This window comes from Cornus florida, unplaced genomic scaffold (assembly GCF_030987335.1).
Source record: "Cornus florida cultivar Cherokee Brave unplaced genomic scaffold, ASM3098733v1 CherokeeBrave_3.0.0_Hap2_Chr01, whole genome shotgun sequence".
In the NCBI taxonomy this organism is placed as follows: Eukaryota; Viridiplantae; Streptophyta; class Magnoliopsida; order Cornales; family Cornaceae; genus Cornus; species Cornus florida.
This window is the reverse complement of record NW_026775571.1, coordinates 67,361,855-67,433,943: the sequence shown is the minus strand read 5'-3', so window position 1 is coordinate 67,433,943 and position 72,089 is coordinate 67,361,855. Positions and strand designations below refer to the sequence as shown.

Sequence of the window (72,089 nt, the reverse complement as noted above, 5' to 3'; positions counted from 1 at the left end):
CTCACTTTGCTTGCCTCTTCGAAACTCAAAGATTTATCATCCATTTTAAAATAGAGGGTTTTAAAAGGTAGAGGAGATACCACTAAGACACAAAACTATTTGATAACGACAATATAAGATGAAACAAATAGGTAGACAATTAGATGATTTGATGAAAAATGCATAAATTCATTACCAAATTATTCAGCAACATTTATGTGAGACTGTTAGTATTTAGGTGATCGGCACTTATCCAACAACAACTACAATAGAAAAATAAAAATAAAAAATTGAAAACAGAAGTGGTTGATATAATCTTACAAAATCATATCTAGAAATTTTGATGATTGGAGGATAAATGCATAAATTCATGAGAAGTGGTTGAGTAAAATTTGCTTATAGAATTATGGGATGCTGAAGTCGTGATTCAAGTAAAAACAAATTAATTATGCATGTAAGACAAATTAATTAACAGTCACCCATATTATTATTGAATGTCTTAATACAATAATAAAGATGCTCAAATAATTATGCATGTAAACACAATGTGATTGGGAGCAGTATTTTACGTTTTAGTCTAACAAATCTTACCAAATGGCTATACCAACCTGTAATATTAGAAAAAGAATCCCCTCTTAGTACATCAAATACTGTTATTTTAATGAATGAATAGGGTAGAGTCAAACATGTCCGTCTTCAATATTTTTATGTGAACCAAAATGACACGTGCGCAAAATTTTTGTAAAATTATTACATGTTGCCAAGCCCATGTGCTAATTTTTAAAAATTAGCACATCTTACCTGATCCGGCTTTTTCGCTATACTTCTTATCGTAAAGCACATTATATATCATTATTTATTAGGGACATTGTTCAATAATTCACAGGCTCGAATTATTACATTTTCTCATACTAAAAAAAATAAAAGACACACCGATCCATGCACTCATGTTCCACACACATGACACTTAATATTATTTTTTTAATCTCTGGGTGGATCTCAAAAATGGCAGCAAATTTTTTGGTAAGGCCTTTCACATGTGAACTAATGAATAAGATAAGATAAACCTCGTAATACCTTTCAAAAAATAATAATAAATAAACCATGTAAATATAAAAAATGGAGATGAGATTCATTGTTTCTTGTCCCGTTCAGTGCATTACGTCCTCCAATTTTTCAATAAAAAATGTGATTCTGACCATCACAGTACACTGGACATCATATTTTTATTGCTGAAATTTTGTCTTTTAAGTTTTAAGTAATATTAAACCTTTAAAAAGTAAATAAATAAATAAAACAAACAAACAAGACAATGCAGTAGTATGTTATTCCAACTAATTAGTATTATTTGATATTCTAGGTCACATAAAAACTTTTTTTTTTTTTAGAATAATAATGTAAAATAAACTTTCATAGTTAGTACTGATCAAATAAACGTGACATTATTCAGTGACTTAATTAATTTAGAGTGCGCAACTTTTCAAGATGTGTCCGTATTTGAGTCACCCATTTCCTACTTTGTTAGAAAAAAATAAAATATATATATATATACTAAACCTTATATTGATGGATTATAAAACTTTAAATGTCCAATGCCCATATTAAACTCCTTCAAAGTTTTATTGAACTCCTTACAATTACATTTATGCAGTTGCTTAAAATTCCCACCAAAAAAAAAAAAAAAAAAAAAAAATTAGTGCAATTTAAGATTCGAGAAACTTAGTTGGTGAGTCTTATAGCTCTTAAATTTCTAATATTTCATAATATTTCTATTGTGTTCCTTATACATTTTTACTTTTTAGGTCCAATTTTAGTTTTTATTAACTTTTATAGAGAAAAAATTTTACTTGAAAATTTGGATGTTTCAAGTGAGTTCACATCGACAACTTGAGCATTTAAAATGGTAGGTTATAATAGCCGTAAATTACACTAGCCTTGTAAATGTCGTCATAGGTTTGGACAAATTACATACGGGGCGGGTTGACTTTTTAACATTTATTATTTTGACCTTCCCTAAACTTATTCACCGGCGGCCGAAAAGTATCTTTGAGTATGAAAAAGTCTTAATATTTTGTATTGCATGTTATACAAGAGAAGAGCAAAATTATCATTTTATAAAATGTGAAGGTCAAAATAATAAATATTGAATAATATACCCATTTGTAATTTGCCCTCCCTCACTCATTGATGGTACTCATCAAAATTCTTTATTTATTTATTTTTCGGAAGTTAAAACAACCGATGAAGTGGGAATTCGAACTTGGGCCTTTGGCCACAAGCAACAAATGCCCTACCACTGGGCTATCACACCACATCCACTTCATGGTCAAACAATGAATACCAATATTCTTGGTCTCTAGCCTTTTAATTTTATTCTCTATTCAACAATTGAATGTCATTGTCGTCCACTATATGAGACGTTTAAGGTTTGGAGCGTGGTATGAGAACACACTGAACTGAAAGTTAGAGTTTAGAGAGTGAGAAAGAGAATGTTTGGGGCTTGAAATTTGAACCTTATAATCTCTTATTTTTCGTATGATAAAATATTTTATTAGATCTTCACCATTTACGTATGTTTTACGTCAAACTACGTAAACATTTGTTGCTCTTTTGTAATGTGTGCGTACTTTTTGTGTCGATTTTCTTGATTTGTTCTTACTTCCCAGTTTTTATTATAATTAACAAGGTGGTTGTAGAGTAAGGTATTCAAGGTCATCCGGTGTTTATCTGTGACACTCTAAACCCTATTAAATGCATTAACAGATTTGTCTAATTTACTAAAATGTTCTCAAATTGTTATGGTAAATAATTGTAGTACCATCCGTATATGTGAGAGAGATGAGAAAGACGAAGGGTAATATGAAAATTTTAATGTATTCAGTACATGACATAAGCAAAATCTGTCATTGAATTGCGTTGACCGTAACTAGAGGTCTGTGTAGGTTAGTTTCCTTTTTAGGGGGGGTCGAGTAATTTCCCAAATTATAAGAGAGATGCCTGTGATTATGGCAAACCATAGAAGAGGTCGGTGTAGTTTACCCATTAAAATTAGTTAAATGGTTGTTTTATTAGTAAGGCTATTTAAGTCATTTTACTTCACTTAAGGGCTGGTAATTTTGGTATTGAAAAATTATCCCCTGACCAATAGGTTAATCGGAGTAATTATACCAAACTTTAGAGTAAGTCAAGTGTAACTTAGACAAAATCAAATTATCATAGACAAACAGGATAATCGGAGTAATTGTACCAAACTTTAAAATAAGTTGAGTGTAATTTAGACAAAATCTTATAAGAGGTTCGAGTAATATAGCCTCTGGAAAATCAAAGGGCTTTTAGTTGAAAAGTATAACTTCCCAATTCTAAAAAGGGAAAAGGGGCATGGACAAAAAGTATGTGTGAGCATTTACCTAACAAATGTATAAATTAGAAATATATATATATATAACCTTTTAAAAAATATATTAAAAGGAGTTTTAAAAATTCTAGGTTTCCAATTACCACATTGAACTTTGGTAAATTTAATTTCACAATGGCATATGTAAGTGTTTTTTTTTTTTGGCAAGAAACATAGACCACTCACACACTCACTTTGACTCTTTGATATTCAAATTCTCACCATTCTAAAAGATAGAGAAAATACCACTAAGCCACAACACTATTTGGTAATAACATATATAAAGTAAAACAAATAGATTCACAATTAAATGTATTTGAGCTTTTATATTTGGTTTATAAATGATGATTTGATGAAAAATGCATAAATTCGTTACCAAATTGTTAAGCAACATTTGTATGAGACTGTTAGTATTTAGGTGATCCATACTTATCCAACAACAGCAATAAAAAAAATAAAAGTAAAAAGTAGAAGGAAATTTTTTTAAAAAAATCTTACAAAATAATATCTAGAAATTTTGATGATTCGACGATAAATGCAAAAATTATGGTCGAGTAAAATTTACTTATCTAATAATTATGGGATGCTGAAGTCGTGATTAAAGTGAAAACAAATTAGTTAACCGTCACCCATATTATTGAATGTCTTAATACAATAATAAAGATGCTCAAATAATTATGCATGTAAGACAATTTTATTTTTTAGTCTAACAAATCTTTACCAAACTGGCTATGCCAAGTTTCCAATCTGTAATATTAGAAAGAGAATATGTTATTTTAATGAATGGAATAGAGTCCAACATATCCGGCTTTTTCGTTACATCACACGTGGGAACAGGCTGTAGTCATCACGTTTTCTCATCGTAAAATACATTTTATGTCATTATTTATTAATCTCCGGGTGGATCTCAAAAGTGAGCAAATTTTTTTGGTGAGTCCATTCACATGTGAACTAATGTCAAATAAACCTCGTAATACCTTTCAAAAAATATTTATTAAATAAAAATAATTATAAATAAACCTTGTAATTGTAAAAAATGTAGATGAGATTCATTGTTTCCTGTCCCGTTGTGCATTACGTCCTTCAATGTCCCAGTAAAAAATATGATTCTGACCGTCACCGTTACGAGTGCAATTTGGGTTGAGAAATCCGAACCCAACTCAAGTTCAATCCAATTTTTTATGCGTTTGGATAATCATTTTTATAATTAAGATTTTCATCATTTACGGACGTTTTATGTCAAACTACGTAAATATTTCTTGTTCTTTTGTAATGTTTGTTTACTTTTTGTGTCGATTTTCTTGATTTGTTCTTACTTCACAATTTTTGTTATAATTAATGAGGTAGTTGTAGGGGTAAGGTCTTCAAGGTGGTCCGGTGTTTCCTGCCAATACAAGAAGGAAGAAGCTGCCTTATCTTTTTGTGTTTCAACTTCAAAGCAAGCCCAACCCGGAGACCAAGCCCATATTCAATTTTCACTTCTTCATTAAACGGCCCAGCCCAATTACTTTTTTAAAACAGCCCATTAGTTTTTCTAAAATCCAGCCCATTAGTTGTTCAGCTCAAATGTTTTTAATTTTGTTAAAAAAATGCAGTAGTCCAATTTACAAATAGCCCAGCCCAGCCACCCACTTATTCTTCCCACTCAGCCCATTCATCATTCTTCTTCTAAACCTAGACCCAGTCCACCTTTTTTTTTTTTTTCTTAGTGACCCAATTCATTTTACGCTATAGAAAAAATAAATATAAAAATTTACTCTTAGCCCACTTTCTAACGCAACTATCATTTAACCCTCCAGCCCAAAAGCAAACCAAAAATCAAAAACCAAAAATCAAAAATCTAAAAAAATTCAACCAAACAAAAAAAAGAAAAAAACGTTATTATTTATTTTTTTTCAAAATTCCATTTTTTTCTTTTTATTTCTAATTTCATTTTTATTGTTTCTACACATTACTACTTTGTCCTCCATGTAAGTTCCTAATTCATTTACACCGTGAATCTCCCTCTCAGCAATTTCAATTTTTTATTTATTTTTTTCCTTTTAGATTAGGAAAGCATAATTTTTTTTAGATTGAAAACTTATGCATGCTAAATTGAAGATAGAATAACTTAGAAGGATCGCACTTTCTTCAAGTTTTTTTTTTTCATTTTATTTATTTATTTTAAAGAAAGATCACTCACTCCTTTTTTCTTCTCTTTTTTTTAATTGTTTGTTTTGTTTGTGTATATTTTAATTAGCATTTGCATAAACTCTTAATTCTGAATATTTTCTATTATTTGTCATAAATTCTATTTAAGCCCAGTCAATATTTGCGCAACAGTTAATTATGTAAAGATCTCATCAATCTTCAACCTTTCGTCCTTGACATCCGTCTCAGTAGAACTTAGCAAAGATCCTTTTACTAGTGTGTGGGTAGGTTGGATCAACAGTTAATTGTCATCCAAAAACTAGGACCACCAAAAGGTTGAGGAATTTTGGTAACTCACATCAAACTGATATGTAATTCATTCATTGTGAGTGCTCAACATCTCAATAACTGAGTTTAATATCCTCGTATGTACAATGAGGCCAAGAAGTTCCTAACCTATATCGAGCTAGAAGTGATATTTAAAAATATAAAAAAAAATTTATTGCAACAAGTAAATCAACATATTATATATAGTTCAACCACACTCCAAATAATTAAAAAGTTGATGTAATATATTTAGTTTGACCACTAGATATATTAAGAATCATAACCTTCCACAAAGGTGACATATATGAACAACGACGCATCATAGTTGTATCCACAGTTATGAAGAAATATTTAGATGTCAAAATCAATTGTGGCATGGGAATTATAATATACATTAAAATTTGATAATTACATGACATTAGTTTTTCTCTCAAAGCTTAGAAATTTTTCCTTAGTTGTGCTGACAAATAAATAAATAAATATTTCCCAAAAGTAGAAATATATCCTTGATAAAACAAGTATCAACTATATAAAAAATAAAAAAATAAATAAAAAACTTCATAAATTGATTTTGATTCAATTATAATTGAATCTTAAAATTTGATTTCGAACTGTACCATCAGATACATTCAAATATTTAACTAGATCTTAATAAACTAAGATTCGAGTCGAAGATAGAAAATTTTCCATCCAACTCGATGTAGCCTTGTGGTAAATTAGTGTTTCGTCACTTCAATGGTAAAATGGTGTGTTATCTAACATTTTCAATTTTTAATCTTATTGAGTGTTTTGTCATTTCAAAAAAAGTAGCTACTGAACAAGTGTATCGAATGGAAGCTAAAAAAAAAAAGGGCAAGAGAAAAAAAAAAAAGAAACAGAATACCCACCAAAAGAAAAATAAAAACTAGTGGAACACATATAGCAACTGTGATAAAAACCCACTATAAGGCAACCAATAGCATAAACAAACCTAATACCGGAAACTAACATTAAAAATAAAAATACACCTAAATTAAAGTTTTCTCTAAAAATTCAAAAAAGAAATAGAATAAGAAATCTAATCTTTAAAAATTACAAAATATAAAAATTCAAAACAATCTGACTTTGTCTTGACCATCAACAAATATTCCAAAATATTCAGCACTCCTTAACCAACTAAAATAATGTTATTCTAGAGTATTAAGCGAAAGTTTTCAGCCAAAAAATGAAATGGTCCACTAATTTATTCTAGTGGGGTTTGCTCAATGAGTTGTTTTCACCCAAACAACACTCATTTATGGTTGAAAATGAATTTATTGAACTAATGAAAATTTTCTCCTACATCAATCCCCTCAACTTTAAAAAAATTCATCATCTACTTCGAATATAGTGAAGTCTTGTCTTCCACAAAAGCATATTGTTCATTGTCATAAGAACCTCCGATATACGACACCAAAATATATTCACTCACACTCTCCGGAACAACAACTTCTTCACTCACAATCTGCTCGCATAATAATTCTTCACCAACTTGATGTCCTAATTCTTTCATACAATCTTAGATATGTAGTTTACAAATTTTGTTGATCCCATCATCAACTAAATCATGTTGCTCCCTTCGAGCATTGAAATTTGTATCACTGTCTCCTTCTTTTGTGGTATTTAAGTCTTTTTCTTTATCTAATAACTTGTGCAAAGGAATTAATGTTTTCACATCGTTAACTGTGAGTTATATATAATTGTATTTTGTTTAATTATGTTGTCAAAACAAGTCTAATCGAGTTGTAAATTCTTAGTTTGATTTGTCGAGACTCAAGATTGGAAGCAGAATTGAAAGTTGACCGTGTTCATGATTTTATACACTTAGAGAAGATATGAACAACACATTAGGAAGGTAAGTGAGTGTGTGAGGGCATTGCATATTTTTTTAATTAAAAGTTGAGTGAAAATTTTCTAAATGTAATCTTTTTGTTCAAATTTGGCCAACTTGAACCGGTTCAACTGTTGCAAGTTTTTTAGGTAACTTTGTTTCCTTATCTATTTTAGCTTCCTATTGTTGATAGATTTTTTTTCCATAATGGCCATGCATGAAATTGACTTGTTTTTCAAATACTATTAGGTTTCAAAGTTTATAAAAACTTGTTTTTCTCACTTAGATGGATACGACTTTTTGCATCAAAATTCTAATTTTAATTCTAGAGCTTATTTTGTGAGATTTTTCTGAGAGCACACACACCATATACACACGAGTGAATTATGGTGTTTTTCTTAATTTGATCAGAGTTCAAGCTATTGAAGATTACATCTATATCGATCAAGGAAAGCATATTGTATTCCTTCTACATCAAATTCAGATTTGAAGAAGAAAAGTGTTTATATCACACTTTGAAGGAGTCAAGGCATTCGTGGAGTATAATTGATCTACCAGCAATCCTTATACAAGGTTCAAAACATAAGTTTGAAGTCGAGAGCTGTTGGATGAGAGGTCGCAAAACCAAAGGCGTTCAACAAGTTGAGTCTTGGTAGAGTGAAGGGGTGTGACCTTGAGTCAAAGTTCAGTGTACTTTGTGAGATATATTTTTGTAATTAGCATATTTTAGTAATAAAACAAGTCCTAGTCGAGTAGTAATTTCAGTTACCATATCAGACTCGACATGGACTATGGAATTCAGAGGTTGTTCAGAAAAGGAAAGTACCGTTGATCATCGAAAAGGAAAGAATAACACTGTAATGACTCGAACCCGTAGGTCCGAACCACTAACCGGATCCTTACCCGAACCCGAGGTCACCTAAGTCAATCTATATCATAAGTAGTGTCAGCACATCCACATGGTACCCAAAACATGATTTAAGAGGACTTAAACAACCCGCCCTAACTCAAAGATTAACCAAACAAAATGAAGAACAATGCACCATTACAGCAGCCAAACTGGTCGACCGAAGTGGTGCTTCGGCCAATTGAAATAGCACCTGTACCGGTCGACCAAAGTGTTCATTTCGGTCGGCCGAAACAGCACCTGCAAGCTAAAAACTTTACATAAAACACCATACACCTGGGAATGAACAAAAGTCTACAATGGAGCTCTAAAACTGAATAATTCTATCCCCATACACACGCAAGATTGATGAATATAGATTGCAACATTCACCTAAAGTTAGTATCAACACGTTCATACATGATCCTTCACATTCTTTAACAAAAACACAAAAGTTTACAAATTATACATTTCCTAAAACTTCGTTTACAAAAAGACTTAGGCTCCATGTACAAAATACAATATTTCTAAAAGTCCCAATTCCGTCCAGAATTGTGGTGGGTTGTCGTCCGCCAATTTCCTTCCCAAACCTGAAAAATTGTTGAAATAATAGGGTGAGCAAGATCTCAGTAGGAAGTGTCTAAGACACATTTCTTATATTCCCATGAATCTACACAAAGAATAGGCAAAAGAAATGGGATCATACCATATGGGAATTTGCATTAACAACTACAATGACAAATATATAACAAATTTCATTCAACCACAAGCACACCATATGTGCTAATGAAATGCAATGTCGGGTAAATGTCGTTCTCCATATCTGAAACATTTCCGTTTCAACTTCCAAACCGTTAGTGTAATTCACCCAAGGCACCTCCAAGGCATCACGAAAGGAGGATTGACTAACTATCCACGACCACAAGGCACCTCCGAAGCGTCGCATCTGGCCTAGTTAGCTCAACTATACTCCCTTCTAGACTATACTAACATCACGGACCATTAAGAGCCTCCTAAGCATCCGGTTTTCGAAACACTTTTAGAAAATATTTTCCCAAAACATTTTTCATTTGTTTTCAAAACATTTTTCCATTTTTCCATTCCCGATGGATGCATGAATGCTTCATGCTTATAATCATTAAGTCAACGATAACATTTCACACATGCCTTGCAAATTAAATCTCTCAAATAAATAATTCATGCTTTCCTTCAACATTGATTTAGCATACTAAGCATACAAGGTATAAATTCCATTTCACATCACATGCTATTACACAACTTTTCAACTAGCATATTATCACATTTTTCATATATACAACACATAAGCAACTTGTAAGAATTCAAGCTAATTAAACATGCAAATCAACAACTTATAGAAAATTAATTCACGAAAGTATAAGAAATCATATATTAGAAACCCCTACCTCAAATTTGTAGAAAAACCCTTAAAATGGTTCGAAATCCTAGGGGAGACCAAAAGCTGAAATTGCTTGCACTCGCTTGTAGATCTCGCTGTGCTCTTCATTTTGCCGCAAACGGCATCCAAAAATTCCCACAAATAAGGGAGTAATTGAAACTTGAATTTTTGAAGCAAAAGAAAAAGAAAAATAAAGAACAAGAGAGGGAAAGAGATATTGCCAGGAAGAGACAGAAAAAATGAGGCCATTTCATGGCCTCTTGGCCACTAAACCAAGTGAGTTGGGAATGGGCCTCACCAGTAACTCAAAATATCCATTTTATTTATTTATTTATTTATACATATGTAAATCTAATTAATCTCAACCACACATTTAATTCACCACAATACAATTAAGTATAAAATAGATATGCATGAAATGCAATAGACCAATGACGCAACCCCCGCACATGATGATTCCGGTAGCGGGTCCCACCCGAGATCGTCTGACTCGAAAAACAAAAAAATGTCAAAATGGCAATCGGTGCATTTCAGAAAGTCCTAAACTCAATGGCATGCCCCAACCAGCCCTCAGACCCATCCGGCACACGCCACGGTGCCTGGCACGCAGAACGAGAAAAAGATAAAAATACCCCCGAAAATCAAAAAATTCCAGAAATTGACAAATGACAAAATTCAGGAACAGTACAAACACATTAGGACATCGTTTCCCACTTAGGACACAATTACCTACATGGTATATTTTCAGAGTTCCAAAAATACAGAAAATCCAAGTTCAAGTTGGATTCTGTCAAGTGAGAACCGGTACCTGCATTTGGAACTGGTTCCGGTAGCTGAGATTTGAGAAACTCTATTATGTCTTTTAGGAATCGGTACTAAGATTAGGAACTGATTCCAGAAGTCCTGTTTGCAAAAAGTTTCCAATTTCCTTGTTCTTTTTAATTCCTTTTTTATCCAACTTTCCTTCCAAGTCCTATGCTCGAAATTTCCTTTATTTTCAGAAGAAATAGGACTTTGCAAACCTTTGTATAAATCATGTCATACACATAGGTTTATTCACAGCTTTTACATCATTGTTCATATATCATACAAAGCCTTAGGAAGTTTATATCTCTCAGAATATCAAAGTTGATTTTTCTATTGTCTTCCTAGAACACACACATATTCACCTAGTGAGTTTATAGTTGTGGTGTTCGAATCCTGATTATGATCATACAGTTGTATCTACATCGATCAGACAAAAGCAGATCTTCTTCTATATCAAGTTCAGACGATTGAAGAACAGAAGTAAAAGCGATCACACTTTGAAGAGGGTTGGAGCATTCGTAGAGTGTTGGCTAATCTACCTGCTACTCTTCTACAAATATCAAGCATAAGTCTGAAGTCAAGTTGCTGTTAGATGGGGAGTCGCAAAGCCAGAGGATTGTCAGCAATTGGTGTTTGGTAGAACGATTGGGTATAAGCCAGAGTCAAAATTCAGTGTACTTTGTTTCAAGCTTAGTGGATCGGTTTACTTTGGACTACACAGTCCATGAGATTTTTCTCATACAAACAATTGACGTATTTTATCAATTGGGATTTTCTCGCTAAAATCCTGGTGTCATCATTAACTTTACTTTGCTTTATTTTATATTGCATGATATTGATTTATTAATTACTAAAATAAAGAAAGTTGGTAAAGACACAGATCTGTTTTAAAATAAGCAAAACTTTCCTAGTATACTGCGTACAACTCATAAACTTTACTTCATACATAGTGGATCGTTTTACGTTCGGGATAGTGCAAAATACCTCAAGGTTTTCCAATTGGTTTCCACGCTAAAATTCGATGTCAATCTAACGTTACTTGTTTATTATTTTGCTATATGGTTGTTAATTAACCGATAAATTTATTTGAGTAAATTTAGGTAAAGAAGCACTTGATTAAATCCCAAAACGTTTTTCAAACTCGACTTTCCACATCCTATTTTCACTGCATTACCCATATTAACTTATTTATCCTCAATTACAATAGGTGAAGCAACGTAATTTTGCTAATGATCAATCTCAATAAGATAATTAGTCACTTATACAAAATTATCTTGATATTCCTTGATGTCATTATTTTTATTATATTATTCCTTTGTATAACAATTAGCATACCAATTATCTATTATACATGTTATAACTGGATCTCCTCATAGTCTTGTGGAAGAAACCTAGCTTTCAAAAGACGTTTCATCTTTAACCAAGATCGTATTGGTACCTTCCTCTGTCATGCACGAGTAACCTACAACTATTCCCACTAATAAAAAGTTATTCCCTTCAGTTTGTATGCGGCCAGTTTCACCTTGTTTTTCCTTTTCAATCCCATGTAATCAAAGAACCTCTCAAAATCTTCCAACCACTCTAGAATTTCTTCAATACGAAAGAGACCATCAAAATTGGGAAGATCAATCTTTATACAAAAATTTCTAAAATCATAATCCCCATGATCATGATATCTGTGTGCGTTTTTGTGATCCCTAAACACTTGATTTTCATAAGCTAACTGACTATTCGAAGGGAATGGGTTGTGATTACGAACATGATGAACATGATTTATGTTGTCATTGTGCAACCTATTGTTATTGTGATCTTGCTCTAGACCTAACGCAAGGCTTGCAACCGTTGCTTGAATATCTTGCAGTGTTTGCCGGATTTTATCTTCAGAATAATGGAGCCTTAGGATCTGTGTAATACCCCTAATTTTCAAAAGAATATAAAAGGAATTTAATTATTTAATTATTATATTTTGTGTGCTTACGTGGCTATGTGTTTATGTGGCTACATGATTATATGTTTATTTGTCTTAATTGCTTATGTGATTTATTTGATTTAATTAGGTGCTTGTGTAGTTAATCAATTGAGTGTTTTGCTTACTTAAATGACGTATGGTTTAATTATAATTATTTGTTAAGATTAAAAGATTTAATTGCTTTATGTTTTATTTTATTTTTATTTTAAAGGATGAATTTGGATAGTAGTAATGGACCAACCAATTGGGTCGCGTGGACTACTTTGATGGGAGTTGTTATGGGTACAGATATCTACCTATATATGGATGGTGGTATCTACATATATATATATATATTTGAGTATATATGCATATAAGGATAAAGTAATATTATTATTATTAATTATTTATTATAAATGGTAATAATAATAATAATATTAAGATGGTTAATATATTTATAGAATTATAAATTGTATATTATAGTTATATAAATGTATATCACGTACTCAGACTTAGTTTATGTATATGTATATGTATTTTTCTATTTTTATGTATATGTATTTTTCTATTTTTCCCTTATTATTAGAATTGGATTAGAAGAAGGAAGTCTATAGTATGTATACATAAGTTTAGTCTGCCATAGGGTTTCAAACCCAATTCACGTTGGTGGAGGTAGAGAGTATAGAAAAAGAGGAAAACCAAAAGAGAGAAAGGGAGACTCGGCCAAAGGTTAAGGCCGGACCAAGGAGGAAGAAAGGAAGGCTTGCTTGGGGACGGGGACAGAGCAGCATAGAGTCTAACGGCAACCAAGGTCGCTAGAATCAAGGAAGGAAAAGGTGGTTTAAGATTTCAATCCGAAATCCTTAAAGGCAAGTTCTTCTTCTAACTCCTTCCTTTAGATTTCATGTTCTATACATGCCTAGGTTAATTACAGGGTTAATTAGATATTAAATGGATCTTGTATGCATGCTTAAATAAAATTAAAATAGAGTTGATGTGTTTATATTCATAGTTGTTTGATCTTGAAATTTCTTGCATGATAATTTGTTTTAATTTGTGTAAAAGATGCATAAGGACCTTATATAATTAATAGAGATTATCTAAAACTTAGAACAAAGGGTTAAGACCCTTAACGAAGATAATCGGAGTGATCGGAGGACGCCAGAAATGAAGAAGAAGGAGCAGAACAAGCCGAGAGCCGGCTCCTAAAGGTATGGAGTCGGCTCCCTAATGATTTTCAACGGCTCTCAGGGAAAAAGCCTGCTCCCTCAGGCGGAGAGCCGGCTCCTACTTGGAGGGAGCCGCCTTCCTTATTGATAGAGCCTACTCCCTTGAAAAGGAAGCATGCTCTCTTATTGGGGCTTTATCCGGATGTGTAATTTGGCTACTATTTTGGAATTTTTGGATTTCAAGTGATGGTTTGGATGTTAATAGGGGTTTAAAGTTATATAAATTGACATATTTAAATCTCAGGAAGTATGATTTACATATATATGCTATGAGTTTAAACAGTTATAATATCACATCAAATAAATCCAGAAATAAGCATAATAGAGTTGGATTGACTAGAATGTATACGTGTATCGGATCTCTACTTGGACTGTAGTCGAGTAAAACTTATTTGTGGGCCTAACCCACCATTATTTTTTAGGTGTTCGTTAGGAGTAGATATTATTCATTCTGAGTATGGATCAATCTACTTCACTCTTCCAGATTATCTACACAGGAGTTTCCTTTATGATTCAGTATCTAGTTATTGACCGTTGATTATATTGGTTTGGGATTTTTTAGGGGTCCACACAGTATGGTTTCCCGAGTTGTATTGGATATTAGTTGCATCAGAATATTTTATTATTTACTAAAAATTTATTCTGAGGATTTATTGGATTATCATTTTAGTGTTCATTTCATTTCAGCATTTTTATTTATTCTTATTTATCCTTTTGTATTCTGTGTTTGTTTATTACCGATTTGTTTTTTATATCCTCGGGTATTCAGGTGTGGGCCTGGCCAACCCGCATTCAAAAATCTGGGGTTATCACAATCTGTTTGGCTATCGTCTTTGTTTTGCGTTTTGTTGTGGAATATCTTCATTTGTGATGGGAAGCATATTTGGTAACATAAAATTTGTTTCAATAAAAAATATTAAAATATATTTGGAAGAAAAAATATTAAAATATATTTGGTAAAAGAGTGTTGTATGATTGTAATGTACTAGATTTTTCGGTATTTATTTTTATTTTTATTTTTATTTTTTTGCCATTGTTTTACGCGTTATGCAAGTCCTAGTGATTTTATTGCATTTATTTATTTGAGCATTGATTTGTATGTATATATATAGTTATATATATGTTGAGGTGGAAAAAGATATTATGTGGCTTAAATATAGTTCGGATGAGTTTAATGGTCATTTTGGGCATTAGGAACATTTGGTAGAAGAGACTTTGACCATTTACCCTAAAAGGGTCTAGAGTCAATCATTTGGACCACTCAATGTCATCATTCATCTCTCTCTCTCTCAGACACACACCCACCACTCCTTTTTCTTGCTTCATCTTTTCCTTTCTCTCTCTACATCTCTAGCTTCTCTTTAAGATTTCTCCATGATGGAGTGAGATTTGATTTATGCCATAGTTAGAATAGTTGTAGAGCTTGACAAAGGCTACATTTTGACACCGGTCTTGCATCCATTTAGTGGGATTTCGAGTTGGGATCTAGGCTTTGGGTTTCTCTATTTGAGGTAGGGAAGTTTAAATTACAATTTCTTTAATCTTTGTGAGTTTCTTATATATGTATTTGTTGAAAAGTATGATTATGCGGTAGATGTTTTTTCCTTCTTGTTGATTTCCTTGATTTAGTTGTTGTTATACATGAATCATGCTCTAGATATGATGATTTAGTTTATTCAAGCTAAAACATGTTAAATTTGATATTATTGTAAGTTGATTTCCTTGAGAAATGTGAATGATTTGATATATAACATGCATATCATGAATAGTGGTTGGGTTCATGGGTTAGAAAGGGATAATCAAATGATTTTACAAGGTTTTGAAAAGTTTATTTGAAAATTGAAAAGTTTTTTAGAAAAGGTTTTTGTGAAAACCGGATGCCTTAGAGTTGCCATATGGTCCAGGGGTTAACCAACCTTGAAGAGGGCACGAGACGGATTTTGGACGTGTATAATTGAGCTACCTAGACTCCAAATGACGCTAGAGAGACGCCCTAGGTCAGGGATAGCTAGCCAATTCCCTTCGTGACACCTAGGAGTTGCATAGGGTCGGGTTATGTTAACATTTTCGGTGTGGGTAGTATTGTGATGGAATTGGTTTCGGAAATGGGGAGAGTGCGTCTCATTACATTTCATTTCTTCATTTGAAAAGCATGAAATTCAAGTATATGTTCTATGATCGTTTCTCCCTCACATTGTATGTTTCATTTCTGTTGTTTTATTCTTTACTTTGGGTATGATTTACGGGATTACAAGAAGTGTACTTTAGGCTATCTCTATTGAGCCTTTGTGCTCACTCTATATTCTAATATTTTCAAGACACTGCAAGGACATTGTAGATGATGCATCCCCACAAGCTTAGAAATAGATTGATAGCTCATTTTTGTCATCTTTTGTAAAGGCGTTACTTAGACATTTGATTATATGTAAATGACCTTATTCTTTTGTTGGCTTTAAGTGAACTCATTGTAATCTCGACAATAGAGGCCTTATTTTTGTAAATCTATTCTTTTGGGAATGTATGTAATGGATTATGGAGATTTTGATCCTTACATGATGCATGAAAGATGATATTTGATGATCCATGCAATGTTCTTAAGATTAATGATGTCCATGGAGTTATATTTTTCATGAAGTGTTGCTTAGGTACCATTTATGCGGGGCAATGAGGTGATCTAATCGATTACATTGGTTTTGGGCATTATCTAACTGGTTAGATGGGAACATCTAATCGATTAGATCTAATCTGGGAACTATATAATCGATTAAAGTCCCCCATCTAATTGGTTAGATGGGCTGGGCAGTGGGCATGTCTTTTGGGTTCACCATCTGATCGATCAAATGGGACCATTTGATCATATCTAACTGGTAAGATGGTCCTCAGTCTCTGCAACCTTACTGGAATGGCCATTTAATCTATCAGATAGGGCCATCTGATCCATTAGATGGACAAGATTTTGCATTTTGACCCCAAACTTTAGTATAATTAACTAATTATCACTGAACTTCATCATAATAATTGAATGACCTTAGTAAATAATAGTTTTACCCTTTTAAGGTTCTAATCCATATTTGACCATGCTAAATGACTATTTTACCCTTGGGAACCCTAGAACTATTATATAAATGTGAAATGACCATAGTACCCTCGTATGTCCTCGGGTTCAGGTAAAGACCCCATTACTGATTCGGATCCCTAAGTTCAGGTCGTTACAATGATTAAGTAACAAATTGGCTAGTAGATATTAGTAATATTATATATGACAAGGTGTCATCGTGAATGTTATAAGTATGGGGTGGGGTAATTACTTTTTCTTTGGCAGACAAGTTTGGAACAAGATTATTAATACATATGAGGAAAAATTAAATTTTAAAGAACAAATATAAACAAAATTGATGTTTAAAAAATAAATAGTCGCCAAATTTAAAATGTAAATGTTAATAAGTGACCATTAAACTTAAAATACTAAAAACTGATTATTTGATGGGTTACCTAAATGTTCTTCTTATAATAAATTTGTAAATAAACTATTACTCAGGTGCTCAAATGAAATTATTTCATAGTTGCTGCTACTTGAACTAAACCATCATTTTGTTTTTGGTGTTTCAAACTTTTTATTTATTTATTTATTTATTTTTTTATACCTTGGCAAGAAACTCATACACCCACTTTGATTCTATAAGGACTTAAGCCCTTGTCATTTCACTTTGGAAGGTGAAAAAGTACCACTAAACTACATCCCCTTGTTTGGTTTTTCAGACTCGATCAACAAAATATTCACGAAAAACTGTGTTTCAACATAAAATATTTTGTTGGACAAAATGTTATATCAGAATATTGAGAGAATTGATTTAACTTTGTTTACCTTATTCGGATAAGACTTGGCGACAAGAATGCCATGATGACAATGACTACGAATTCATCTTTACAAGCTAACGGGATTAGGGATGTCAATTTATTCCACCTTGCCAGAGCCCCACCCTATCCCGTCCCTACTGGCACGAGTTTGGGAACCATTTATGTATCGTAAGGGCGAGTATGGGATAAAATTTTAAACCTATCGCGTAGTGACGGACCCAGAAATTTGTTTCAATGGGGCAATTTTAAACAATAATGAAGGCGTGAGTGAGAGAAGAAAAAAATCAATGGAGGCAAAGGATAAAGTTATAAGGGCATTTATATATTTACCCAGAATTTTTAAAATTCCAATAGGGACACTTGCCCCCACTAAACCTGACATGGGTCCGAACTTGTTGTCGCGAGTGTGAGATTGTCCATAATTAAATAGGGCGAGTATGAATTTAGAAAAACCCGTGTCGTACCTACCCGTTGACATCCCTATTCGGGATACTGGCATGCTATAATTGTGTGTTGGAACCATTCTAGGATTTGAGAAGATAGAGGAGCCACACATGGGTGTGAATGAGATAAAGGTCACTTAGTCTTTTTAAGCAAATAATGATTTGACAAAATTATTCTTCAAATGTCATTTATTAACATTTAAGTTTTTAAATTTAGTTACTATTTATTTTTACGTTTTTTTTTTAATCACTTTAGAGCAATATTATTTAAATTTTATCACTAAAATTTATTTTTTCCTTATTACTTATCACAAAGTTGCTCTCTTGAAAGAGTTTTTTTTTTTTTTTTTAAAGATATTCACCTGCTCATTTGATTCACATGCTCTCTGGTTTTTGGGCAGATATTCATCTTCTCGTTTGTGTGCAACTAGAAGTCTTGTTTGGGTGTGGTGTAATAGCCCAGTTGATAGTTGGTAGGATGTCGGTGCTTGTGACCAGATGGCCCAAATTCAAATCACCATCCCATATATGTAAGTTACTTTTACTTCCAAAAAAAAAAAAAACTAGAAGTCTTGCCTTCTAAAATATAAATTTCTATTCTAAAAGGCAAGAATATACCACTTATCACTTGATGTTTGTCTATCTATATTTATACTATAAGAATTCTTTTGTAAACTTATATTTTTGAGTGTCCTAAACGCCCTAAAAATGAGGACTGAGCATGGATAGAGTCAATAATTAATGAGCTTTCATCGTCACTACCTCTTAACAGAAAAAAATCACACGGCGTTATATTTTATCCCTCTGGGCCTCATTTCCCATAAACTTTTCATCCAATTAAATTCTTTCCAAATTAAGAAATAAATTAATTTATTATATATATATATATATATATATATTCATCTATATAAGTATATACGTACATCATCGATCTGTTTTCTTCCCTCGCGATATATACACCTATAGATTTAGAGAGAGTAAAATTTCAGAGTGATGGAGAAAGCAATTGAGAGACAGAGAGTTTTGCTCCAACACCTTCGTCCTTCTTCTTCGTCCTCTTCTCTGGAAGACATTCAATCCTCTCTCGCTGTAAGTTCAATGTCCGTTTGATAACATTTATTGTATTGAAATCGATTTTATTTAGCAAAATTCTTGTAGCTCGGATTTGGAGATTTCAATTTCATTATCTGTAGTTTGATTGAATCTCACTGCTGAATCGAAAATGTTCTCGATCGACATTTCATATGAACACATATCTATTTTGCGTATTTGCTTGTATGTTCTGCTTAAACAAATTGAAGTCCTTGGCCATGAATTCGTATAATTATCTGTTCGTTCAGAAATTTTCTCCAGAGAACAAAAATTAGTCAGTGTAAATTAGATATTTTTCGTGAACCTAACTGATACTGGATAATAAAGGATCTATTTGGTTCAATTATCTGAATTTACATTTTTTTTTTCTTATTTTTTTTTATTATTTTTAACCAGAAAATTCTCAATCAAACAAAATTCCTTACTTCTCTGAAAACAACATAATACTGTTCTAAAAAAAAAAAATGAACCAAGCAGGACCAAAAATTTCACTCATTATCTTGAACAATGGAGCCTTAGGGTCTGTTTGGCGTCTTCATTTTGTGTTTTAAACAACGTTTTTGTTGTGGAGCATCTTCATTTGTGATTGAAACCATGTTTGGTACCATAAAATTTGTTGCAATATTTTTGGAAGCAAAAAAATGAGAACATGTAACACACATAAAAAAAAATAAAAATAAAAAAAGAAGAAGAAAAAAAAATGAAAGCATAAAACACAAATAAAACAAAACGGTTGTCAAACAGGGCCTTAGTTTTGGCAGAAATGTTTTTTTTCTTTTTTTTTTTTAAAAAAAAAAAAAAAAATGAGCTGGAAATAGACTGAATGGTCCTCTGAGTTTGTTATATTTTGTACCATACTACCATTTCAGATGGATCTTCCCACCTTCATAATCACCCTTTTGATATGTAATAACTAGAATTGCAGTTACAATTTTAGGACCACAGTGTAAAGTTTGCATCTTGAGCAGTCAGAAGAGTGCATCCGTTTATTTATTCTCACTCAATCAGTGTATTTATGAGTCTTATTCTTCACAACCAGGCATCTGTCTGTTCTGCTGGGGATAGTGCTGCGTACCACAGGACTTCTGTCTTTGGGGATGATGTTGTCATAGTAGCGTAAGTAGCTCTGCTGTTGAAATGATATCTTTAGACCATTTCAGTGTGTATTCTTCTGAATTATATAAATTTAATCATTTAGTTCTGCCTTTATCTTACATATTTTGTGTTTTTCGTTTTGTATAGTGCATATCGCACTGCACTTTGCAAGTCAAAGAGGGGTGGTTTTAAAGATACTTATCCTGATGACTTGCTTGCGCCTGTTTTGCGGGTTTGTTGTTTTCATTATCTCATTATATATTGGATTTCTTCGACTTCAATTTGAAACAAATTACTTCATTCTCATGATGAATATGGTACAGGCTGTGATAGAGAAAACAAATTTGAACCCAAGTGAAGTTGGGGATATTATAGTGGGCACAGTACTGGCACCAGGCTCCCAAAGAGCCAGTGAATGCAGGATGGCTGCATTTTATGCTGGTTTCCCTGGTACATCTCTGTGTGTATTCTTTATGGTTTTTGGTATCATTGCATCATTGACATGTATGCTGTCTTTACCGCAGAAACTGTACCAATTAGAACTGTGAATCGGCAATGTTCCTCTGGCCTTCAAGCAGTTGCTGATGTAGCTGCCGCTATTAAAGCTGGATTTTATGACATTGGTAAGGGGTGCATCTATTTTTTGGGGATGGCTTATAAGTGCATGTAATGCAGAGATTTTGCCTATTATGTAATTCATTTTGTTAAAATCTTTCCTACATAGGGATTGGGGCTGGGTTGGAATCAATGACAACAAACCCGATGGCTTGGGAAGGATCAGTCAATCCAAAAGTACTCTCTCTCTCTCTCTGGGAATCAATTTCTTTAGCAGGATTTTCTCGGAAGTTGACAACTTGTTCTAATTGTACCAGGTGAAGGAAATGGCACAAGCGAGGGATTGTCTTCTTCCCATGGGTCTTACTTCAGAAAATGTTGCACATCGTTTTAGTGTAACAAGGAAGGAGCAAGACCAAGCTGCGGTAAGTTGGATGGATTTGTCAATGGGTTGGTTTCTCTCTGTGGTTATGTTTTTTATTTCCTTGTATGTTTGTTGTTAGGTTGAGTCACACAAGAAGGCTGCCGCTGCGACTGCTTCTGGTAAATTTAAAGATGAAATAATACCTGTCGCCACCAAGGTACCAACTGTTTAATTGCAGTTTAGGTGATATGATGTTTTTTTTTTTAAATTAATTATTTTTGTTAATTTATACCCAAGTAATTGGGAAAGGCTTTATTTTATTTTATTTTTTTTTTATGGTCTTTGTTTAGTCACTGATTTATATTTCATTGGAAAAGATTGTTGATCCCAAAACGGGAGATGAGAAACCAGTGACAATCTCTGCTGATGATGGAATTCGGCCAAACGCAACAATGGCAGATTTGGGAAAACTGAAGACTGTATTTAAGAAAGACGGGACAACAACTGCTGGTACTTGAAACACTGCATATTTAAATTTTATCTGAAAAAATTAATAATAATAATTTTGAATGCATTGACTTTTTGGTGCTTATATCATAGGGAACTCTAGCCAAGTGAGCGATGGTGCTGGGGCTGTACTCCTCATGAAGAAAAGTATCGCAATGAAGAAAGGACTACCAATTCTTGGTGTATTTAGGTATACAACTGCTACATTGCGGCTCTGGTGAATTTAATCTAGAATAAGTTTCACAGCTAAGTTTGAAGCATGTGTACAACTTTCCTCCCTACCCACACCTACAAAAAGGAAAAGAAAAAAAAAATGCTGGAGACGGGCAACTGCCCTCGCTCAACTTTGTTGTCATTTTAGTTTTGCATGTCTTTTGGTAATTGTAAAAATGCTTCCACGGAATATAAAAAGATCCTTAGTCTTGTAAAGGAAAAGAAGGGAGGAAGAAGCACGTTTATGCAACTTAGGCTTCATTGAAAAAGATACTGTGGTGATACTTGCTTGCCTTCCAAAGTGGAAGGTAGGGTTCAAGTCCATGTAGGGTTAAAGTAGTATGTGAGTTTCAAATAGGAAAGAAAAAAGATTTTGAAAAATGAAAGTAATAAAAAGTGAAGTGAGAGACAATAATTTTTCCAAACAAATATTCCATTAGAATGAAAATTTTGAAAGAAAGTTGTATAGTAATTACGTTTTAATGGTATGAATAACATGAAAGTTACAAGGAAATATTATTGTTTACTTAAATTATCCTTTAACTTTATTAAACAGGTTAACAAATTAATATATTTGTTTTGAATAAATATTTTCTGGTCTTTTTTAGTAATTAAAAGGAATATGAGAATCTAAATAAATAGTTCTTCATTCACTGGGAGATATATGGACCATTATACCTTTATTTTATAAAGTAACACATCCACTTTATTTTAGAGAGAGAAAAATGAAAGGACATAAATGGAAATTCATATAACTTTTTCATTTTGATAGTTTCTAGGACCAGAACCTGAGGCTCTGATAGAGAGTCGCGCAAGGTCCACTATACAGACCTAGAGGGGTTGGGGTGTATAGATCTTGTAGAACTTATTAACGGATTTAACTAATTTTAAAGTTAAAACTAATTTAACAACAAAATTAAACTCAAATTTAGCAGATAGTAAAACTTAACAATCCACAGCAGTAATAAGCAATTAAAACATAAAGCAATAGACACCCGAATTTTATGTGAACCCCTAAGAAGGAAAACCACGGGACCTAGTCAGGCAGACCCAATCCACTACATGGGAAAGAGATTGCAACCTAGGTCAATAGATGCTACATCAAGAATTCTGTAGTTAGCTCTTGACATAGATGACTCCAAATATTCCCCTGAAAGTCTCTAAGTTGCTCTTCCACTCATCGACAACGCCCACTCCTCAGGAACCTGCTTCTCTAATGATTCGGTCTCAGCCACTAGTTGTCTAGACGTCAATCAGGTCGTGGATTGAACAATAGTGTTGAACTTATCTTTGTAGTACACAGTAGAGATTGTCAACACATGTAGGTTACACTCTTGCCAAAATTAAGTATGATGAATGCAATTATAAATTGAGACGTACTGTAAAAAACTCACAATATAAAGCTCTTTTGTATAATATGAGTCCCAAGTATTTTGTAATTATAGGCAGGAAGGTAATAAAGAGAGAGTAGTTTTTTGCAGATTTTAAAACCAAGTTGGAAATTGCTATTCCAAATTACTCAATTGGTCAAAATACATGTTGATCGATCGATGTCACTCATTCTAGAGGCCTTCAATTGATATACCTCGATGGATCGAAAATTTTGAGCAAGCAAGTTTCGAACAACTCTTTCCTTGCAAGTTTAAAACACTTGGGGAATCAAATCAAATTGAAATCATATAACTTTTAGAAATCCTATATTTGTATGAATGAACTCTAATTTGTTGAGTTCATCAATGTGTCAATTTACTTTATACCCTTGTTGAATAAAGATTATCAAAGTACCCTTGAATATAGCATGAATTCCATCTTCCGATATTAAAAGGTCACTAGCACTATCTAAATTTTGAAATTTTCTAATCTAAGCCAGAATTGAAAACAAAAGTTATAGATTCTAGTTTTGATTGAAATTTGCCAACCGAAGTCCTATTGACCTAACATGCTTTTCGAAGAAAAAATCATGGAAAAGTTATGTGGTTATGAAAAATTACCTTCCCTCAAATTTTCCTTTTCCTACTATTTAAAATGTTAAAGAATATTCGCTTCATTTTCATATTTTCTATCTAACCAGACCAAGCCGTAGTGACTAGGTTCGTCTGATGGCTTGTTTTTCTTGTCTATATATATGTGTGTGTGTATATATATATATATTTGGCAAGAAGAAATTATCATCACGGAAATATTTAATTATACATATTATATTATCGCGAATATAACATACCACACGGCTAGGAAGCACAGGGACGCAAAAATGGGTGAAGAATCCTTGTTCGACACGTGTCGGACACCTACACTCGTCGGACACGCCCCGATACGTGTCGGACACACCAAAAAACGTGTCTGGAATTTTTTTATTTTTTTTAAATTTTCGGACACGGCACGGACACGCGTCCGACACGCCAAGGGTGTGTGTCCGACACACGTGTCTTATTTTCGGGGGTCTAAAAGATAATTTTTGAAAGAAAATTGGGTTAAAGTATAAATATGTGAAGTTATTTAACAACTTTTACTTACTTATGTGGTCAATACATAATAATTTTAAACTTGTAATTAAATGATACTAGTTATTATTCTAATGTCTTGTTTTTTATTTGGTTTTATAACTCTACAACATTGTTTTTTTATAGTTTATTAGTTATGATTTATGATTTGTGTATTTTTTTTCATTGTGAGGTTGATGAAAAATAGTAACATTCAGTAATTTTTCAACTACTACATCATATATATATATATACACTATTCGCCGTGTCTGTGTCCTATTTTTTTTGGATTTGTCGTGTCGCCGTGTCCATATCCGTGTCCCGTATCCGTATTTGTGCTTCTTAGCCACACGTTAAAAAAAAAAAAAAATTAAAAAAAAAAAAAAAAAAAGGATTAACCAAATTTACCCGATGTCGAGGCAATCAAGAAAGCTGCATACGTAAATATATAACCTACAGAAAAGTGGGCTAATCCAACCAAGCTTGCTTGCAAAATCGAAAGGGCCATTGGTTTATCCCTCCATCGAATATATTTAATGAAATTGGTAGTGGTGTTATAATGCAGCATTTTTAAAACATAAAAACTTATTGAGTACAATTAGGAATGTGTTGAATGAATATATCAACGATCAACATTTACATTTTGAATTCATTATTTATGTTTAAATTTATTTTTTTATTATTCATATTTAAGGTCAACCCTGCTAAAGAAATTTCATTTGAGTCAATCGATTTATTTCTAACTAGAAAGTTGGAGATATTAACAAGCAAAGATTGTAAGGTTATCCAAGGAGAGTTTAGCATCATAACATAGGATATTAGTTTTAGATGTATATATAAAATGACAATCTAAAAGGAGAAATAGAATTATAAACCTTAGAATTATGTGGTGGAATTTAAGAGGGGAGAAAGTAGAATTATTTAAGAATAGGATGTTAAAAGAAACAAAATGGACTGTAGAGATGAAACAAATATAATGTGGAATAAGATTATTGCATATAATTATAAGAGTAGCGAAAGATGTTCTAGGAGAATCAAAAGGAACATGACCATTATTTAAGGAAACTTAGTGGTGGAATGAAGACGTCCAACACCGAAGTAGTATAAATCGTGGAAAAAAAAAGTAGAAATACCAAAACCTTTGAAAAGTACAAAAATGTCAATAAGCAAGGTAAAAAGTAGTAAGCAAAGGAAAATATAGAGCATATAATGATCTCGATTCTAAATTAGGCACAAAAGATGGGAAGAAGGATATTACTAAAGGAGAAGAAAACTAGATACTTTAGTCATATTAAATGTATCAAGAGTGAAGATCTAAGAGTTTTAGTAAACGATGGTGATATTAAAGGAAAATGGAAGATTTTTTTATTTTTTATTTTTTGAGAAAGTATCAAATGAAATTACGATGAAGTTCAAGCTTAGAAGAATAAATCTTAGGGATAACATATTTTTTCGTAGGGTGAAGGAGTGCGAGGTTAAAAATTCAAGGAAGATGAAATCAGGAAGTGTTTTTAAGGCCAGATGGCATTCCTATTGAGAATTGGAAGTGTTTAGGGGAGGGTGGTCTGTCTTGCCTAACAAAATTATTTAATAAGATAATAGCAACTAAGAAATGTATGATGAGTGACATAAAAAGTATGTTAATACCTATATATTACAATAAAGGGGCTTTATGAAGTTACAATAATTGTCACGGTATTAAATTAATAAGTCATACTATGAAACTTTAGGGGAGAGTGATTGAACAATGATTAAGACGGTTGAATGAAGTGTTGGAAAATCAATTTGGATTCACACTGGAGAGGTCAGTGATGGAGGCTATTTAATTATTAAGGAGACTAATGAAAGATATATAGAGAAGAAGAAAGATATTCAAATGATTTGTATTTATTTAGAGAAAGCCTATGATAGAGTACCTAGAGATCTAATACGGAGGATTATAGAAAAGAAAGGAGTCACAAAGGCATATATTGATGAAATAAAGGACATGTATGGTGGATGTGTTACTATGGTTAGAAGTTAGAACGACTATGAGCTCATACCTTTTTGCCTTAATTATGGTTGAACTGACAAGACACATTTAAAATGAGATTTTGTAGTATATGTTATTTACTGATAATTCTGTTTTAATTAATGAGACTAGAGAAGGAGTTAGTGCCAAATTAGAGGTTTGGAGGGAAGCTCTAGAACTAAAATGGTTTAAGATGAGTAGAATTAGAACTTAATAAATGGAGTGTAACTTCAGTAATTCTTAAAATACAAATGGGATGTAGTGAATATTGAGGATCAGGAGGTACAAAAAAGTGAACATTTTTAGTTATTTAGGCTCAATTATTCATAATGATGGAGAAATTGGAGATTATGCTAGCCATAGGAATCAAGGAAGTATGGGTTAAACGGAGGAGTGCATCTAGTATATTTTGTGGTTGACTTATCCTGTTAAGATTAAAAGAAAAGGTGTATAACACAGCTATTAGACCAGACGTACTTTATGGGACAGAATATTGGACAGTTAGGAAACAACATATGCATAGAGTGAGTGACAGAAATGCGTTTGTTGAGATGGATGTTTGGCAAGAGGAGAAAGGATAGAATTAGAAATGAACACATTGTGAGATGGTTGAAGTACCACCAACTGGAGATAAAATGACAGAGAGTTGATTTAGATGAATTGGACATGTGCAAAGAAGACCATAAAGTGCGCCAGTTTATTAGAGTGACATGGTTCACTTTGAGGGTTATGCTTAGGGGAACAGGAGTACCTGACTTAATGTGATTAGAGTTAGTAAGGAAGGATATGGTAACATTTGGTTTAACTGAGGCTATAACCTTAGATAGAGTGGAATGGAAAAATAAGATTCATGTAGCCAACCCAAAGTAGTTGAGAAAAAGGCTTTGTTTGTTGTTGTTATACAATCCAGGCTTTTCATTGGGAATCAATAATCAGCACCAATTAGTTGTTGGACTTGTGTTTCTCATTATGTCTTTCACCAAACCATAAGTGCACATGAACACAACATCCTTCATCAGTGTCTTGCATGCTGATTCAGTATAAGTTCATCTCAAGTCAATTCAACACAACTAAGAGAAGTTTTCTTCCCATGTAAATGGGTCTGCTGCATGATTCCTTATTCCTATTCCCTCTTTTTTTTTTTGGTGCTACAAACATCTCTATCTAGAATCTGAAAACAAGCTCTTTTTATTGAATTTTTTTAACTTAATGGTCATAAACTCTTCCTACTTTTATGTAGTACTTTTTAATATCTATCAACATGACTACTCTTTGGAATAAGTTAACCTTTATGTAGACCTATTTCTGAAAATTTTCCTTCTAGACTGAGATACTAATAATAAGTGACAATGTCTTTTAGACTGTACTTGTCTTTGATTGTACTCTCACGGATGATCCGTGCTAATCAAAGCATATACTTTGCAAACTAATGGAGTCATGACCTTCTCAAGTAAAGCCCTCAGCTTATTTGAGGCTGATGACATCGTGTTGAGACCACAACATAATCTGATTATACTTTTGAGTTAAAGCAAATTTAGGTAATATTTTCATTTGATTCTTTAGTGCACTAGACACCTTAGTTTGGTAATTAGGCACCAATCACTACATTAGCTCTTTGTATTTCAAAATCTATGCTGGGACACTAGTTTCCCTATGGTTCCATCTTTTCATGGATGGAACCCTCGAAATCAAGAGTAAAAAGTGAAGCTACCTTCTAAATATTTGGATTAAAAAAAAAAAAAAAAAAAAAACTAAATGGTTTTGCTCTTACAGGACATTCGCTGCTGTTGGTGTTGATCCTGCTATTATGGGTGTTGGTCCAGCTGCTGCAATTCCAGCTGCAGTCAAGTCTGCTGGTCTTGAACTCGATGATATTGATCTTTTTGAGATAAATGAGGTAATTATAGATAAATTTTCTTTATTTTCATTATTTATGATGTCGTAATGATTTCTGCAACCATTCTGATGTTTACTGCTCTTTGGATAGGCATTTGCTTCTCAATATGTATATTGCCGTAAGAAGCTGGATCTTGATCCAGAAAAGATCAATGTTAATGGAGGTGCTATGGCCATCGGGCATCCTTTGGGTGCAACAGGTACTTACACCACACATTAAATTACATAGACTCACCTTCAGTGATTTGGAAATTACTGTATGAGTTTCTGAAACTATTGAAGGTTGTTTGTCATAAAAAACTAGGTGTTCTTCAGTATGATTTACACCAAAAAGCATTCCATATCGTGATTATCCATTCTACTACTTTTTTTTTTTTCCTAATGTAATATGGTAATCCGGTGTTTCAGCAATTAGCCTGAATCATTATGCGAGTTTCTGAACTGTTACTGTTGTAAATATGTCAGAATGGTAACCAAGAGTGAATGAACGTTAAGATCTAAGATCTACAAAATGGCATGATTTCGTTCAAATATGCCATGATTTCGTTCAGTCTGCTTCAGCAATATGACTTTTGAAAGATGTTTATTCAATTGAAAGATTTAAATGGACCTTTAAAAGTAGCACATTATTATTCTGGTTTATCAAAATGGGTTTTGAGGAAGAAATGGTGGGAAACTAAGAACTAAGAAAAGTACATACTGGCAAATTAGAGGTGTTTTTCAGTGATTTATATAGCATGAGATTTAATGCAGCTTACCATTTGAGTAGGTAGGAAAAAGACATACTAATATGTGAAACAGAGATTATATATCTAAATTAGGCTATCTATAAGCTGCTGTTCGTTGTGGACTTGGGTCTAATATTGCTTATTGCATGAGTGGAGCATATTTTTTAAGATGATTTAGCGCATAGAAAACACGATGATGATTACTGCTGTATATAGAGAACACGGCCCATCCAATTGTTCACTCACAAATATGTAAAACTGAGTTACTTTTAGGATGAGAAAAAGGACAAGTTGTTTTCCCGGTGTGTTGTGGTTTAGTAGATATGATGCAGGTGTTTCGGTATGATTCTGCTAAGTAGGAAATTAGCTCAGATACCTTATGGGAGAAATGCTAATATCTAGAGCGCTGGTAATGGGATTTCAAAGTGAAGATTACTTCTGCTTAAGAGGCTTTTAGCGATATATTTGGGGTGCTTGGATTAGGTAAACTTTGCAGTTCTTGTTATGTATTAAACGTCCCCCAACCACACCTCCCTCCCCTCCCAAAGAAAACTTTACCTAGTGCTCCCTATAATATGAATCAACTAGAATTAATTTTTGTTGGAAGCTGACATGTTTGTTCAATATAAATTGATTTGAGAAGTTATGTTAGGTATCAAGACCTTTCTTACTTGGTCTTCTCGTATTGCTTGAAAATAGGCATATCTATAAAGAATAAAACAAATTGTAGCTGCATGCACATTATATAATTCCTTCACATCACTCTCATAATCTATTCATTCAAGATCAACATGATGACCAACTGATACAAATTTAATATTTAAGAAACAAATACAATGTGGAGCTACACTCAAATAGTTGTGTTCTCTCATGAGTCAGCTTGTATCTTTTACACAGGAGCACGCTGTGTTGCTACCCTATTGCACGAGATGAAGCGTCGTGGAAAAGATTGCCGCTTTGGTGTGGTTTCAATGTGCATAGGTCTCTCTCTCTCTATCCTCTGTGTGTGTGATTATGTATTGCTTGAACATATATTTACAAACATCCGGATGTTTGTAACTGAATTGCAGGCACGGGAATGGGAGCTGCTGCTGTTTTTGAAAGAGGGGACGGTGTTGATGATCTCTGCAATGCTCGGAGAATCGAAACGGTCAATCTTTTATCCAAGGATGCCATGTAGAACTAGTTCAGCTATCATGCATCACCATCATCACCATTTGGGATTGCGATCAATAATTTTACAGCCGGAAGCCGACGACTGATTCCCAGTTAAGAAGCAGTTGAAATAATAGGGTCTTAGGTAAAAAATAATAATAGGGTCTTTATTTTCTTTATAGTACACGTATAGGGAATAATTGAATCGCCTCAGCGTCTCATTCCAGAAATTGAATCATTAAATAATTTGATTTGAAAGTTCAATTTTGTTAAGCCTCCATTTCTTCTTTAACTCTGTTACGTGGTGAAATAATAAAAATTTAATCTCATACGCATGCGAAAATGTGATTGTAACTGTAAGTAAAAGTACTATTTTTAACGTTAGGAGATACTAATATTAGTAACAATTTAAATTTCAAAAAGTAATTTATTTTTAAAGGTCAGTGGCAATTATGGTGGTAAGATTGAGAAACAAAAAATCTTACACAGAAACGGAAAGTGGGGGCACTTGACCCCAACTGAATTTTTATATAGTACTCCGTACTAATTTTACCTATAAAATTTTTAGGTAATTATACAAATGCCTCCACAATTTTTATACCCACCTCCTTTTTTTCCTCTTCTCCCAAAATTACACGTGTACACATTTTACCTGAAAACTTGAATTCAAAACTTCAAGAGTACTAATCTTAGTGGTATATTTAGTAGTGTTATAACATTTTTAAAATATAAAACTAGTTGAATATAATTATTAATGTGTTTTACAAAAAAATTATCAATATATAAATTAAGTTAAATATTATTTTAGTTAAATCTTACACATATAGCACAACATAAGATGAAATTTTTTTTTTTTATTTTGTCATTTTGCCAGTAAAAGAAATCAACAATTATGTATTTAACATATGTTAGTCAACTAGTGAATTGACCAACCGTTATTATTTAAAAAAGGTATCAAACCCTAATTAGTCTATAAATAGAGGGAACTGATGAAAACACAAATAGAAAATCGTGGGCCCCTAAGTGAAAACAACACTCTAAGAAAATACAGAAATATCAAAGTGTGTTTTTTTTAGTCTATATATATAGAGGGAACTGATGAAAACACAAATAGAAAATTGTGGGCCCCTAAGTGAAAACAACACTCTATGAAAATACAGAAATATCAAAGTGTTTTTTAAAAAAAAAAGAAAAAAAAAAAAAAAAAAAAAAAAAAAAAAAAAAAAAAAATCATTCAACAAAAGTTACATTTTACTTGAGTTTTAAGGGTAAATTGCACTGACACCCCTAAAGGCTTTAGTCAACGCTACTTAGCGGACAGTCAATGACTTTTGTTTACATTAACACTTTCTAAGGTTTCAAAAATATGCATTGACACCCCCTCCAGACCTCTGAAACCATATGAAATTATCTTTTAACCCTTTGACTTATCAACAACTCTAGTTAAATCATGAAATTACGAATTTGACCTCTAAAAAAGATTTTTTTTTTTTTTTTTTTTGAAATAGCCAGATAATTGAACTCCAGCATAACCACCACCGCCACACCATAAAAATAAAAAATTAAATTAATTGTTTTGAAATAGCCAGATAACTGTACACCACCACACCTAAATAGCATAGTAGAAAAAAAATTGAAAATAGTCATGGCCAACCCATACTTATATGTGTCAAATACCACCAGAACCACTACCACACCAAGACAACACTACCAACACACCCAGACTCTATCAAAACCACCACCACCACCACCACAATAGAAAAAATAAAAATAAAATTTTTGAAACACCCTGATAATCTTGACACCACCACAACCACACCACAACAACCACCACCAAAGTAGAAAAATAAAAACAACTATAACCAGCGTAGACCCACCACAACAGGAAAAAAAAAAAATTAAAAAAATAATAATAATAAAAAAACAGCCATATTCGAGATCGGGAAGAGAAAGAAGGAGTGTCGGCGGTTAGGTAAGTATTAAAATGAACCAACCAAAAAAAAAAGAGTTAGAAGTTAGGGTAGAGAAAGAGGCTTAAAGACAAGGATAGTCTTGTCAATTAACAGAACTAATATTTTGTAAATTAATTGAATTAAATAATCAGGGGCAAATATGACATTTGAAATCAAATGGAGTGTCATTATTAAAAAAGTCGTTGACTCGCATCCAAGTGACATTGACCGAAACGTCAAGGGGTGTCAATGCAATTTACCCGAGTTTTAAAGCATAGTGACTAAAGGCCTGTTTGGTACGCGTTGTGTTTTTAACATTTTGTTTTAGCCTAAAACAAAACAAGTGTTTTGTTATAAAGTTTTCTAAGTTGAAAACAGAAACATGTTTGGCGACAAAAATTTGCAGTGAGAATTACGCAAAAGAAACATGTATAACATGTTTGGCAAGGTATTTTGTTTTAAGAAATATGAAAACAAAACATATTTGACAGAGTCAAACTGTAGCAAAAATTACTGAAACAAAAATATGAAATATATTTAATAAGGAGTGTTTTCAATTTTTTTTTTGAAATTTTAAATTATATTAATACATTATTATTTATATATAAGAGTACATTGTTTTATAAGGTTTGAAAATTTATAACTTTACTAAATATAAAGTAGAATTTTATTATTTATTAATTTTATTCTACAATTGATATAACTTTTAATTTTTTTTTTTTTTTTTATAGTTTATTTTAAGTTTTAGTTTACTTAATAATATTACATTATGGCTTTATATTACAATTTTTTTTTTAACTAATCTATAAAAACCAAAAAAAAATGTATTTTCTTCCCTTTTAATTAAATTTTATTTTTGTCTAATTTTGTAAAATGAAAGTTTGATTTTATACCTATTTTAGCAAGAGTATATCTAATTTACTAAAGGAAAATTTTAAGACTTATTTATCTTTAAATTAAAAAAGTAAAACTTGATGGTAATTTTCTCTATATTTTACCATACCACTCTTTTTATTTATTTTTTTACCTTTTTAAAAAATTTTGGAGGGTTGATTTGTTGTCAAATTTGATGAATTAGAAATTATAAAGCTTATGAATGTTGGATATTATTTTGAAAATTTTAGAAGACATTATTTCAATATTGAATTGAAATAGACTATGAAAAAATTGGTCAACAAATTATTATCAAACTTTTTTGTCACTATACAGACATGAGTTTCAAGAGATTAAACATTTCATGTCTCTCTCTCAAACACACACACCAAACTCACCACATGAGCACTCTTACTCCCAAAACTCATCTTAAGCATTCTAAAACATAAATATTACATCATTTGTCAACAGCCACAATAACCAACAAAAACAACATTAGCAATAACATAAATAATATAGTTTTAGTAAGGCAAAAGCAACCACCTTAGATGATGTAGTTTTGCCTATATTGTTGAGCTTGCATAACAACAACTACATTCTCCAACTTTTGATCCACATGACCACCCACTTGCACACGTTGGTGCATGTTATCCAACCATATAAATACACGAGCATGTGACTAAAACATCAAATACTTGTATATAATTATAATGCCCCTATGACAATAACATATATGTATAAAAAATAAAAATAAAAATTGGCATTCAATGGGTTCTAAACCTCCCAAGCTGGACATTTATAGAATGGCCATCCATAATTCTTTGGAGTTCCAGCTATATAAAGATTCATTGGACCCCTTCCACATGCACAAGGTGGCTTTTCACCCTATATCTTATACATGATTGCATATAGAAGTGGTAAAATGTGTAATGAATACTTGGCACGTGTTATTACAGTTATCCAAATTCTAAAAGAAAGTTAAAATGTAATTATTTCATTTATCCAACTCCTAAAAGAGAGTTAAAATAAAGTAGTTATTACAGTTATCCAAACATGTTAAACGCCTAAATGTAATATCAAGGGTGCGGAATTGTTTTCCATATACTATTATCAATATGATTACGTAATTGATCCATTGCTCGCAACTCGGACTGCGGCACATTAACCTACACATCATCATCCTCGTCTTCAAATATTTCATCTATTTGTGCCTCCATAGTTTGATCATCAAATATTCCATCTATCTATGTCTCCATTCTTATAAAGTTGTGAAATATACAACAGGCTAAAATAATAGCAACCATAATAGCAACCTGAGCTTCAAATTTATATTAGGGCGCATTTGTTTCAAGATGGGGAATCTTATCTTAAGCATCCCAAAACAATGCTCAATAACATTTCACAAAGACAAGTGCCTATGATTGTATATTTCCTCTCTACCTCGGGGTGGCCTAGAAGACTTACTGTACTCTTGTAAGGGGTACCATTGACCCCTGTAGGGAGCCAAGAATTTTGGTTGATTGGTATACCTGGAGTCCACCAAATAATATTTTTTTGCCATTTTACAAATTATAAACAATTGTACCACTATATTTAAAATAAATTAAAAAATGTAGCTACTATGACATTTATCTTCTGGAGGGTGTGGGAATTGCATACCCTCATTATTAATGCACTCGTTCAATATCTTAGAATCATTAGTAGACCCCTCATACCCTGCTAGAACATATGTGAACATCATATCAAATAAACAAACAGCCATTACATTTTGTGTGGTATCCCCCTTCCTACCACGAAATGGTATTTGCTGATCCACGGGTACGTTTGCATGGATATGAGTTCCATCAATTGACCTTACACAATTCTCAAAAAATGGTAGAACTTTCTTAATTTTTTTATATGGTTAGGAATTAGGGTTAAATCTAAGGAAGTAATAATTTTTTTCCCTAAATCACACACTTTTTGTAAAGCCGAATGGAAGTGCTTGGAAATTGTTTGGGTAGAGTGTTAAAATCTTTTTGCTACCACACGATTCATTTCATTACGAGCTAAAGTAAACAAAAATATGCCAACTTGTTCAAAAACACTTACTCCTTTAGAATCTTTCAACCCTAATGACCTAAGCTCACCACACAACTTCAAAAAAATAAGGGTGGACATCCTAAAGTTTTCAAAACATCTACTTGCATGCCCATTCAAGATCTCCAATATATATCCTTCCCCTTCTAAAATTGAATCCCTACACGGCTGCTTATGGTAATGTTTCCTATAATATTCCACTATACATGCCATTATGACGACAGATTCATTCCCGTCATCATATAATCATACAACTCTATAATTGCCCAAATATCCATCTGTATAATACAAAATGTAAGAAAATACATAAATTAATATTAATATTTTCAAACAAAAAACTAGTGATGTTCATACTGATATTGTCATTACAATCATCCCAAGCCAAATAGTAAATAGTGTGCTTAATAGTACAATCATCTAAAGTGATAAGAAAATCAAATAAGAAATAAAAACAACACACCAAATAATGTATAGTTAATAGTACATTCATCCAAAGTCATAAGAAAACAGATAACACATTAAAGTAACACATGAAAGCAATAGGAAATCAAAAATTCATAACCCAACCAACCTTTATTTCATCAAGAAGGTCATTCAGAAAGAAATCCCTCCACATTTCATCAATATGTGGCATCTTGGTGACCTTAGCATATTGCACAATATCAAAACCCTCCAATTGATTCAAAATACTGCAACATAACTTAAAATCATCTTTTGCCTTGTCATTTTTTGACGGGGACGATACCTCAACCTCACATTTGTCATGAGATGGTAGAATATTAGATGATGAAGCTTCTTTTATGGCCTTTTCAATTCGCTCAGCTTTCATGTTAGCATTGTCAATCATAGTTGTCATGACAATGCTCATTGTGGAGGCAAAACTATCTTTCTTTTATTTCTTACCACAAAGTTGAGGAGAGGGACTGATCTCATGACCGTCTACCTCAGGCAAATCATCATTTTCAAATGCCCTATGTATAGCTACATAGTGTGGGGGGACTTGGTTGATATTGGGTGGCCTAGTCGAAGGTTGGACATGTGCACCTATAGCATGTGTGTCTCCAAAAATGGTGGTCACTGGTGAGCTTGTCAAAATGCTTGCATCCCTTCCTTCGAAACTTTTTTGCACCTTTATTCACCTACAAGATATTAACGTACTATTAATATTAAGTTAAGTCTACACATGTAAATTCAAGATACATTAATTTGAATAACTAACCTGAATTAATATATCTCATCTTTCCTCTTCAACTGTAACCATGCCCGTCTCAGCATTGTATCTCACCCCTGTTTCAGCTAACAATTTCTTAAAGTGAGAGTAGTCTATCCTCAAGTGGTTCAATTTGTTCCTAAGTTGGCTCCTTGTATACTTCTTCCCTGTATGGACCCTTATGCCTTATGCTAAATTCCTCCAACCAATTATACTAAAAGTTCCGAAAGTCCAATTACCAACCCTCACTTCTTCCTCCAAACAGATGATGAAAATTTTGATATGAGAATCATCACATACTAGTTTTGCATCATCGGTAATGGTTGTACGGTCCTCTACTTCTACTACCACCACATTGTCATCAATCACATCCATCTAATTACCCATTTAAATTTAAAGTTAGATTTAGTATAATTTTTACTACCAACTAGGGAAAAAGAAAGATAAAACAAGAATCACGTAGTCTAAGATTTAAAACCCAAAAAAAAAAATTAAAATTGTAAACACGAAAATCAGATACAAAATATTTGTATTGCATGACAGAGATATTATACACAAATCAAAATTGTAAACATGAACAGTTAGGACCACTGGGCTATAGAGAGCAAACACAAATTATAGGGTTTCCAAATATTTGTCACATTTTCAAAATCAAGCTAAAATCGGAAAGATGCCTGTTTTAAGATGCCTCAAATAGTCAAATTTTATGGTCATTCTTTAGAAATGAAAGACAATATTAAGGTTTCAAATAAAATAAAATAAAGTTAGAAAATTTCAAATTAGAATAATATTACACCCCCATCTCTGGATTTGTAACCAGAAAACTCTACAAAGAATTGACAAACAGCCACAAAGTTCAGCTTAATTGAACAAAAAGATAGCAAAATGGTTCAAACCTGGGTTGTTCTGCAAGGAAAAGACTCAAATAGCAAAGTTTGGTGGGCTGTTTGAACAAAAACTCAACAGATAGCTTCTGTAACGACACGAACCCGAGGGTCCGAATCACTAACCGGGTCTTTATCCGAACCCGAGGTCAACTAAGGACACTACCGTCCTTTCCTACGTCAATACATAATATACGTGTCATCCCAGGGTTTAAAAATAAATAAATAAATAAAAAATAGTAATAGTGATAATAATAAAAAGATATCATAGCTACAAGATATGCCAAAGCAGTCCACTAACCCATCGAACCCTGTGGAGGAGCGTCGTCCGCCACTTCCTTCCTGTGACCTGAAAAATGTTAAATAAATAGGGTGAGCAAATTGCTCAGTACGTGGTGCCTAAGACACACCTCTTGTGACCCCGTGAATCCAAATAAGGAATAGGAAAAAGAACAGACATCAGGCCATTACGAGGATAAATATAACCACAACATCAACAGCAATAGTCCAAGTCGTAACAAACCATGCCATGCTATGGAATGCAATGTCATGCGTATCACTCCCCGTTCCGAAACATTTCCGTTTCAACCTCCAAACCGTTAGTGTAATTCGACCTAAGGCACCTCCAAGGCGTCACAAAAGGAGGATTGGCACCACAAGACACTTCCAAGGCGTCGCATCCGCCCTAATTAGCTCAATCATACTCCCCTATAAACTACACTAACACCACGGACCACTAAACGCCTCCTAGGCGTCCGGTTTTCGCAAACACTTTTAGAAAAAACTTTTTCCCAAAAATAATTCCATTTGTTTAAAACAAACTTTTCCCAATACTTTCCCAATGACAATGCATGAATTATGCAATTCCTTTAATGCCATGACAACATAAAATTTTATACATATTATCCGCATCATTTAAACATGTTTTAAAATAGGAATTTCCACACAATATCACATTTTCATATTTCCAAATCATGGCGTTTTACATACTTTCAATTCACAAATCCAACAATTAAATTCTACACATTCCATCAACGTCATATTCACATTTTGAGAAGAAATTCTAAATTTATTTCTACAACTAATAATCCCAATTTTTTTTATTTTCACAACTAATAATCCCAATTTTGCATTTATTTTTTTTACAACTAATAATCCCAATTTGACATTTATTTCCACAACTAATAATCCTAATTTTCATTTATTTCCACAATTAATAATCCCAATTTTACATAACAATTGACAAACATGTTACATACAACTTGTCATAATTAAGCATGTTTTTCATCACAACAAATTAATTAAGTTCATAGGCTCAATTAACATACCACATCACTTAACATCATCAATATAGCTAAATATAATCACCATATTCAAAATAACTAAAACTAAGCATGCTTATGACAAACTTTAGAAGGAAAAATTCACAAAGAATCAAAGAAATTGTGAATTAGAACACCCTTACCTCACTTAGATGCAAAAAGCCCCAACTATGCTCAAATTTTCGAAATCCAAAGGGTAACCAAATTGAACTTTTCTCCGATCAAAATGACGACCTCAACGAGCTCTACAACTTTGTGCAAGGAAGTGCTATCAAATTCTCAAAGACAAAAGGGGAATCAAGTCTTGAAAATCATGGCAAAAGAAAAAGAAAAATGCAAGAAATGAAGGGGAAGAGATTCTGCCGAGAGAGTGAGATTTTGAGGTCTAAATGGCCTTATGGCCATTAAAAAAGTAAGTGGAAGGTGGGTCCCTCCACTAAGATATATATATATATATATATATATATATATATATATATATATATAATAAACATTATAATCTACCCTCCTTAAAAGATTTCGTCCTCGAAATCTACCCTCCTTAAAGAAGAAAGCCCATAACCACACACTTTCCAAAAAACACCTCACAAAACCCCAAAACCATGAACTGACCAATATTATTGCCTTTGACACCGAACGTCACCAGATATCACACTCCACTGCCACAAAAACACAATGTCCACCACCTTATAAGGATACTCATTACTCATAACGTTAGAATACGAGACCAATTAGGCCCTACACCCAACTCAAAATGGACATCGGTCCACTTTACACTACTATGTAAGACTCCGAAGCCCGAAAAAAGAACGATCACTAAATCACCGAATATGACAACATCCAATCACAACACCTTCCTAAAAGGATACATAAAACCCCAGACAAAGAACCCCGTCCATCTCACAATCAAGCTCAATTCTAATCTACACATCCCTGTCAGACCGAAAACTCACTACCTAACACTTAACTACACCATTACATACCAGTACAACGACTACCAACCATACCAATCGGCAATCACTAAACTTATCATCTTCAAGATGACTGAATAATGAATCTCCCAACGACTACATAATCATGAATCACCAGAACAATAAAACAAATTATCATATACCCAAGTCACAAATCCTCAAAACAAAATCTTCAATAATTAATAATTGAATTGCAAACCATATACCAAACACTTGGTACTACCTAATACACTTCGAAACCCAAAACAAATCATCCGAATCCACACTGTCACACCGACGCAACACGCAATACCGTGCTCTCACTATCCTTTACAAATTGAAACAATCATTGACCTTTAACCCGACATCGTGCTAAGAGGGGCTGATTCATGAGAAATGGTTGGCCAGGCCATTCTCATCATCGATCCGGTCTCAACACATATGTCATTCATGTCCTTAGGTCCAAACCTCATACGCACTCTCACACAGTCCATAAGACAACCATGAGATTCACTCACTATTAATCCATCGTTCTACATAACCATGACGGCTAAACAGTCACATACTTACTCTAAAAATTCCAATCATGCTTTAATCATACAACCCTAACAAGCTAGTAATAACACAACACCAAACGTCACAATTATCAACTAGCACAAAAGATCCCTAATTTCCTCATAACACCCATACTAGGCAAACAACTCCATAACATCATTCGATTCAATTCCGACCTCGTCAAAACACACAATACGACAATCTTATACCTGAAACCTCAAAGTCAAAGTCAATCATCCCCATTATTCCTCAATGGAATCTCACATTCATTCTTTAGCTGCATAACATTTAAATAATACCAACACCTATTCTCAAAACACTACTCAAATCAGACATCGATAAAAACACCCGTGTACATGACTCACATCAAATCACCTAATCATCCTCAATCTTACAATTCACGACACACCCCTATCCATCACCGAAAATACCAGACACCGAAAACACAATCCCTATTCGGCAACTCGTGCCGTCAGAACCACCCTCAAAACAAGCACTACTAAAAACCGATGACTTTATCTCCCTCCGTGGGAGTAAGTCGACCAAATCAACCAAGCCCTTACCAATGAACTCAACAACATAGCAAATCACACACAAGTTCGTCCACCCACGGACGCATACAACTCCTAAATGGAAAACAAGACTCACGAAAAACAACGTCATTACCAGGACTAGAACAAATGGAAAGGATAACAAACCCCGCTCTCATAAGAGACTAACAACTCGCACATAAATGCACCCGACACCTTATCACATGCTACACACCAACCGTCCAACCATGGACACCCAATCTCACCTGAGATGAACTGAACTCCTTATACACAAGGAGAAGAACCAAATGGATACCCGTATAGAACTACGAACTCAATTCTAGGCAACCTCGCCACTAACAGACCGTTATACACTATCAACACAGAAACCTCGCACACGCTGCTCCTCAAAACTCATGCTAACTAAAACCAATCAGATAAGATAAGAGCACCAATTGCTTATTGCGTACCAACACTAGAAACGATCACAACCCATTGAACACCGTATCCCGTCACTCCCAAATGACAACCCATATGCCATAAAATGACACTTTACCACCCGTTCCATTACTACCTTCCTAGACGATACTGTCTTAATCACCGTGCACACCCGACTCGTGACCTCAGTCACAACAGCCCACTAACTCGTCAAAAGAAAAAGGTGCCTATCTGGCAATATTGTCCTCTCTGGCTCTATAGACTAAGTCAACCATAATCGTCTCAACTGGCGCACAATCCCATCACCTACCCGACAACATACAACAACAACTCATACTCTCTAATCTACCCTCTGATCATACCCCAAACCATTCTGTTCATCAAAACTAAACATCACGCCATAATACCTCTACTTCCATCATCCTTGAATGACAACTCAAACCTCTCATCTCATCAGATCACCAAGTCACCACCAAGTAATTCCTCCTGTGACACCATCATAACAAAAGAATAAGCATTACTCTCGATACCTCCCACAACAGTCACTACTTGCCACTAGAAAAAAATTTCTGTACGGCAATACTATTCCGACAAATCCCAAAGGAAAAATGAGCGCAAAAACCAGAATGTTCTTCTAACCATCAACGATGGAATCAATCATTAACATTTACCGGTTACTCAAACCACTCTTTCTAAGACAACCAAAGTGCCTAAACAAGAAAACTTTGCGATCTAGGTTCAACATCATTACCTCTCCTTTTCACAATTCCTCATAACACCCTTGGTCCAGACAAAAGTCAAATGGGGCTACCAACTAAACCTATGGGATCACCCTCATCCCAATCATTCTAATCATCAATCTATCTTTTTAGACCCTCAAACAACCAGCACTATCTCTTGATACCCCATAAGCAATTGAAATACAACCCCAATCGACAACTTCCAAATTCTAAAACACAATTCATTTGATAACATAATACTCACACAATATTCACCAGTTGTCACTTCATCCGCAAACAACCAAGCACTTCAATGACCCCATACTACCTGCTTTATCGTGCACTCCTGTACTACCCAACTAAAACTGACCATTATACCCTACCTCGAGACTCTCTCAACAACCGTGACAACCTATAACCCCGTTCATCCACCGAGCCATGCAATCAACTCACCGAGAGTCAATTACCCGCAACACGCTGCTATAGCTTCCCGAAATGGGCATCACCCTTAACTAACAAGTCTCTAAGACAGACTCCTACAACCCACGAATTAAATCACATCAAACAATCGATCACCCGGCACTGGCATAGCTTTAGTCAATGCCTATGCCACCGTAGATTCATAGAGCCCAACAAGTATTCTTAACAGTCATAACCAACACGCTTCCTCGGACCATATCAGAATACCCAAAATGCATGTCTACAACCCACAGACTACACTCATGACTTAAGAAATCTCTGTCACACCCACCACAAATCTGTTCAAAAAGAACCTCTGCACCAAACCGTGACCCAAGTCACAAACACTAACCTCCTAAGGTCATACCTTTCTCCCACGAAACCCTCACTCCGTACACCTGACCTTTCCGGTCACAGGAACCCATCCACCGATGCATAAAACTCACACACAAAAAAGACACCATGCCATGAAGTACGGACCCGTTCTAAAGCTGTACTCTAAGCACCGCACAAAGGCAACAAAAAAAATCAGGATTATTACATATTGAATAGCTCAATCCATGTGCTAGAAGTCCAAGCCACTCGTTCGATAAGAACTGACACCCCAAACAACACTGGAGCAACCGAGCTCCTCGCCTACTCAGGTTAAAACTCACACAACCATCCATACCGCAACAAGTACTCTACCGTACCCCCATACCATAACACAATCGTGTCCCTTCATTTAAAATTTAAACATCCCGTCTTTCCTTTTAAAAAAATACTTGCATAAACCGTGCTTAAATAACCGTTACAATACCATACGAAACATGTTTGCACCTACCGTGCTCACTACTTACCACATTATCATTTAAAATAAAACTGCACGCATTGTGCCCACCACTCGCTGTAACCACTTAAATCACACTTGTCATCTTATCACAATTAACATGGTTTCAATCATTTATACATTTCATCGCCATGGCCATGTAACACACATTTTTAGTAATTAAACACGTAAGAATGTGGACACTCAACAAATAAGCATGTTCTTTTAAAACCGTAAACATATAAGCAAGTAACAAGTGCGCATGCTTCTCAAAACAGCAAACACGTAAACACAAGCACGCAATCAATGCAAGTCAACCTTCTACCCCATCTAGGTAAGCCACTACCCACCATCCTAAAGGTTTTCGAACCTAATGCTCTGATACCAAATTTGTAACAACCCGAACCTGAGGGTCCGAATCGCTAACCGGGTCATTATCCGAACCCGAGGTCAACTAAGGACACTACCGTCCTTTCCTATGTCAATATATAATATACATGTCATCCCAGGGTTTTAAAAAAAAAATATATATATAGTAATATCGATAATAATAAAAAGAGATCATAGTTACAAGATATGTCAAAGCAGTCCACTAACCCATCGAACCCTGTGGAGGAGCGTCGTCCGTTACTTCCTTCCCGTGACCTGAAAAATATTAAATAGATGGGGTGAGCAAATTACTCAGTAGGTGGTGCCTAAGACACACCTCTTGTGACCCCGTAAATCCAAATGAGGAATATGAAAAAGAACCGGGATCATACCATTATGGGGATAAATATAACCACAACATCAATAACAATAGTCCAAGTCGTAACAAACCATGACATGCTATAGAATGCAATGTCATGCGTATCATTCCCCGTTTTGAAACATTTCCGTTTTAACCTCCAAACCGTTAGTGTAATCCGACCTAAGGCACCTCCAAGGCGTCACGAAAGGAGGATTGGCTAACCATACACGACCACAAGGCACCTCCAAGGCGTCGCATCCGGTCTAATTAGCTCAACCATACTCCCCTCTAGACTACACTAACACCATGGACCACTAAGCGTCTCATAAGCTTCTAGTTTTCGCAAACACTTTTAGAAAAACTTTTTCCCAAAAATAATTCCATTTGTTTTTAAAACAAACTTTTCCCTTTACTTTCCCAATGACAATGCATGAATTATGCAATTCCTTTAATGCCATGACAACATAGAATTTCATACATATTATCCGCATCATTTAAGCATGTTTTAAAACATGAATTTCCACACAATATCGTATTTTCATAATTCCAAATCATGGCATTTTACATACTTTCAATTTGCAAATCCAACAATTAAATTCTACACATTCCATCAACGTCATATTCATATTTTGAGAAGAAATTCTAAATTTATTTCTACAACTAATAATCCCAATTTTTACTTTTATTTCCACAACTAATAATCCCAATTTTACATTTATTTATTTTTTACAACCAATAATCCCAATTTTACATTTATTTTCATAACTAATAATCCCAATTTTACATTTATTTTCACAATTAATAATCCCAATTTTACATAGCAATTGACAAACATTTTACATACAACTTGTCATAATTGATCATGCTTTTCATCACAACAAATTAATTAAGTTCATAGGCTCAATTAACACACCACATCACTTAACATCATGAATACAACTAAATACAATTACCATATTCAAAATAACTAAAACTAAGCATGCTTATGACCAACTTTAGAAGGAAAAATTCACAAAGAATCAAAGAAATTGTGAATTAGAACACCCTTACCTCACTTAGATGCAAAAAGCCCCAATTATGCTCAAATTTTCGAAATCCAAAGGGTAACCAAATTGAACTTTGCTCCGATCAAAATGACGGCCTCAACGAGCTCTATAACTTTGTCCAATGAAGTACTATCAAATTCTCAAAGATAAAGGGGGAATCAAGTCTTGAAAATCATGGCAAAAAAAAAAAAAAAAATGCAAGAAATTAGGGGGAAGAGATTCTGCCGAGAGAGTGAGATTTTGAGGTCTAAATGGCCTTATGGCCATTAAAAAAATAAGTGGAAGGTGGGTCCCTCCACTAAGATATATATATATATATATTTATATATATATATATATATATAATAAACATTACAGCTTCAACTTGTAGTCATTTTCAGCAACAAAGCACGAACAGTTGAAATCGCCTCCGGAATCGCCAGACAAGAGCAACATAACATAACCCTAGAATTTGTTACAAGTTGTTGCAAGTTTGTTATATACCAGTGCTAGGTTGGGCCAAGTTATTCTCTTCGCTATAGTGCATGTCTAACCTAAAAATTACTGGCAACAACCTGAAACACCTAAATGGTGTTTCAACTTTGGGCTCGATTTTTGGGCATGTTGTGGAGCTGTTGAAAATAATACAAGGCGGGCCAAACATGCTTTGGACTAAAAAATGACTACTGTAGTGGGCCTGGAACAAAAACACCCAACACACTTCACATACCAAATAGGGCCTAAGAGTGTGGGCTACTCCCTAAGAAAGCCAAACTCCAATCTAGTTGGGCAAACTTTGAATATCTTCCAGAAGCACTGTGGTTGAGTGTTAAGAGTTCCCTTAAATCATGTTCATGTTCATGAGAAATACTGAGGTCTTCCTCCTAAAATTGGAAGGGCAACTCTTTGAGGGACGAACTTATTGTGTGGATCGAGAAATGGAAAGACTTTAATTTTTCTACTGCTGGCAAAGAGACTTTGTTGAGGTTTGCAAAAAATTGACAAACGAGTTTATTCACTTCTGGTTGTCTAGTTTTCAAGATAAAAGGAACCATGTTGGGTTAAATGGACTGACTTGTGCAAAGGAAAAGAAGATGGTGGTCTAGGCTTCTGAGACTTGGTGGCTTTCAACACTACCTTATTAATAAAGTAGAGTTGGAGATTTCTGTTGGGTTTGTGGCTCAAAATTTGTGTGCAAAAAATTAATTTCCTTTTTCATTTTGGAATGTTAAAATTTATTGAGGAAATTGTATCCCATTATGTTTTTATTTTAGAATTGTGATCATTATGGTAACTCCTTGTAGGCAAGTTGGGGAATTATCTAGCAAGGAATTGGGTTTAAAGACTCCATAAATAGAGATGGGTGTGAGGGGTTTAGAGAGAGAGAAGAAAGATGTGACGGGTGTAAGGGTGAGTGTTGTAAGGAGATGTGAGAGTATATGTAATTCCCGGGTGAATACATGTAGCCTCAAAAGAGATGATGAGTGAGTTAGTGGGGTTTTAATATGTGGTTGTATATTCTCTTCCTTGATATATAATAGTGAAATCTTTCTCCTATGGACGTAACCCTAGAGTTGAGTGAATCATGTAAAATATTGTGTTGTGCGTTAATGTGTAAGATTCTTATCTCCATATATGTTTGTGTTGATGGGATGTGATAATACTTTCGCTGTGTGTGATGAATGAGGGATTTAAATCTCAACAACAGCCAACCGTTGAGTGGGTTGGAGGGAGTTAATTATCCCCAACAATTTCAAACTGCAGATGATAGCCTTCTACTTATATAAAGTTTTTAAAGGTAAGTATTTTCCAAATTATTCCTCTGTAGATATTATTGTCCCTGCAGTGCCTCTTGGGCTTGTAAAAGTTTTAGCTCTACGAAGCAAGGAACGAGATGCAGAGTCGGATCTGAAAATTTCATTAACATATGGCCTGATGCTTGGATCCCAGGTGCTGTGAACTTCAAATTTTCTACTAGGGGTAGGAAATTACAACACGACCCGCCAACACGACACGAGATAAGCGGGTTTATGTTAACCTTAAAAGGGTTAGGGTCATAAACAGGTTGACATGATTAACCCGTTTATTTAACCATGTCGGGTTTAGGTTAAGGCATTCAACCCATGTAACTCGTTTAACTCAATATGTAATAATCGTAAATATGACATATGTAATATGTTACCTGTTTGAACCCAATTATTATAAATAGTTAAGTTATTTCAACATAAACGTTGTCTACGCCTTATGATTTTTTTTTCTTATTTTGAATATTTGGATTAATTGTGACAAAAAAAATTTATTATTTATTATTTGATTAAATATTAAATGTCTCGTTTTAATAAACAGATCATTAAATGTGTTAACATGTTTACCCGTTTAATAAATAAGTCGAGTAAGTGTTGAGGGTTCTTGACACGATTATTAAATGGGTCATATTTGATTTACCTATTTAGTATAATACCCTTACATCGATACGACACGATTATAGCCCATGAACATAAATTGCCACCCCTATTTTCTACCCTTGCACCTCCAAATTGCCATGTTCAAAAAGTCAATGATTTATTTCATCCACACTCGAGATTTTGAAAGTTTCAATTATTCAAAACCTATTTCATGAAGAAGATTGGAACGTTATTATTAAAATTCCCATTAGTGTTTGTGCTTCCAACGATACATGTAGTTGGGCATAATCCAAGCAATGAAATTTTTTAGTCAAGTCCGCCTACTAGCTAACTTTAAAAATTAAGGCAAACCATTGCTTGCACTCGAACAATGTTTGAACATGTTTTAAAATATATGTTTCTTTTTAGAAAGGTTTTCAAATTATTATTTAAATTTAGGGTAAAGTACACTAACACCCCCTGAGGTTTGGCATAAGGACACTCAGGTGAAAGTTATCTGTTTTTGGGACAATGACACCCCCTTAAAAAAATTCCATCCAAACAAGGCCTTAAATCATATGAAAAGACAAAATTGCCCCTTAATTTTAAATTCAAATTTATTACAAAATATCATTACATGTCAAAATGACATAATTACCCCTCAAAATTTTAGCACCACAAATTAGCGCCAAGTGGCGCCAGATTAACAACAATCTAATCTTCTAACCACACACCAGATATACGGCCTCTCTCTGTGCGAATCATTTCTTCTCCGCTTCGTATCACCATCTCTGAAACCCTAGAATATTTTATCTCCTCTTCGTATCACCATCTCTGTCTAAAACCCCAGTCACCATGATCATCTTAAAACCCTAATTCTGGAGGCTGATTTCGCGATCTCGTCAAGATCAACCAGTATCTTTATTCTGCTTTGGTCTCCACACATCTCGGGTTCTCTCTCAACACATTTTTATCTCTCTCTCTCTCTCTCTCTCTCTCTCTATATATATATATATATATATATATTAATCTATTCTTTCTTCTTTTTTTTCTAAATTATATTAATAAATTCATGTGTATATATATATATATATCTATATATCTTTGTTCTGCTTCTATTGCAACCTTGATATTTCTTGAAATTGTTTTGTTAATTTACAAAAAAAAAAAATATATGGGTTTTTTTTTTCACAAAAATTTTGTTCCTGATTTATTAAAATATGGTGTTTTTTTTATACGGTTTTGGTTTTCTTTATTTTCTTTCCTAAAATGAGGTTTTCTAAATATGGGTTTTTTAAAAAGAAATCTTTGTTTCCTGTTTCTAAATATGGGATTTTTTTTTTTTTTTTTTTGTAACAAAATCTTTGTTCTGTTTTCTAATTTTTTTTTTGCTATCGAAATCTTTGCTCCTATTTTCTAAATATAGGATTTTTTTTTCTAACGAAATCTTTGTTTTTGTTTTCTAAATATGAGATTTTTTTTTTTTTAAACGAAATCTTTGTTCCTGTTCTCTAAATATGGTTTTTTTTTTTTTTTTGGTAAAGAAATCTTTGATCATGTTTCTTTATTCGGTTTACAAGAAGTTTTTCAAAAAAAATATTGGGTTTTGTTCCTTTTTTTTGTAACGAAATCTTTGTTCTGCTTTCTAATTTTTTTTTTTTTTTTTTTTTTTTTGCTATCGAAATCTTTGTTCTTGTTTTCTAAATATGGGATTTTTTTTTTTTTAACGAAATCTTTGTTCCTGTTCTCTAAATATGGTTTTTTTTTTTTTTTTTGGTAAAGAAATCTTTGATCATGTTTCTTTATTCGGTTTACAAGAAATTTTCAAAAAAAAATATGGGGTTTTGTTCCCTTTTTTTTTTTAACCAAAATTTTGTTATTTTGAGAAATTATGGCAGAATGAAAATAAAAGGCTTTTTTTTTTACCAAAATTTTTGTTATTAATTCACACATGCTATAAGATTGCATGTTTTTGACTTTCTGCAACCACAGTGATTGATCTGTGAATGTTTGTTGTATGACGGACTTTATGCAAAATTAGCGGTAATTTTGTGTCCCGCTCTGGTAGACATATACTGTGTCAATCACTTGGTTTGGTTCTTGTCTTAACAATGCCTATCCTATGCATGTTGTCTTTAGAGTTTTGATTAATTGCATGATATTCTCTGAGATAACATTGTATATCCTATGCATGTGTGAATTATTTTTCTCAGTTGCAGATGGCTAATGACAAAGTCCATGATCTCCTAGTTAAGTTTGGTGGTCACATACATGTTGTGAAAGGGATACATCCAAATGGTTATCGTTTTTTGGAGTTGTACTCAACTGCTTATGCATTTGTGCTTAAACATGAATATAATCAGACTGGTTTAGCATTGAATATGTTTTATGAATTTTCTGAGGATAGTGGCAGAATGAGATTAAATGGGGATGATGATCTTATCATAATGTTTGAAATGAACTCAGATGTTAAGGAGATAGATATAATTGTTGAGATTGGTGATAAGGATGATCTAATTGATTTAGACAATTATATGGACCCATTGGTACCTGAAAATCCTGTGGGGGAAGATGATAATGACTCTGAAAAAAAACTGATTACAGTTTCTCAGACAGTGATGATGAGGAGTGGACTGAGGGAGAATGGGGACATGATGAGGGACAAGAGGCACATGATTGGGCTAATATTGAATTAGAAATGGAAAGTCCTGATAACAGTTGTGGTGAATTATCTGATTATAGTGACACTGCTGATTTTATTGGAGAAAGTGATGATGAAAGACCAGTTAATGTGCATAAACACGTTAAGGGGATATTGTTCAAGTATGGTGATCATGGTGAGATTAAATTTGTGATGGATCATTTGTTTGATGACATTAAGCATTTTAGGACTGTGTTAAAGGACTTTGCAGTTCAAAAGGGTTTTAAATTGGTGATGGTGAAGAATGAGAGGACTAGAGTAACTAGTAATTGTGGGAACCCAGGTTGTGAATGGAGAATCCATGCATCTCTACAAGTAGATAACAGCACCTTTAAGGTTACTTCACTTGGTCCAGAACACACTTGCATTAGAACCACTAAGAACAAGGTGGTTACTTCTACATACATAGCAAACAAACTTGAAAAGGCATTCAGACATCAACCTGACATCAATTTAGATAAGTTGGAACAAGAAGTAAAAGATCAATTTAAGGTGGAAGTGAGTGAGAAATGCTTGAGGAGAGCTAAAAATAAAGCTTTACAAAGTAGTGATGGAACCCATTCAGCTTCGTATTCTAAACAGTGGCAATATGCAGCTAAGATTCAGAAAACAAATCCTGAGAGTTTGGTGTTTATAAAACATTCACAAAATGATGAACCAAGGTTTTTTAGGATGTTTATATCATTTGCATCAGTGTTAAATGGCTTCAGGGATGGCTGCAGACCATTTATTGGTCTAGATGGTTGTTTTTTGAAAGGCCCCTTTGGTGGTATTTTAATTACTGCAGTAGGGCTTGATGGGAATAATGGGTTATACCCATTTGCATATGCAGTAGTGGAGTCTGAAAGAAAATAAAGTTGGAAATGATTTTTGGAACACCTCCACAAAATCACAGGTGACACGTGTGGAAATATGGCTTGGGTAATTATGACTGATGGTCAAAAGGGCATACTTCCAGCTGTGGATGAAGTATATCCTTATGCTCTCAATAGGAGGTGTTGTAGGCATATTTATGCCAATTTTAGGACAATATATCCTGGGGTTAAGTATAGAAAACTGTTTTGGATGACAGCTAGGGCCTATACTGAGTTGGAATTCAACAAAGCAATGACAAAGATACAAAGTAGCAATCTACAAGCATGGCAGTAGTTGATGAATCATCCACTTGAAACATGGGCAAGACATAAGTTTGATGAGAGACAGAAATGTGATTTTTTGACAAATAATGCAGTTGAATCATTCAATTCATGGCTTAAGAGGGTGAGGGCAAAACCTATAACTGCTATGTTTGAGGGTATAAGAATGAAGATTATGAGCAAATTTTGCAAAAGGTTTCAAAAATCTGCTACTTGGGATAATTTTGCAGTCCCAGAAATCAGAAATAAATTAAACTTAGTTATTGAAAAGGCTAGCACATGTCAACTGAACTGGCCAGGTGGTGATATGTTTGAGGTGACAGAGGAAACTATAATGAAATATGTTGTCAATCTTCAGAGCAGAACTTGTGATTGCAGGGAATGGCAGATCAGTGGCTTACCATGTAAGCATGTAGCAGCATGTGTTACATGGAAAAGAGGGAATATTGAGGAGTATTGTCATGGATTCTTCAGTAGGTACACTTATGTTAAAGCATACAGAAATTTGATGTATCACATGCACCATGAGAGCTTATGGGATAAAGTAGATAAGAAGGATTTGCTTCCCCCAGAACTAAAAAGGCCTATAGGCAGACCTAGAGTGGCAAGGAAAAGGGAAGCTGATGAACCACAGGCTAGTAAGAGGTCAACTGTTATTCATTGTAGCATATGCAAGGATACTGGCACAACAAAAGGGGTTGTCAAAGGGCTCCAATTCAGAGCAAAGGAAAACAAGGATCAAGGAAAGGAAAGCATGGGTCAGGATCAACTTCAGCAGCAAATAAAGGAAGGAGAGGTCAAGGAGCAAGGACAAGGAGTAAAATAGTTGCAGCACAGGTAAACCTTGGTTATTTTAAATTTCCCTCTAAATGTGTTGGTTTTTTTTATATTTTTTAATTGTACATTTGGAATTGTAGGTCAGTGGTTATTCACAACCCACTCAATCTAATGTAATTGCAGGAACAACAACACAAGTCAGTCAGTTCAATGTAAGCATTACTCTTGGTTATTTTAAATTTTCCTCTAAATGTGTTGGTTTTTTTTATATTTTTTAATTGTACATTTGGAATTGTAGGTCAGTGGTTATTCACAACCCACTCAATCTAATGAAGTTGCAGGAACAACAACAGAAGCCAGTCAGTCCAATGTAAGCATTACTCTTGGTTATTTTAAATTTTCTTTTAAATGTGTTGGTTTTTTGTTTTTAATTGTACATTCGGAATTGCAGGTTAGTAGTTATGCACAACCTACTCAATCTAGTGTGGTTACAGGAACAACAACACAGGCCAGTCAGTCCAATGTAAGCATTACTCTCTTCATTTTCTTTTTTTTGCATTTTTTTTTTTTAATTTCCTTACTAGGACCGTTGGACCTAAACAACATATATAATCACACAACTTATTAGTGATATCCAATTTTTATATGTTATATGATACCAAACTAAAACACAGGTCTAATAGACATGTTTTGCTTGCATATATTTATTAGTGCCTAGTTTGTTAATCCAATAAATTTATGTATCAGACATTTAAATCCAAAGAACCTCATATTAATTAACTGGAAATCAGGACACTAATGTGATTATATATGCAAATATTCTTTTTTGCAAGTGAGAAATTATACAGTGTCAAGTATAGCAGCAGCTACACCCTGCACCCAATCTAGTGGACCATCAGCAATTGACTGGCTATTTGGGATTTAGGTAACATGATTTTTTGCTTTTGGAGACACTTGCTGGGACAAGCATTTTTGTAATGCCACTTATGACATAGACAACATAGTTGGGTTATTTAGTTTTCTGTTTTTAGGACACTTGCTGGGACAAGTATTTTTGTAATGGCACATATGACATAGATAACACGGTTAGGTTATTTGGTTTTCTGTTTTTGGGACACTTGCAGGGACAAGTATTTTTGTAATGCCACATATGACATGGACAACACAGTTGGGTTATTTGGTTTTTTGTTTTTGGGACACTTGCTGGGACAAGTATTTTTGTAATGCCACATATGACATGGACATAACAGTTGGGTTATTTTTTGTTAGTTGGTTGACACTTGTTGTTGGATGGTTGGTTGATACTTGAATGTTGGTTATGTAATGACAGATTATGTAAATTTTGGTGTCAAATGTTGGTTATGTAATGACTTGGTACAAGTTTATTATGGATTGTGGGATGTGGATGGCTACTTTTATGAAGTTAAATGTTGCTTATGTAATATGACTGTAATGACATGTAATTTTTGGTGTAATGTATTATTCTCCAATTTATTAATCTATTTCAGGATGTGTGTAACTTCTTTAGGAACGAACAGAGCATCCCATTGTTTCCATTATCCGAAAAAAAAACCATGGGGAATTGGAAATAACATATCATGTCTGCATTCTATTGTATTTATTGAAAGAGAAAACACGATAAAATTTATGTAAGAATACTCTTAAATAAAATTTGCATTGTTAAATGTCTTTCGTACATTGCACCAAAAATTAATCTGTTTTATGGATATGTATCTATATATATATATATATATATATATTTCATCTGTCTCATAAGGGTAGTTTAGTCCAAATTATTAACTTGCAAAGTTAAAAAAGTCAACTAAATAGTCAAAGGGCAATTTGGTCAATTTTTTATGTTAGTTGGCTTCAAGGAGTGTCTTTGTCCACTTTTTAATCTTTAAGGGGTGTCATTGTCCAAAAAGTAAGTAACTTTCACCTGAGTGTCCTTATGCTAAACCTCAGGGGGGCTTAGTGTACTTTACCCTTAAATTTATTTGTTCCCTATTTTATAACACAACTAACAGGTTGCATAATTGGTAGATGGAAATTAGGAGTTTTTATTTTGCACAAGAGGTCCCGGGTTCAAGTCACGCAAGGGTTTGAGGTGAACCCATAGTAGGTGTGAATTTTGCAATTTTCATCACGACTGCACTATAAAAGGGTTTGAGATGAACCCCAAAATGGTATGAAATCGATCCAGAGTCGTTTTATGTTACTTTTTCTATGTCATACATCATGTTCTTATTGGCACTGGCTTCTGTTCTGGGTATCAATCCCTATTGGCGAAGAAGATGGTTCAATTTCATTGAAGAGTGTATGTATTCAAGCTATTACTTTGCTTCTGATGATAACTACAGGCTATTGGCTCATTAGTATAATTAGTTATTGTTCGCTTATATAAATCAGTGATGCTATCTACAAGCTATTGGCTCATTAGTATAATTAATTATTGCTTGCTTATATAAATCAGTTGAGTGTAGTAATGCTAATAACTAGCTTTATACATACTCATGGCTGATGGAGCAATTAGTTCAAATCGAAGAAAAAAACTTCACTATATCTATTTTTCTATTCTCTATCATTATCTTTTCCTGTCTATTATTGTTTGGCATTTGACATAACAGGCTAATTGAAAATTTGTTCTTTTTAAAATTTGGGATAATTTAGCAATGGAACAATTTTTGAATTATTTTTTAACGACAAAGATAGCTTTGGCAATAAGATGGGGATCAACTGTAGTACTTGAATGCTGGCAATGATATGAAAATTTTTAAACCTAATGATTTAGTAGGAAAGGAGAGTAAAATTTTAAACCTAGGCTGTAACAATTAGCAGCAAAGTATTAAAAATAAGATTCTCTCCTACCTACTTAATTCTAATCTCAAAATGTTTTCATAATAAAATATGTGGAAAATCAACATTCATATTTTTCTCAACAATGCTTTAGCCAACTTATTTGGACTATATGTATGTGCTCTTTTCCTCGTTATGATGAATCAATTTATAGCTTGCCTTGTATTCTGATTAGTGCAAGATGTTTCTTAAAAGATAACAAAGAGGGATATAAATATAAAGTTAAGGCATCATCATATTTGATTAGAAAAGCTTGAAGAGCTACCAACTGAACATCAGAGGAATTTGACCTCTCAATTAAAATTAAAATTGGGATACGTCTATTTGCGGAACAATGGATCTACATACACAACTGCAAGTATTCTACCTCATCTCTCTCCTTTTGTACCACACAACAATCAAATACATTTTGAGTATTTGGACGCAACAAGCCCTCCTGTTTCATCATCCATAATCTTCTCTCTTGGAATCCTTTTGTCAAAAGGTGACAAATCCACCAAAGCTCAAAGGATGTATCAATTGAAAGAATAGCAAGTTTGTCTCCAAATCAAAATTACATATAAATTTTGACCTTGTCTCAAGAGTATCAAACTCAGCCACTGAATATGCACAGGTTGCTGTCTGTAGATCATTTTTCAACTAACTCCCTCTAAAATTCAATTTGGAAGTTGTCATAGACATGTTTTACACACAAATATTAATCCATTCCATGCTTTAGATCATGAAAGGTCTCTACCGATCCCTGAATAAAAGCTATTGGGCTGCATAGTGGTGTTACCTTTTATGTCAAATACACATAATCTATTGTTTTGTTCATGGAAATTTAGTTAATTTTTTTCTCAATTCAATAGTATTAATTTTATGTCTATTATGTGTCATTTCCATGCATTTGTTATATGTCGTTACAGAAAACATTGAATATAGTTTAAACCTTTCAAAATGTAACCATTCACTAGCGGACCTAGGGGTGGGTGAAGGTGGGCTTCAGCCCACCCCAAAAAAAATTTACCATACTACTTTAAACCCAGCCCAAAAAAATAAATAAATAAATTATTAATGGTAGCCACTTTAAATTAGTCCAATCCAAAGTTAATCCACCTCATTCAGAAATGACCTCATCCAGAAATGCTGAATCCACCTACCATTGCCAACAATAAATGGTCCAAAAAGCTTTCTTGCATCCAAAAAAAGTGGTGGCATCATATGATTTAAATTACAAAAGGCGAATATCAAATTGAGTCTCCTGGCAACAGCAATCTTCAAAGCATCCAAAAACTATATAGATGATTAAAATTTGAATCCTAATTTGATTTTCTTCTTCCCCATATATTTTGCCACTGAAAAAACAAAGCTCAGCAGTAGGTTCATATATCATCTCGTTGTCAAAGATATCAATACTATCAGTTGCATCATCTTCAAACTCATAATCTATAGTGTATCAAAATATGTTTGACCTTCACTAGTTTGCAGTGCTTGAAACTATTCAACGTCAACAACAAATACGTCTTCTCTATTGCTGCTACAACATACTATTACAAGTTCGAAAATTGATTATGTACTTCAAATATGTCAAAGCACAACTTTTATCACTTTTTAATCATTTCAAGCCCTCATCCCGTCAGCTTTACTTGGTTTCTTTTTAAATACTTTTTTTTCTTTTTCATTTTGCAACGAGAAATTACATAATTTCTCACAGCTAAGTGACTATTTATAGTAGTATAGAGGTTGGTGTTTTTTTTTTTTTTTTTTTTTTTTGGGGGAAGAACAAGAGGTTATTTGCAAGAGTGGAATAGTTCATAATTTTTTTTTTTCATTTTTTTCCTCTACTTTCAAATTTAACTTAGGTTATATAAGAACCAATTACCACGTAGACGAGCTAACTTCCTTGCAAATTATTTTATTGCTAATCTATTTCTTTGTTCATCTTAGGATTAAAAGTAATTATTAAAGGTCTTATCAAACTTGCAAGCAATTGTATAGGCAAATTGACAAGCAGAATGCAAAACAACGAAGATAAGTACAATGCAATAGGACACGTAGATTGATTGCATTCACTTTAAATTGGTTCACTTAGCATCATATTTTACAAATTTTATATTATTTTAAAAAGCTGTATTTATGAAATGACCAAAGAGGACATAAGCAATTGAATGCCGGTGAACTCCATAACCAACGGCGAACTCCACGACCCACAGGCTCTGATGATGACAAATCATTGAGCTCCGGTGTACTTCTGGTCCCGTCACCTGCATGCAAAAAGCCAGTGAACACACGGCGAGATTCAGTCACCGCTCCGGTGAGCTCTACACCGGTATGCTTCAGGTCCCTAGACGGCAACCAGGATCAAGCTCACAAAACCCACTTAGGTGACAACCGCAAAGCTCCAAACTCAGTCGGGCGAGTGAACCATGACGTTGATGGCGACTGAATTAAGAGCACTCCAATTTCAGTTCAGCAAGCTCAAAGCTCTCACACCGGCGACACTTCATGCATGCATACAGATACAGTTTTCACCGGTGAAAAAAAACCCAGTTCTTTGAAGTTTCATGGTCATCTCCTTCGGCGAGCTAACAGAAATACTCCGACGAGCTTTCGAGCAACTGTGATTGGTTACGGTGATTGTGCTTGATTCGCAAACGGACGATGTCGATGTCTCTCGTGCTCCGTCAGGAAGGCCAGACCCAGCTATGACATACAAAGACCCAACAACGTGCTTCAGTCCGGCGACTCCTCAAGTGACCTTGACCCACCTAGGCGAAGCCCATTTCAGTCCGGCGAGTTTCACGTTCATCCAGACTCTATGTAGTGTTGCCGGACAGAATTTAGACCTTGCGAAACTTGGGCTAGCTCTCCGGACTGGTTCTATAACCTTCACTGAAGTGGGTCCTGGTAGTTTGGAGCTCGCCGGTTTGAGCTGCGATTTTTTGAGCGTGGGTAGTTCCTTGGAGCTCACCGTTGGGTTAATTTTCACTAGGTCGATGTAGCCATGGTTTGTTTTGGGTCCATGATCGGAAAATTTGTGATTGGCCGAACTTGGTGCTCGCCGTGTTTAATGGAGGAATGAAGCTTGGCTGGTCTTTTGAGTTGGGTCACGGCAGATGGGTATTTTGGGAAGACTAAAAGGGTAAAATTGGTATATTTTTATTATTTTGTATAAAATTTTGTGAAAAAGTAATTTTAGGGAGATTCCGCAAAATTGTTACCATTGGAGGGGTGTTTAGTGCCCCAACTTTTATAGTAGGGGTGAAATGGGGTCCATAAGTATACAAGGGGATGTTTCGTGCACTTAACCTTACAAATAATCATATATACATAATGTAGCTCCATAATAGTATTACAAATGCAAATTATAAAGGGCATTATAAAACTCAAGGAAATAATTTCAATCTTACCATTTGTTTATTTGTTTATTTGTTAATTAATGTTGCTCCTGAATCTCATTGCCAAGACCAGTTGAAACAAGGCTCCCAACATAAGTAACCACTTCAAGACAAGTACGAAAATTATGAATGGAAGATACCTAAATGCACCCTCTTTTAATTTATATATAACTAAAAAAAAACCCCTCAAATTCCAACAAAATTTCACCTTTTCTAAAAAAGCACAATGGTGCCGAGTGCTGACAATTCCCTGGATCTGTCAAATAGGGGATACTCACTAATTTAATCCAAAAATCTTTCACGCCGTATTCATTCATAACCCATATATAGGCATATTTTTCATGGTAGTTACACAATGCATATAGGCATCTCTCAAAATCCCCAATGTCAAATCAAAAATACCATCTCCTTTGGTTGCACCACCTCCTTGTATGTCGACGTACTTGTTTAGAATATAATTTCTTAAATTATATTTTATTTTGGACGAATAATTGGATATAGATAAATACATAGGTTGATGGAAGGTGTCACTCTATGGACATTCGAATTGTTGAATCTAACTTAGTTATATCCCGGATAAAGTTCATAGAGAATGTCACTCTAAGCCTTGATTTGAAATTATATTTAATTTTTTTATTTATATTTTTGGGATATTATTATTTATCACATATTTATGTTTGTGTGATTATTTACTCTTACATTGGATATGTTGTCATTTTGTGATCCGGCTCCAACAAACAATCCATCCGCTACCGCGCTTGAGTCCAATATTTGGAAACCTTTGTGGAAAAGATGAATTATTGTTGATGTTATTTGTAAAAGATGTGGCTTAGGGTTGGAGACGATCATCTATTCTGCGAGTGTCCTTTAGCAATCAAGGTTTCATCTATTATGCGAGGGTCCGTTAGCAATCAAGGTTTCCTATTAAATTGGATTTGGCTTATTTAATACTCCAATTTCTCGGAGTTCGTGGTTTCAAGACTAGTTGAAAATATAAGCTCAATCTAACTACAAAAATGATTTGCTGAGCCTATTTGCTTATGTCACTTGGCAAGATATGCAGAAATTTTAAGATAAATTCTTAAATCCTCTAATAATGCTACGTTGTAACTTCTGATTGAAAAAGTCTACAATATCCCAAGGGTACCGTACTCCAGGGCCCCTCAACCGTTGAATCATCTATCGAGTGAGTCCCACCACTACATCTCATTACGTGGCTAGCAGTTGCAGACCTAAAACCTTAGGTGAGGCCGGAGGGGCAAGATTGAAATTTTGCATAATTTCGGGAGGCATTAGCAATATTTTATGAATATATATTGAAAAAATAAAAAATATCATGGTATATTAGTAATAAAAATAAAATAAAAAATAGACCCCTCCCACTTGCCCACAAGTCACGGCTGGGAACCGGGGGTACAGTACCCCAGGGGCATCGAAGACTTTCACATCCAAGCAATTCCATTTGGGTTAGAATCACTTGGTTGGTTTATCTTGGATCCGCACATATAATTGTGTAAATAACTATACAGTATCTAGTAACGCTAAAACTATTAATACACAACCTAAAATGCTTTCTTTTCTTTTTTCCCTTCTATTTACCAGAAACCTTAACCCGGCAAATGGGAGTTTTATTTTATTTGGTTTAAAAATAGGCCGTATCAGTAATAACATTTTGATAACATAATATCACCACAAAATTAAATCTTGCATCACTTGAATCCAAAAGATGTCACGTGAAATCAGCCCATACAGCACGTCAGTTATTTTAACATGTTGGCAATACCATAATCACAAGAATGACATGCTTATCACTATTGTATATTGACTGTCTAATTCAACTCACCCTGCAGTCTCATTCATGGTTCAACCTTCATGACAGGGTTTGGGGAACCAGCAGCCACAGTAGACCGTACGGCTAATGTCTTGTCTTGCGTAGGCATAGCACGGAACACACCGAATCTACGGCGGAGACACAATCAATGGTCAACGTAGGCCATCGCAAGGAACACACCGGAGCTACTGTGGAGACACAATCCGAGGCTATCATATACTCCGATACGTTTCAATCCCGTTTAGTTGTCAAGATGAACAAAATCACCATAGTGCTCATTTCTACTATCTTTCTTCGCAGCCAAACAAGGCACGAGCAAGAAGATGCCAAGGGGGCAAGAATTCGAAGAGGGTGCATGTTGGTGGAAAAGGCACTAATGTCAACATGTTAAAAGGAAGATGCTTAACTGACCATAAATAGATAATGTAAGATAATACACCAAACAAAAAGCTTGTCATAAAATTCAATGGCAATACTTTGACACACACATTAAAGCAAAAGATTATGCTGGTTGTTCATCCACAGATCAATGGCTCTGATACAGGAATCAGGCTAGCATTTGACACAGACGGGGATTTTCTTACCGTGAAGGCCCACAAAACCACCATCGAGGTGCATGTGTCATGCGTAAGCTATTTTTTCTCCACGAAAGGCCAGGATCTGGTTCTTGAGGATGCAACCCAATCCCAGGTCCACTTTTTAAGTCAGGTTGAACTCTTAACTCAAAACCACCCAAAGTTTCTACTTTTGTGCAAGCTTGATGTCATCTGTTTTGCAGTGGCTTCAATAAGATCTACTATTGATCTCAGGCTACTCCCAAAAGACAAGGGCTCTGATCAGTTCAGCACCCAATGCTGAACTTCGACCCAAAATCATTTCCAAAAGTATGATGCACCCCTTATTAGAAATATCCCAAAGAACAACTTACATTACGATAACATATGTAAAATCTTGTAATCCCTTTTTCCATAGATCAATTGAAACAAAACAAATGTGGTATTCCATCAAGCAAAATTCTGCAATTACAAAAAGCTTCAAGCCCATAAAAGATGCACAATAGTTTACCTTGGCATTCAGAATGTGATTGCTTGCAGATTTCGCTTCATTTGATGCAGCATCATGACATGAGCACATGAATTCCAAGCGCAAGTCAAGTGATTGATGACTTGCAAACCGGGCATGATGTTCTTCTTTGGAGCCACGGATCTATGCACTGTGAGGAGTGGGTAAAAAAAATCAAAAGTTTAGTGGCCTCTTTTACGAGGAAAAGACTTATAACTAGTAAAGTACGTAGTTCCTACATCTTTGTGAAATTTATGTAAGCAAGGGAGATGCCGCATGGTGTCTCCATTGGTTGGAGTATCAAGACAAATTGCACAAGCCTCTTCAAGGTTATCAGTCTGCTTGACAGAACAGAACTGAGATAGTAAGTAAGGCTGCAGATATAATAGTCCGGCATATTATACACGCACAAATACAGCTGTTGGTACACACACAAATTACCTGAACTGTTGACAATGGCAATCTGTTTATCTGATCAAGAGATGCACCAGCATGGTGATTGTTCTCATCCAGAGCCAATAACATTTCATAATCATTTCTGATCCCACCACCAAAAAAAAAAAATTTAGGAGGCTGAAAATAACTTTTCTATGTATATCTAAAACAAAAACACATTTAGGTTTATCCTAAATTCTCTAAAAAGAAACCATCTCCGCCACAAAGATATGGCACAGATTAGACACAGTTGAGTGAAGATAAACAGCACTTAAAGCAAAAGAGATGAGAAATGGTAAAAGGTATATTAAACAGAATAATGCCTCAAAAGTCCCTCCAAGAAGTCACCTAAAGATTCAACAATTATCTGGCCATGTCCACCATACTAAAATAACTCATGAATATTCAGAAAGAAAAATGACAAAACATAACTTCAGATTGAAAATAGAGGAATCAAATTGATCCAAATTGTAAAGCCCAACAGGATATTTTAAGTCATAAGTTATAGTATGCCTTCAATCCTGCACTTTATAAGCCTTTAAAACCCATGATCAGACATTGTTAGCCTCTAATTTACAATTACAAAAACCTATATGTAAGGGCGAGGGCGAGCCTTGGCGCAAAGGTAAAGTTAATCCATTGCGAACTGCAGGCCACAGGTTCGAAACAAGGAAACAACCTCTGTGCATGCGGAGGTAAGGCTGCGTACATCCGACCCTACCTAGACCCCACAATGGCAGGAGCTCGTGCACTCAATTTGCCCTTTATTTGTAAGGCCAACCCTTCCCTAGTTCAAACAATCAATCTAGTAGTCTAAAACTATAAAACAAAGTAATACTGTTCATGTCCCAGGTCAGAAAATCTTTGCCTTCCCTTGCCACATCTTTACCCCAGAATCATAACCCGCCCTTACACCCACACAAACCTTTAACAAATAAACTGATTATTGTAAGCCCTAAATATATTGTTAGCATTGACCCATATCAAGTTTGATCTCAGCGCTTGTAGGCAAGTACTTTGAAATGAATCACTTCATACAGAAACTCATTCTCATTTGTTACCTTCAATTCAAATGTTACGATTCATCTCCAAGTATTCTCTTATTAGCTCATAACTAGTCTACTAACTTTGAAAGTAATTAGTCTCAAACCACAAGTATCTTTTAAAGGAAAAAGAGTGAAGATTTCTGGGATTTCAAAAACTTTCACAAAATGATGGCCGCTGAATTCCACAACAAAATATTAATCAAAGTTTGATAAAGATAATGAGCATATGGTTTTAGACTTCTTACTAATATTATGGTCCCAGCCATCAAACACTTGTGGCGCACTACAAAAAGACAGGTGCTTAGGATATCATTGTCTGTTAAAGCCTCAAAAGTTTCTTGGTGTCTCTTGATTATTCACCAAACCAAAGTTATAAATGTCACCACTTATGACAAGTGTTAACCACTTAACCACTATCTACACTAATTGCTTAAGCTATTAGAGGGTGTAACTTTAATATTTAAATCCTCTAACATGCCCCCTAATGTGTGGCCTTCTTTTGGTGCAACACATGTTTTAATTTTAAGTACAAGGATGACAGGGAGGTTTGCACTCTAAAAGCTTAAGCATCATCTACTCTAAAAGCTTAATAAATTACAGTGTATAACTTTACTATTTAAATCCTCTAACTACAAGGAAGGAATTCTCTTCACCAGAGCCCAAGACACCTTGTCAATGGGAGAATGGTAGGAGAAAGAAGTCTTCAATTCCTTTTCTAGCACCACACTTTGACTTCCATTAAGGTCAAGAAGATTGATCTTACAGGCAGAATCTAAAAATATAAAGGTTTATGCACCAAGAGAAAAACAAATACAAGATTAAGAGGCAATAAGAAACCTCCCCAAATCCAGGCATTTCTCCTACTCTTGTTACATTATCGGGATGTATTGTCATAAACACGGAGTAAGAAAGCTATTTTAAGGAAAATTAGGGCAATTAAGAGACGTAATACATGGGAACAAGATTGTAGAAATAAAGATCATACAGTGGACTGATTGGTACAGGTGGGTCTTTGTGATCAAAAAAATCACAGGAGCGGAGAGAAAATTGTACGATTCAACAAAATCAAAAAGCTCATAACTAAAAATTATTTTTGATAAGTTAAAGCTCATAACTAATAATCTTTGTAGATCGCAAGGATTTTCGAAAGTACATAGCGAACAAGCCTAAACTTTAAGAAACAATATACAAATTTAAGAAAACTGTAAGAAACAACATACAAATTTAAGATAAATAGTTGAAAGCACATAAGCTTCTAGGTCCACCATAATTAATTATAGAACACCAATCCTCACCCAAATAAGAAATTTAATTTGCAAGAAAAAAGTTCAATTCAGCATTATCACTAATTGTCATAGCAATGAATCTAACTTGGTTGTCTATTTGTGTGTGTGTGTGTGTGTGTGTGTGTGTGTGAGTGAGTGAGAGAGAGAGAGAGAGCGAGAGAGGGAGATTACAACTAGTTCATTATTTATCATGAGAGTAATAACTACCATGGTGCAAGTGGGAACTCATAGTAAATCACAAAGCAGGTGGAACAATGGAGAGATATGAAGCAAGGTTGACAGTCAGGCTTTTCATGCATTTCTATGAAATCAAAAGTCAGCAAACTTTCTATGGAAGACAACATGAGTTCCATCCAAAATCTGCTTACGCTGCAGTTAATCTTGGTTATTCCCACAGGTTCAATGTGAAAATTGCAATTGAATATATAAATTTCGAAGAACCACTAAGATGTAGAAATTACTTTTCTGGAAGAAAAACACTCCATTCATTAATGAGGAGGTTACAGTTTCGGATCACATAACAATGGTGGATGAACAGGAGAAAGAGATTAAAAATTTAGAAACCATTTAGGCTAAAGAATATGGAATTACAGAGCTGAAGAAACTAAAGTATTTTCTTAAAAAAGAGGTTGATAGGACCAAGGACACAAATTTTTCGGGAAAAAAAAAAGTCCAATTTATTATAAGAAATGAGAAAATTAGGGAAACCTCAAATACTCCAACATAACAGTCATTGGATAGGTGAAGAAAGTGAAAGTACTTTAGTTGATATTGAAAGGCCTCAGAGGCTGTGGAAAACTCACTTAATCTTCAATAACTCATCCTGGCATTTGCTAATGCAATTAGTGCAGAAACAAAGTGAAAATCCATGGACATTGCAATTAGAAGCCGTATACAAGAACTCTTTGGAACTTCTAAGCTTAGTTGTTAAAGACGCGCCTAGGCTCCAAAAAAGCCCCAGGCTCGTCAAGGCTCAGCTAGAGCGCTTCAACCTACTACAGGCCAGCCCCTTCAATCAAGCTTACATAAAGCCCCCGGGCTCACGCTTTTTAGCAGATTCGAGGCTCAAAAAAGGCGCGCCTTATATTTTTTAATCATTTATTCGTATCATTTTATTTTTACTTAATGACTACTAAATTAGAAGGTTCTATACCATATATCGTATTGTTTAACCTTATGAAATATTTGACAAAATTCATAAATTTATCGTTCACCACTTATATTAACTGCAATTACTGCTTGATTATAAATATATATGATAATATATGTTTAAATATGCATTATTATATACACGCGCCTTACTTCGATCAGGCGTGTGCCTTATACTGCGCCTTGCGCTTAAGCTCCAGAAGGCCTTTGGCGCCTTAGTGCACCTTGAGCCTTTAACAACTATGCTTTTAAGTCAGAATCGTACCATCCCAAACAAGTTCTACACTAACCAAGGCTTATGTAAAGACTAATGCTAATACTCTGTAATACTTGTTGAATAAGCACATCATCTTTTTCAATACAAACAATAATTGTCAATAACGAGGAAAAAAATCAATCCAATTATAAAACATATATATCTTACTCGTTGAAATCGCGCTGAACTTGAAGGAAGCCACCAGCCATTCCCATATCACTAAAGGCCTCTAATGCTTCCAGTATATGAATTCTCTGCATTGCAACCAAAAAGGAAAAATATTGGTTTTCATTTGGAAACTAACATGCACATGCACACATCAACCACCTGATTTAACTTTGATAGTCAAATCAAAATATACAGAAAGGGAAATAAAAAATCATTTACTTCAAAAGATGAAGAAAAAAGACCAGGTCTAATGATCAGATGACAAACAGGATCATTAGATAAAACCATAATTTAACGTTTAATTAAAAAATATCACTCCCTGTTGGCTAGAACTTAACTAGAAACATTGAAATATGAAAATCAAAGTATTTTTATAGCATCTAATAGAAAGACCAAGTCTTATCCACAGCAAACAGTAGTCCAAAAAATTAGTGGAAATTCAGGCAACCATGCCTGATGAATGGTGAAAATGCGTTCAATACCCATATATAAAATATAGCGAAGGGAAGTTCAAAGTCGTACTACTTCTTGTGACATGAAATTAGTAAGCCATGCTATGCAACCATGGATCTTAACTGAGCAACGAATAAGACTTGAAACAAAATTATTGGAAATTAAATATGGATTTATGCCGGGAGGTCCACGGTAGAAGCTAGTGATTACTAAGAGACGAACAGGAAAGTTTACAAAGAAGATATAAGATCTTCATATATTCGTACAGACTTGGAACATGTTAATCACTGGATCCTAAGAAGTATAATATACTAGGTATTCAAAAATAAATGAGCCACAAATATATGTATGATGTAGCCAAGAGAATTGTAGGAACAAATGCAGCAAAAGCTAGTATTCCGATCCCCGTATGCTTGTATCAAGAATCGACATTAAGCTCCAATCTTCTTTTTTTTTTTTTTTGGCGCTCAAAAGGGGAGTGCACCCAAAGGAACACATGGGAATCCGAAACCGGCCAACTATAATTTTAGACTATCAACAATGTCCCCCATAGATTTACAATTACGCCCATTTACCCAAAAAAATAAAGAACTCAGTATGATGCGTTTGAGAGGCCAAACAAGAGTTTCCTCTCCATCGAAGGATCTCCTATTTCTCTCACGCAACAAGCCCCACCATAAACACGGGAGTGGCCCTCCAAGCATCTCTAGCTCGGCTATCCACTATACACCCTCCCCAAGCCTCGAGCACGTCCACCATGGAACCGGAAAACACCCAATGCATACCAAACAAAGCCAAGAACATAGACCAAATGTCCCTTGCCACCGGACAATGAAGGAGAAGATGATTCACAGATTCTTCCGCCTTCTTGCACATGCAGCACCAGTTCACTACAATCTGGCATCTCCTCCTCCGATTGTCTAAAGTGGGAATCCTTGCAATGGTGTATATTACAATGATGTATATTACTGTTTACTGATGACATCATTTGAAACCAAAGCAGGACAAACTGCAAGATTAAAGGTTTGAAAAGAGGCTTTAAAATCAGAGAAGTATAAAATAAGGACTAACACCGAAATTTATCATATGTTACTCAAGCAGAATACAAATGGGGATATAGTGATATCAAAGGGAAAAAGTTACCAAAGAGAGTAATTTGTTACCTAAACTCAATTATTCATGGGAGAAGAATACTGGAGATAATGTTGTTTAATGAATTAAGATAACACGGGTTAGGTGGAGGTGTACTTCTAAAACCGATGAAGATAAAAGGAAAATTCTGTAAAATTGCAAGACTAGTCATACTTTGTGGGTACATGATGTTAGATTACTAAGAAATAATATCTTCAATAAATATGGGTGGCTAAAATGCGTATGTCGATACGTGGCAAGATACGGAGATGAAATCAGAGATGAACATATCGATGAGATCGTGAAAACAGTAAATACTGGAGATAAAGTAAGACAAAACCAACTAAGATGGTTTGGTCATGAGAACCAAAAAAATAACTGCACCAAGAGACGTTATGTAAAAGGTGATCTGGGGAAATGTGAACCAAAAACTAATATGGTTTGAGATAGCAAGGAAAGTAATGGTAGCAAGCTGAATGGCAAGACAAAATTAATGTAACTGACCCCAAATAACTGGAACAAGGCCATATTAAGTATGCAACTGTTCATGCAAATCGTTCCTTTAAAGTTCAATAAACATTAAGGTACGACTGGGAAAAAATATTGGTTGAAAGAAACAATGCTACTTTCTATTAGTATCTTGTGTTAGGAAACTACGGCGCGAAAGCCTTGAGCTGTATTTTTGGTTTTGAGTGTCTCAAGTGTTCACATTAAGAGACGTAGTTCTAGATGTGCATTCATGTGTATGTAGTGTGATTGCATAAGGTCTAATTTGCATAAAGTTTGGTTTTGAAATCATTAAACTTGTGAAAGTGATTTTTTTTCCCAGACAGAAATCAACTGGTACATTTTCCAAATCAGCACAAAGATATCAACTGGAACATTTCTTTAATCAACCTGTAAAATCCTTGCCAGTATGAATTCAACCTGTAGATTTATAAAACCAACTGACAGATTTCTGGGCAATGACTAACCAACCAGAATAGTTAGTTCTCAATGAATTGGATTTTTATCTTCCAAAAATCAAACACTTAATTTACTTTTTCTACCAGTACATTTTGTTCCAGTAAGAAATTAATCAGTTGATTTAGTTTTCCTACTCATACAATCCTTGATATAGGAAAATTTGACTTGCCAAATTACTTACAAAATGAATTATGTACTTTTGATATTTAGTTTTTTCTTAATGTTTTAATAGTTAGCGTGTTACCTCTGTCCAAGCGCAAATTTGAAGAATTCAGTGATTTTTGGCCCCCTTACGATTTGAGACTAATAAATCTCCTCTTGCATACTTTCAAGGATTGTGTAGTCTTTGTCATGTCTCCACAACTTGCGAGCACTTGACCATGATGAGAAAAAGGCAAGCTACTTCAGTACATTCTGGATTAATCTTCTGAATTTCTGTTGTACTCATCCAAGTGCTCTCTGATCTTGGAAGACCTTTCCAATTCAGGGAAATTTTAACGGCCTTACCACGAGTAGAAATAATTTTTTTGTCTAACACAGCTTCAATAACTCTAGCTTCTTTTAAAGTTAATGCTATATGCGGAGCTGAAATTTGAACCAAGGAACCATCTTGTGATCCAAGGCAGCGAAAAGGTACAATAAATCAAAATAGGATTAATACCTAAGTCCTCTAGAAGCTCCAAGATATTTGCATTAGAACTAATCCTCTTTGTTATCTTATAAGGATCTGCACTCTTAGAGTGTAGCTTCTTATATATAGTTCTCCAGAAAAATTAACAGGCCAAAATGTGAACAATAACCATGTCAAATATTTGCACTGGAACTAATCCTCTCCATAATCTTATAGGCACCTGCACTCTTAAGAGTGTAGCTTCTCAATTACAAAACCCCACAAGGAAGTGATCCATTTCACCTTTTCTACTGATAAATTGATGAATTTATACTTGCTTTCTCAATTAATATCTTATTAAAATCCAATAGCAACCAGACCTTAAGCATCCAACAGAATCTTTGGTGAAGAAATTCTCAACACTTCTAGTTTGTAGGAAAATATTTATGCCACTTGTAGACTTCCAAACTTGTCCCCACAAAATTCATAAGAAATTATCCACACTGTAAGCTGTAAGACAAAGAGGATGGACTAACATGGTGTTTGATTAACACAAGCCATGAATAATGGCCCAATTTTCTTTCTACATTGAAGCAATCTGACTACAAATGAACATATTTATTCATAAACAGTTCAAGCTCAGCTTGATCAAAGCTCAGTTTGATCAAAGCTCAGTAAGACCTCGATTGCTTAATTAAGGTTATTTAATAAACAAACTGAGCTTGAACAACCTATGGCTTAGCCTGTTAGGTTCAGAAAAATGTTCATGAACACGTGAACAGGACTCATTTATTAGGAACTATTTGGATTTATAATCAATTTTTCTTCTTATCAATCTTGGTCGCCAGCTCAAATATGAGATCGAGCTTGAAACATCCTAAACTAGCTAAACGAGATGAACTCAAGCTCAACAAGCAACGTTCGAACTGAGCTCAAACATTCATATTTGGGCACAACCGAGTCTCGAGCAGTCGAGCTCAAGCTTCATTATGGAGCTCAAAATCAAAAAGCCAAAAGCTCGACTCAGCACTACTTGTGTTTTGAACTAGAGTTGGAATTTCATCTTCAGTATTTTTGGCGTTCACTGGGTAATGCCTCAGTCCTCCATACAACTAATTAGCTCATGGAGAAGATGCCCAGTTAAAGGTCATGTTCGTGACTATTGGAGGATTGTTCCACATTGTGTTTGGTGGTGTATATGGAGAGAGAGAAATAACAGAAATTTTGAAGGAAATGAATCGTCTTTGGCTATTTTAAAAATCCATATTCTCCGTTCTCTTTTCTGTTATGTAAGAGGAAGCGTTTGCTCCTCGACTGATGACTTATTAGATCTTTTGGATTCTATTGGTCCCTAGGTTCAATCTTCCTTTTGTGTATTAGGAACGTGTTCCCCTTTTGAACGCTTTTCTAATAAACTTTTACTTATCAAAAAAAAAAAAAAACTAGAGTTAACTTGTTTGTGGCACAAGAAGGATCCAATATGAGATCGAGCTTGAAACATGCCAAACTAACTAAACAAGATGAGCTCAAGCTCGACAAGCAACGTTCGAACATTCATATTTGGGCATGACCAAGTCTCAAGCTCAAGCTTCATTATTGAGCTCAAACTCAAAGAGCCAAAAGCTCGACTCGGCACTACTTCTGTTTTAAACTAGAGTCAACTTGTTTGTGGCACAACAAGGATCAAAGGAATGCTCTTTTTTCTCTTTTCCTTGTTATTTTATTTTATTTTATATTTGGTGGTTTTTATGGATCAAAAAATACTCATTTGCTTATTGTGACACTCAATCGGAGGTCTTCAAATGATGTATAAACCTATGAAATTCTTTATAATCATCATATTATAGTGCATCAAAATATTTCCCAACTTCATTCATGTTTCAGCACCACTTTAATAAAGCCCACAGTACAATGAAACCATTACTTTATATAATCACAAAGCATTGCAGCAGGGTCAATTACAAGAATGGAAATTCCTATCCAAATTTATATTTCATATGAGGTTCAATAATCCTGATTTTGTCCTTGTCATAGAGGGAATACTGAAAGCCCGCCATTCTCTGCCCTATTTTAGTGAGATTAACAAGACACCTAGCTTTAAAAATTATGAATTGCAAATAGCCCACACCAAATTATGTAAGTAAATTTTTTCTAATAAAATCTTAGCATCCAACACCATTAACCATAATAGTTTGCCTAAAATAGTACAGAAACTTAGAATATGTTAAATTTTTTTTTCCTAGTTGGTACTCACACACACTGCCTCCACTGAGGTTCGAACCCCTGACCTCTCTTTGGGAAGTAGGGGCCTTGTACCGCTAGGCCACAGGCATAATAGTTTGCTTGAAATAGTACGAAAACTTAGAATATGTTAAATTATGTCAATGCTTGAATCTGAAATCTTGAAAGCATGTGTTCTCATAACTCAATACCATCACATTATCAAATAAAACAGCAAAAATGAAATATATACATTTTCCTGGTTAAACAACAATAAATCACCTTAACTATCAAACATCTCCTCACAGCTTATACCCAAACATCCAAAAAAGTGCAGGTTAAAATAAAAGATAAAGGATTACAAATAAGGATGAAGATATAAGCCAATACCATGTCCATATCCATGCTTGGAGGAAACAAGGTTTCTCTAGGCGACAAAGTACGAGGTTGGCCAGGAAAGCGACCTCTCAACCGAGCCATTCTAGTAGAGGTAGGAACTCGAGATTGGGTACCCCTCGAAATTGAAGAGTTCTGAGAAGAGCGCACTCGGGACTGTACTCGGGGCTGTTGATGTAAGTTTGAATTTAATGAACCTCTCTGCAAAAAGTAAAATAATAATCTTTTTAAAGAACAAATCATAAAAACTACACAAAAATTTAAATTATAAAAAATATATAAGACACCAAGTATTTGTATTATAACACAATCTGATCATCAGAAATTTATAATAAATATCGTTTTATCTTGCATGACTACAACTACAATGGAAATTAGATGGAACAATAAAAATTAGAAAGAATCCCTTTTACTGCTTCCCGAAATAAATTTTGGTAACATGGCTTAGAAGAGCGCTTCTTTGCAAGTGTCCTGTATTATGCGGCCTGTAAGGGACCAAAGAAAAAGCAATCTCAAAGGGGAGACAACTTTAACAACTTTCTCTTGATTATACAAGGCAGAAACACTTGAGAACTACCAGAATCAAGTTTTAGCTTCTATTTGTAATGCATCTTAATCTTTCATTTAAATTAGTATGCCAATGGTTTGCTTTATATGTGATTCCTTTTGGTTTAAAAGTCAAAAGATATTTTGGTAATTTTATGATTTTATGGATATAGGTTGTAGTGCTGAGCCATGGTCTTAGTTTGGATCAAGTGTTTTGAGTCTTCATTTATGGCCTTTAGTCGGTTTAAATTTTAAACTAAGCCAAGTTTTTAAGTTTTCGATTTAGAGTCAAAGACCTAGTAGCAGTATTAAGAGCAGTAATATTAGTAATAGTGGTGGTGGTGGTGGTGGTGGTGGTGGTAGTAGAATTCAAATATCCTCTGTGTGCGCTTGTGCGTATATA

At 34.2% G+C, this 72,089-nt stretch overlaps 3 protein-coding genes across 5 annotated transcripts in view; 2 read left to right on the top strand and 1 right to left on the bottom strand.

The window, feature by feature from the left end:
- Window positions 1–19,180: 19,180 nt before the first annotated feature.
- LOC132299395 (3-ketoacyl-CoA thiolase 2, peroxisomal-like) lies at window positions 19,181–30,636 on the top strand. Its single transcript, XM_059795961.1, has 14 exons — window positions 19,181–19,356; window positions 20,399–20,475; window positions 20,602–20,686; window positions 20,778–20,904; window positions 20,979–21,077; window positions 21,179–21,246; window positions 21,327–21,434; window positions 21,513–21,590; window positions 21,751–21,883; window positions 21,974–22,070; window positions 28,358–28,481; window positions 28,572–28,680; window positions 30,106–30,189; window positions 30,279–30,636. The coding sequence occupies exons 1-14, from the start codon at window positions 19,261–19,263 to the stop codon at window positions 30,386–30,388; spliced, it is 1,395 nt and encodes a 464-aa protein (XP_059651944.1). The 5' UTR covers window positions 19,181–19,260; the 3' UTR covers window positions 30,389–30,636.
- A 19,343-nt stretch (window positions 30,637–49,979) lies between these two features.
- On the top strand, window positions 49,980–50,837 carry LOC132273879 (uncharacterized). Its single transcript, XM_059774989.1, has one exon. The coding sequence runs from the start codon at window positions 49,980–49,982 to the stop codon at window positions 50,835–50,837; it is 858 nt and encodes a 285-aa protein (XP_059630972.1).
- Window positions 50,838–59,789: 8,952 nt separating this feature from the next.
- The window catches only part of LOC132299382 (uncharacterized), a 23,201-nt gene continuing 10,901 nt past the window's right edge, over window positions 59,790–72,089 (bottom strand). Inside the window, exons 5-10 of one of the 3 annotated variants that reach the window (XR_009480097.1) lie at window positions 71,135–71,341; window positions 65,365–65,450; window positions 61,466–61,562; window positions 61,264–61,362; window positions 61,028–61,175; window positions 59,790–60,335 (exon numbers count right to left, since the gene is read on the bottom strand). Coding sequence is in view for 1 of the 3 variants with exons in the window: in XM_059795944.1 (XP_059651927.1) it covers window positions 61,113–61,175; window positions 61,264–61,362; window positions 61,466–61,562; window positions 65,365–65,450; window positions 71,135–71,341 (552 nt within the window). In the remaining 2 variants the exon portion in view is untranslated. Of the gene's footprint in view, window positions 61,176–61,263; window positions 61,363–61,465; window positions 61,563–65,364; window positions 65,451–71,134; window positions 71,342–72,089 lie in introns of all 3 variants that reach the window. The other 2 variants (XR_009480098.1, XM_059795944.1) reach the window with 2 other exon arrangements.

Coding starts and splice junctions, on each gene's coding strand:
- LOC132299395 (XM_059795961.1), top strand. CDS start 19,261: ATGGAGAAAGCAATTGAGAGACAGAGAGTTTTGCTCCAACACCTTCGT. Junction 21,884..21,973: donor AGACGGGACAACAACTGCTG/GTACTTGAAACA, acceptor CTTATATCATAG/GGAACTCTAGCCAAGTGAGC. Junction 30,190..30,278: donor TGTGGTTTCAATGTGCATAG/GTCTCTCTCTCT, acceptor ACTGAATTGCAG/GCACGGGAATGGGAGCTGCT.
- LOC132273879 (XM_059774989.1), top strand. CDS start 49,980: ATGGAAAGTCCTGATAACAGTTGTGGTGAATTATCTGATTATAGTGAC.